Here is a 72,089-nt window from a genome sequence, read left to right as displayed (position 1 = left end):
AATGATTTATCTTGTTTCGGATACTGTAGTTACAGGATGAGCAGAAAAACTTATTTCACAGGAATTTCAGACTGTGGATTAACATTTTGAATCAATCAATACTCATGGTCTCTAAGCAGTAAAAATCTTTGCCATTTTAAAAGCTTGTGTAATGTAATAATGTTCTGCACCTACTATATCACTTTCCAACTAAGGATCTCAAGATAGTTACCAGGCATCCATAAATTAAGCCTCAGCAAATCATTGTTACATCAGATTACTCTGCTGGGAAAAAAAAGGAGGAAAAGAATGGTTCTATCCCTTTCTAAAGGTTATGCAAGGAATGTAGCAGAGGAGAGATGATTGAAGCAAACACAATATCCCAGGTAAGTGTATCCCATTAAGTCACATGAAAACTTTACATATTCAGGAACATTTCTCCATTTGGGGTATTCTCTAACCTTGTTGTAGTTTTCACTGAGGTGTCAACACTGATGGTTAGGTCTTCATATCTGGGTGGCTCCATGTTCAGACCCCAGTGAGAGATAGAAGAAGTTCCAATTATTCCTCGTAACACTGACCACAGCTTTATACAGCTGCCAGGAATTATCCTTACCAGCTTACTGCTCAACTTCCTAATGCCCTCAGGAGTTCTCCTAAATGTTATCTATAGAATCATACACAAACATAATAGATTGAAGTAATAATGATTTCCACTGGCTGATACATCAGCATATATTTTTATATTAATACACTGGGAAAAATTCTGTTCTCGTGTAAGGTGGTATGGCTCATGTGATGACAATGGAGCTGAACATATCTGCCACTGTGTAGAACTAAACCTTTTAAAATTTTAAATAGTAGGAGTACATTATTGTTCATTCAACCCCTCTCAGCAGGAAGGAATTATTATTACTTTATTGGATAATTTTCTTTCTTTTTCAATAGTCATTTTTGTCTTTACTAATAACCATGCAGACAAACTGATAATTCCAAGCCAGAGCATAAATGTGCTTTAATACCATTTCTGCTGTCTCTGCCAAGAGCTCTGTGTTTTCAAGGCCTCTAATAATTTTAGAGGAGTGAGTTTAAAAAAAGTGCACACATCAGACCAATAGAAGTTATAGAAAACCTAGAAAGATATTAAAGCTAAGCAGGCAATGTTAGGCACTGTCTTAATAATATCACAGTTCAGAGGCAAAAATACAGGGGATGAGGGCTGTTGAGTTTAAGTTGTTTAAATTAGCTCTCATACTGCCTCAGTGAGGGTTATCTGTAATTTATTCACTTAAGAGCCTCATTCAGGGTTCACATTCAGAACACAATTCTATTTGGATTTTGTGAGGCAATATTTGCATATATGTGAGGTGTTTTCTGAACACCTGCATTGCCTGCACCCACCCCACCCTCTCCTGTGTACCCTTATCTCATATTCTCAGATCGGCTGAGTATGTTTAGTTGCAGTCTCAGATTCAGTCATTAGATGTCCTTGTGCGCTGTGAAGGATTCTGAGGGTAGTCCCTGGTAAACTGTTAACATAGAGCTGAATTAGATGGGTCCTGGGAAGTCAACTTGTTGGATTTATGCTTGTTACTATCCTGGTAACACTCCTCCTCTTTAAGAAGGTTTGTTGTTTACCATTTTACAGAATCCAAGTGATTACATATCCAAAAACATCAATTGGCTAATCCCAGTTAAATAGCATAACTCCTTTTTATTTAGTAGGACAGGATACTGTCAGTTGTCAGCCTCTTCAATTTGTTCAGTTTGGAATAATAGCTTTACCAGTGAGAACAAAAGATCAAATCGACTTGCTCATGTGTCATGAGCACTTTATCTCTTCCTTTCCCTCTCCACTTGAGCCTGTGCCTTTGTACAGCTTTGTAAGTTTTCCTCTTCCCACACTTCCCTTGTGCAAAATACAATGTCCTGCTGGTTTCCTCACAGATCCTGTGGGGATAAAAACTTGCTGATTTTGTCATATGTTTGGGAGTTTCACATTAGACTGGACTCAACAATTTCATGGCCATTCCCCCTTATAATCACTACAAATCCTTTAAGAAGCATTTAAAAAATAAACAATAAATCATAAAATACAAACATGGCTATAAAATACTACACACTCATTCCCTTGAGACAATAAACAAACTTCCAACAGGAGCACTGACTGCACAATTAAAGCAGGGCAGACCAGTTTGTATTGTATCAAAAGAATTAATATTATCTGCTACATCAAACAGAGCATTGCATTTTCGCAGTGCACTCAACAAACGGTGACATATTCAGCCCAGATCATTAGTTTCAAACAATTAATTCTGCATTTATGGACATGAAGTAAGCCTTGTAACCATGGCATAAAAGATGCTTATCTGCTTTGTCACTTTGCAAACTAACAAGTGATGCACAATACTTCCATATTCACTAATACTGCAGTAGCTGTCGTGAATTTCACAAAACCTTTTCATATTATGAGGTGGAAAATATATTCAGAGGCATCAGAACTCCCTGATATTAAGTGTTTCTCTCTGTAATGAAGGCTCTGTAAATGTAACAAAATCAAGTTGTTCTAGCAGTTATTCTAGCTACTTTCCTATAGCACTGAAAGAAATTATGGTATTTTAATGAAAATTTAATCTCTGCAATTTAACAAATAAATGTATTCCCATTATTTCCCTTACATTGCTTTAGGTATTATGAGCATGTGCGGGACTTTGTAGGTTTCCCCACCCCCAGCAAACATCTCAGTAAAAAGATTGTTACTGCATCTTTTACTTGCTACTCTTTTCACTGTTTTTACATTCTCAATAGAATGCCATAAATAAGCTAGATATTTTAAAGAGATTCTGATAAATTGTGTAGATTTCACAAATTCCCATGCTAAATTTGCACCAACCTTTTTTAAGGCCAGAAGCATGCAAATTCTTCTGTAAAAAATAATGTCTGTGAAGCTACAAACTACTTTTTGAATACGGTCACAATCGAAAACAAATCCAAATCCAGAATCCAAAACAAATAGTTTGTCTTAGTATATTGTTTATAATTTTTCTTTCCTACTTATTTATCATTGTAAGATTTTTTTCTAAATCATAGCTCACCCTCTAAGGAGATTAATACACTTACTACGTTGAAGTAGAAAACTACAAAGATAACTTAGGAAAGGACTTCAGCCATACAAACATGTGTGCTACACTTTGCCCACAAGTTTTGATTAAACTAATCAAGTGCTTTAAGTCAATTACATACTATTTTGCAAAACTTAAGCCAAAAAGATGATGGACTCAAGTCCTTTATTTAGAGTATACTTGGGACACTTCAGATTATAGCTCTCCATCTGTTGTGTGTTAATGAGAATTAGAATAAAGCTAATTTAAGAGCTGAAAGGCAATGCACTTTCACTAAAAAAGCACAAATCCAGTCTACTAAGAGGGTTACGAGAAGATGAATCGGTAATGCAAATATAAGATACTTATCTGATGTTGCTGTCTCTGTGCAGTTTTCTGGAAGGAGAAGCTGTCTTCCTCTCAAGCAGAAGACCTTCAGGCTCTGAAGTTTTCAGTAGAACTGTCTGCATTCTATCTGAATTCTATAGAAGAAAATTGTGAAATCCCATATGGGATTTTTCAGTTGCTCTTGCAAAACACTTAAACTGTCAACTATTCTACAGCACACAGTTTTTTTGTGGAAAGTAATATAATGTAACCAAAGCAATAGACTTAAGCATCTAGTATAATATGTAACAATTTTAATTTATGTGACATTAAATGCTTTTCTGCAGGAAAGCAAAATATAATTTGAAAATATTTCTCCTCCATTGTGAAAGAAGACCAAATTTTTAAGTAATAATGATGTACTACAGAAACCTTTCCGTACCTTTTGGTACTCCTGTAACATTCAACAGGGAGCTATGTATCTGGTTTGTGCTTCTCAGTCATACTATTGATGGTATCCAGCATTTTGTTTTACAGGCAAGTGTTAGTTCTGCCAGGCAAATCATTTATACTTCTAGATCTAGGTGTATGAAATCTGTATTATTCCTCCTGGTGTATTCCATTTTTATCAGGTCTGTTCTTATGAGACATGCAGTGCACATGGCTTCAATACAGCTTCTACAAATTCAGCAGTGAGTTGTTTTTATTCACCTTTTTACTCATTTGTCTATTTAGCTGTGAAATCTGCTGGGTAAGCAGTGTTTCTAAGATGCAACTGGAAATTAATGTCAAAAGTCTTGCTGGAGGGAATTCTAATGTTTTGAAAATATTACTGTGTTACTTAATCTATGTTGCCTTTGTTATCAGGAATCCTTTTGTCACAGATGTGATAAGACTTCTTGTTACTGCATTAGAAAAATGAATACTGACAATAGTCTGTAACAAATGCTGAAAATTTGATCATGCCATCATACTATAGCAGAACAGAAGCCTGTTTCTAGATTCAAAAAATTACATTAAGAAACAACATGGAGTACACTAGCTGCCTTTCATAGCTATTGTAGAAATCTTTATAGTGGTCTTATTCACGGATTGTAAAGATTCTGTAAGATTGGATCTCACTCCATGTCTCCCATTCTCTTGCCAGGTTTAGCAAAGTTCTAGGAGATTTTAGGTAAAAATTACCTCTGTTTCCAGATCATATAATGAATATACATAACACCATATTCCATTGCTTTCGATCTTTGTTGTTTCTCATATTATTGCTTTTTGCTACTACTGGATCCATATTTTGTTTCATTACAGCATCTGCATTCCATTTATCTTCTTATTGTGTAGGTTTGTTTGAGGTTTCACACTTGCTTTCACATTATGCTTCTGGATGAAATCCTGGTCACCATGAGGGATTCTTGCTAATCACAGTGAGATTTTTGCTAATCACATTCATAACGCCAAGAACTCAGCCTCTTAATCTATGCAAATTAGATTCCTTTTTCTGACCTTCTTGTGTCATATTGCTTAACTTGTTTGGAGATTTTGAAATGCATGATGTTTCTCAGAAATGGCACTGATTTCTCCATATCCCAATATCATTTTAGACTTCCTGGGAAAGGGAATATCATGGCATCATAGAATGGCTCGGGTTGGAAGGGACCTTAAAGATCATCAAATTCCAACCCCCCTACATGGGCAGGGACACCTCCCACTAGATCAGGTTGCACAAAGCCATCATTCAACCTGGCCTTGAACACTCACAGGCAGGGGGCATCCACAGCTTCTCTGGACAGGCTGTGCCACTGTCTCACCACTCTAAAGTAAAGTAAAGAATTTCTTCCTGCTGTCTATTCTAAATCTACCCTTTTCCATCTTAAAAATTTTCCTCCTTGTCTTATCGCTGTACAAAGTTCCTCTCCAGTCTTCATGTAACCTCCCTTCATATCTCACACTGAAATCCATTCTGAGGTATAAATTGTGTCCCATTTCTGTGTTGCAGGAATAGATTCAAGAGACCTCTGACCCCAAATCCAGACAGCACTAATCCTGAAACTTCAGTTCTCAAGAAAACTGTGGGAAACTGCTCAACTTCACAGCTAGAAAGCCTATTGACAATTTATATTGCACTCTGACCTACAAATCTTACCTGAAACTCAGATCAAGAAAAAGCATCCCAGAAGTTTATCTATGAAAGCTCTTTGCATGAAAAAAGGTTGTTTCTTACTTATATTCTCTGTTTTCAGATCAGCTGCCCAGATTGCACTACTAATAAGATGAAACAGAGCCAGCTCAGGAATTTTAGTTTATTGAGACATTCCCTTGCATTTTTCTCAAAAAGCTTTAGATTTCCCGAACTAGATAATTATTTCCAGCTAAGGAGAGAAAGGCAGTTTCAATAATAAGATATGTTGACATGTTTTCCTTGGATGAAGATGAGATTCAAGGAAAAATATAAGGAAAAAAACGGGGAAAAATAAGAGTTTTACATTAAATTCAACATGAAAGTAGGATAGAATACTATTTTCACCTTTATTTTTTGTAATTTAGCATAGACAATTATATGCTTAACATATTCCTAGGGTGAAGCAAAAACCCCATAGACAGAACTCCTATGAGGCAAGCCCATTTAACTGATTAACATGTCAAAAGTTTTTTAGTAAACAGTGCTCTCATGGACATCCCAAAAATTATTTTAAGAGAAGACATTGGTCCCATTAAAGCGGGAGGTTTTTTACATATGATGAGTACCCTTATCTGTGCAGAGACTGTAGGTCAAGAGAAGAAACTGGCCAAAATCCTGCATCGACTCCTCATGAGAGGTGCTACACACTAGCCTAGGATTCCAGATGTTCCATGCTTCAAATAGGGGAGACCATGCTTGTTTTCAACAAGATAATTTAGTTACTGCTAAAAAGGTAATATGGAGCTTTGCATTGCCTGGATGCTTAGTTTTTCTCTTGCTTCACTTTCAAGGGCACTGCTATGACTCCACCACTAGATACATATAAATACAGATGGATTTTGTGTATTGCTACACAAGCCACAGAAGTTCTCAAAAATGCTCGTTCAAACTGAAACCAGAAGCATCTGTAGATGAAGAAGAAAGAGTGGTGGCTTCTGTGCAGAGACACTGTTCTTTTTCTCTCATTCCAAGCTATCTGTGCTGTTTGAGGAAGTTGGAGCTCCCACCCAATGCCTTATATTCTCATGTCCTCAACACATGAAGACAGGCCAATGAGACCTGTTGGTTTTAAAGTGTTAGTCTACAGAATGCTCCTGGAACATTTTCATGGAAGCTGGCAACCAGGAAGCCATTTATTCAAAAAAAAAAAAAACAAACTTCCAGCCTGATGATATGGTGCCAGTGAAGGTGATCCATTTCATAAGCAGGACCTGTTTTTGCAGAAGCAGGATCCCAAACAGATCTCAACCATACAGCAGTAAAAGAGCCTCTACTAGCATGCTCAAGCATGGCAACAGCAGCCTGTGACCTTCCAATGTAGTGTGACTGTAGCTTTTATTATATTTGATACCGCAGTGCTCATGAAAGTGGAGCTTGTACAACACACACAGAATCCCTAGTAAAAAAACAAGCAGATAAAAGCTAGAGAGGAGGATTAAATATACGAACAGAGCAAGCAGTAACAGCCTGCAAATTTAATGTCAGTTCAGCTACTTTTGTTTACTTGTCCTTTGGGGTAGTTTAATTAGTAAGGGATTAGTTGACACAAAGACAGAAGACAGGGATATTAAAAACGGGCATGAAAGAGAGAAGGCCATGGCCAGAGGGAGGGAGGAAAGACACCTGGATTGAGGATGAGCTGAAAAAGTCTGTAAGAAAAGAAGCTCAGTAGGTTGCAGAAGGTAGATGCATGGCACAGGGGAAAGCTATTCAGAACTGGAACTGTAAAAAGTCTGCTGTCTGCAGTGTTAAATGTAGAGTCACTAATTTGTCTTGCCTCTAAGAAGTTCATAGCAAAGAGGCAGCCCTGAATCTTAGAGGTCTTTTCCAACTGTGACAATTCTGAGATTCTGTGCAATTCTGTGGGTATTAAGCCAGCCCACAGTATGTCTCCAATAGCTGCTCTGCAGAAAGTTCTGGGGTTTCAACCTCTTCTGTAAACAAATCAGCTTTGAGCTGTCTTCTGCAAAACCTGAGAAGGCTGAGAGTCCATGGGGTACAAAAAGTTCATGCATCCCAGAGGGTGACTATCCTTTGTTTTTCCAGATCACGGAGCTGAGGAGCCCCATTCCTCTCCCAGATGAATGCCCAGTCATCTCAGGCTTGAGATGGGAGATATCCACATAACACATCCTCTTCCAACTGCAGTCCAGCTGACAACAGGGCCTGTTGTGGATGCTGCTTTGATGGCAGAAAAGGCCTCCACTGTATTGTGGCATCAGGGAGCTGGGGGTCACTATGGGAGGCTGAAGGTAGCAATGAAAAAAGAGAAGTCAGAATGAAGAAGGCACCTGAGAAGAAGCTACATGAACACTCAGGTTAAAACAAACCAGTGTACAGGGTAGAAGTGCTGTTGATATTTTCCTGATAAGAAGAGAAACTATTCTAAATTACAATTCTCTAGTGAATTTTGAAGGCAGGACCACATATTGCTGTAGGCATCAGCAAAATACATAGGGAAAGAAGGAACTGCCAGTGGAGGGTGGTATTGCATAAGACGAAATAAGTAGCTGCTCCCTTTCTTACCTTAGTGTTATCAACCAGGGGTACCTAAAAAACATAAGGACAATCCTCCCCTCTCAGCTTTCAAAATTACATACTGCACTGAGCTGGAAAGTAAATTAAGGCTGAGGATACAGAGGAGATGAATAAACTTTGGAAAGAAGCAGAATTAAATTACGAAGTGAGATTAAATGGGAAGGTGAGAAAGGAGAGAAAGTGAAATGGAGATGATGGAAATCTGGCAAAAAGAGACCAGACAAGGAGATGGTCACCAGGGCAGAGGACCAAAAAAGGGTGCTTGGAAATATAACAACTTGGTGGATAATGTGTGTTTTTTTTAAATAGAGCAAAAGACCAGAGAAAGATTGGTGACTGACTGTTTAGGGTTCATGCTGGACTGAATGGGAAGGATTAGTAGGATTTGTGCACAATAGATTTTTTGACCCAGCTTCTCCCTTCCTGACACCCATACGCACTATCAGTGCTATGTAGAGGGTAGCTGCCCTAACTGAGGGACAATTTATAGATTACTGTTTTTTTGTCTTACTAAGTTTAGAATTCCAAAGAGCCCTCTGGAAAGAATGTAAAATAATAGTAAAACTTTATTTAACAGTCTAAGATAAGATGACTAGAGATACAAGAGACAAACATTTGAAAAATGTCAGTTTCACACTGGTAATGTGGTAATGTTTTACTGAATAAAACATAAAATTTATTGGTAGTAATCCCAACATGGAAGTGAACTTTGTGAGAACTCTGTCCCCTCCCTGGAAATGTTCAAGGCCAGACTAGATGGGGCCTTGAGCAACCTGGTCCAGTGGAAGGTGTCCCTGTTCATGCAGAGGGGTTGCAACTAGATGATCTTTAAGGTCCCTTCCAACCTGAACCATTCTATGAGCTTCTACAGAGGGATCCACCAACAACAGGACCAGGAAAAAAAACAGCATCTGCACATACACGGATCAATTATGTAAGCAATAACAAGTACAATACTGTCAACTGGGTAGAAAAGAGATAGGGATCTATCAAAAGAATAAAAAATGCTTTTAGATGAGAGGCCAATACTTGTTAAACTGACATACTCCCTGCTTCCCAGAGCACCTTGAAAGAAGAGGGCTTTCACAGAATCACAGAATTACCTTGATTGGAAAGAACTCCAAGATCATTGACTCCAACCATTAACCTAACACTCATAAGTCCTTAACTAAACTCTATCCCTAAGCACTATCTCTCTATGACTCTTAAATGCCTCCAGGGATGGCAACATTACCTTGCTAGCAATTTTACCATCAAGCACTGGCAGGCTGTCCATCCACTTGGGATGGACACAGGGGAGTGATCCCAAGAAAGCAGCCCTCAGTCCCCCTGGCCCTTCTCTTCCCATCACAGGTAGGGTACTGTAGGACACAGCCTCCCCCAGGGACCATATATGTCCAGAAGAGCCACATATGGTTATTTGCCACAACATCTTAATGGGCTCTCAAGCTATGTCATCACCCAGAAACCTATAAATACCAGGCCCTAGGAGTTGGCCCACATTCACTGAGCTTCTGTGCACTCAAACTCCACAACAGTTGGAGGGGAGTATCCACAGCCAAGTGAGTGGTTGCCCACCTCTGAGGAGGCAACAGGAGAAGCGCTTGGAGGAAGTGCAGAGATAGAGACAGTGTGAGAGGCACCGTGAGCTTCATGGACGCTGTGCAGATGGCTGATGGAGCGGAGCCAATGGAGGTGGATCCAGCTCAGGAACCGGAGGAGCTCAGGAAGGTGGACCCACCCTCAGGAGCTGGAGGCACTGGTGAAGGTGGATTTTCGTTCAGGATGTCTCCCCTTGCAGCACCACTTTGAGACAGGGCTTCCCTCCACAGGGCCATCGAGTCGGCGCTGTAGGAGCACTGGGCCAGCCTGCAAACGTCAGCTCTGTCACCACACCTGACACTGTCCAGAAGACTTTCTCTGAAACTGGCCAGCCTGCAGGCTCACATTTTCCTTCATCCCAACATCAAATATTTATGTATTGACGACGGCAGCTCCTGTCAGCCTTTGCTTCCCATCTGCCACACTCAGCCCTGTCCCCAGCCCTTCTGAAGGGCTGCCCTCTCCTCCACACTGAGCCCTGGAAAAAGGGGGGAGACAACATGGCTTCCGCCAGCCTGCTGTGGTGGGGGAAGGTCCTCAGGGGGCCAGTGAGATCCCTGGGGCCTGGACATGGGATTTGTTTGTCCTAAAGACCAGAACCAGGGGAGGTTGGAGAGGTGGCCAGACACTCCCTGGCTGCAGAACACAAGGAATGGTAAGAGATGAAGTAGAGACATCAGGCAGACAGCTGCTCCTCCACAGTTCTGCCAGGGAGAAGCCCATTAACACACCTCCTCACTGCTATGTTCTTTTCAATATTGGGGCACAAACTATTTTAAAACCAAAATAAACCAAGAAAATGACAGTAAAAATCCTTTTCCTCCCTGCCATTTGGTACATTGGCAACTGCATGGGGACGCCTCTGTCCCTCAAGTCCAGGAAAGACACAGGGACACAGGCTGCAGTTTTTGGATGGTGAGGGACTGGAGCATTTTCACAGCATCTCTCTGAGTTCAAAGACAGTAGGTTTATTACTGGAAGTAATAAATGCAGCAGCTGTGAGTGACAAGGAACAGTGAAAGGAAAAGCTGGACAGCATTAGGGTAAGCAATAATGAATGTCTATTATCATATGCCAAGAGGGAAAACTAAGCCAGTTTAAAGATGAAAGCACACCTTACACTTCAGTTATCTCTCTTCTCAGTTGCTTTCTCAGTTGCTACTGGATATCTCCCATTATCATAAAAAGAAACCTGAGCTACCAGCTACTCTTGTTGTTTCCCACTTTTAATTAGACAACACATATTGTAAGGCTTGCTTCATGTACAGAGACATATTTGATGCCTTGAATTTTTTATAGCTGATAACTAGAATGTTAAACCTAATTTGCTATTACGCTGAGAACATTTTTGTGAATAGTCAGTCCATCAATTAACTCTATCAGCTAAATCTAGAAAGATCCTTTCCAAGCATCAAGAGAAAAATAACTTGTCAAGTATGGGAAGAAATACATTTCAGCTCATTATGGCTCCCCATGATGTAAACTTAAGCAGCTTCAGGAATAAAAGAAAGTTGTGTATTGGTATGCAAGCGAGTGCATGGTAATGTTTGAGCAGATGTACTGTAGTCTTTATCTCCAGTGACAGGAAGCTCATGGTCAGATTGCTGTATCACTCCCCAGTAGAGAAAAAAGCATTTTAGTCCCATTTAGATGTTTGATGGTACCATGGAAAGATCATAAACTATCAAGATGACCATAATTTTTTATCAGTGATCATTTGAGGCAGCAGTCAGGCAAAGGTATTTTCCTCATAATTATGCTGAGCTACTCAGTTAATACCATCATTTTTTCATACCTTATCACACTAAACAAGATCTAAATATAATAATGCATTTAAGAGTGTACAGAATAAAAGTTTCAGAAGAAAGCACAGATGATGGAGTCAAGTAGTCATCACAGATGTATCTGTAACTTGTCATGTAAATCTATGCACACAATACTTTTCTCATTCTAAATAAGAAGGAGTGCTAGGACTTCGTAACTGTCAGCAAAGATCTTTAAAGACCCCATAGAATCATGGAGATATCTTTTGATTGCAGAAGAGGTCTAGGCCTATGTTCATGAAAGAAGACAAAGTACTGCATTCCATCACCTGCTTCAGTTTTGTGTTCAGACTAGAATCCCAGAGTGTTTGCTGCAACTGCAGAACAGAGCATCAGGCCCCTTGGTTTGCATGAGAGAGGTATCACAGAAAATGGATGAGTTTGCTGCACTATTCTGTACAAGCAGGAATTATTACAGCTCCTTGAAAGCCTTAGTTTAATGACAGGTTAGTCTTGAGTTAGGGACTACAGCTCAGTGTCTAACAGTAGTCATGTTGGATCAGATCAAAGATCTATTTAATCTACAGTTTTATCTACATTTATGGCTAGTAAATGCAAACATTTATTGTACATTTGGAAATGCAAACATTATCCAGTTCCTAGCTTTCCCTCACAGTGTTTGACAATCAGTAAACAACAGACTTCATGCAAATGGTTTCACATGTGTATCTCATTCCTTGATGATCTAGAGATCATGAATCTGTCAATTTCCTTACAGAAAGGAAATTTTAATGCAATGCATAATTAAATTGGAAAATTTATTGTCCCAGCAAGATGCGAAGACCAAAAATTTAAAAGGTTCAGGAAAAAGGTAGACAATAGATGCATGAAAATTAAATTTGCTGTTTTCCTATTCTCATCTTACATGAAAAGGTAAGTACTATAATCCTTTCCACATCCTTTCTGTCACCTGTCTTTCAGGCTAGATTCCTAGCTTGTGTAATATTTCCTTATGGGAAACCATTCCTTTCCTCTGATAATCTTCATCATCTTCCCATTAGCATTTCTAATTTTACTAGGTATTATTGCTATTGCAGGGCCAGAGCATCATTAAATATACATGATATACCATTTTATTTTTAAAAATTAATTTGATTTCTATTCCTTTCTAATAAAGTATTAATATTGTATTTCTCCTTTTGATCATAGCTAAAGATTGAGCTGCCATAATCAAAAAATTATTCTTTCGAACTCTCCTTGCCAAATGGCTATTACTAATTTAGAGCAAACAATTATCTATTCATTGATGGTATTATTTTTTCCCCGTGGACATATTTTATCTGCAGCATTGTTATGCACATTCAGCAGCAGCACAATGGGCAGCAACTTTTCACTCCTAGAGTAAAAATCTTCTGAGCAATTCTGTAGCATCAGCATTTTTTTTAATCATATCCTCCAGCATAAAACCCCATCGTAACACCTAGTCTTTTAAATGTTTACTCAGCTCCCTTATTTCTCATCTTTTAACAAGCTATTAATACAGAATATATTTTTTACTCTGTGGCAGCTTAGTTTTTAAAGAGGAGACCTCATTGAAAAGTGTTGGCTGTCCAGGGATGTTGCATGAGCCAGATAATTCTTGTTATTGTGCTTATTTCTTTTGCTACAGTTTCTTTCAATTTGCCTAGACTTTCTTCAGTTTGCTGAAGTACATTTCTCCAGATTTGTACCAAAACCCTTCTAAAAACTCTTTCCTCTGGTATAGAGGCCAAATAAAACACTTGGTTGCACAGTGTGCAACTCATAACCCCAATCTCTCCATTTATTTTGAACTCCTGGGTCACTGACGCCTGTTATTGGCTGTTTCTCACAATCCAAATTTACTGCCTTATTCTAAACCAAAATATTCATGCACTTCTGGTGTTTACTCAGAATAAAAAACAATTGCATTTCCACAGTATTTGCTGCAAACTATTTATTTAATGACATCCCAGTACAAATGTAGTGCATAATCCCAATGCTACCACTGTCTACAGCCATCAGCAAAATGAGTTACATAGCGTTCTCCCAGGACATACTGGCTAAGTTCAGTTTTGAAGGAAGAATGTAAGAATTTCTGGAGGAAACAGGTTTTAAAGTATAATTGGTCTGAAAAGCAAGAGGACATTTTGCAAGCACAATGTCTGCACACTGATCAGTTTTCTCAAGGAGAAATTATTTGGCTTAGTTTCAAACAGGCTTTCCCTGACTGGATCTTATTTGTTCCCTGCTGTTAAGGAGAGACACCAGAAAGATTGTTTATGGAATATGAACAAAAACAGTAAAGAAAACATTTTTTAACAGTACAGAGAAATATGTTTATTTTTCTTTTTCTTTTTCTTTTTTTTTTTTTTTTAATTTGATTTAATTTGCTGACTAAACAGACTCTCATGTTAGTTCAGTCAGAAAATGAAAACATGGTGGCTGGAAAATTACAAATACTGCCCAGCTGGAAAAGCCCAAAGAACAAAATGCCAAATTACACTTTTCATTACAAACTCTTTAAATCCACTAGGGGACTACTACTGATGCCTAACTTTGGTATGCAGACCTGACCATCTAAACTTAAATATTACTTTAAAAATTGTGAAATACTTACCTACATTTTAGTGCATGAGAAAGGGGGGAAAAAAGACATTCTTGGTTACACCTATTATTTTGTTTGCTCTTACAAGGTCATTTCTAGCTCTCCAGGGTCGCTATTCTCCAGCAGGGTGGTCCTGCTCTGGTAGGGATCTCTCGAGGTCCCTTCCAACCCCTAATATTCTGTGATTTTGTGGTCCCCTCCATTTGCAAATATGAAGGTTTAGAGGTAGGACTTGTTCTGGACAAGCTCAAGAGCAAAGAGGGGAAAAGAAGAACCCAGGTTTCCTCACTTATAAACAGAAGCTTAAAGATACTTTAAAGGAACTTCATAATTACAGATCTCCCCTTCCTCAGATTGGGGCAGGTGTCTCTGGTAAATGCAGCATGGAAATTATAACGAAAACAGTTGGCTAGGCAAGCAGGAGAAAATAGTCAGGACAGCTAAAATCAGAAGTCATACTTTGGTGGTACAGACTCTGACTCTGTGTGTGTGTAATCTGAGTTGCCTTTATGGGGAATATGAGATGTGCCCAGATTTACATGTCTGCAGAGGGTAGCTAAAATCCAGCACTATGCATAGCAACTTTTAGATCACCTTTATGTGACAATGCCTTGAGCCCTAGACATACCAACAATCTACATCAAAAGTCTTCTAAATGGGGTCCTTGATGGCTTAAAATTGTCATTTTTCTGCAAGCAAAGGAAACAGCTCTAGTTTTATTTTAACAGTACTTCAGTATATTATTCTAGATATATATAGTGTTCACTGAGGTGACCATTAATGGGTCTGATTTTAACCCATTTACAATCAGTTATCCAGGTTGAGTGGGTATTTTAGCAGTTTTGTCCTTCCCATGTCTTAGTTATATATTTGTAAAGCAGTATTGAATTCCAGTGGATTTTTTTTTTATTTGCCTCTTTAAGAATGTATAATTATTGGTCACAGTAAACCAACTAGAAGCAGCACTTCTAGATTAATTAACAGTGACCTATAATTAAACACTACAGTACTTAGGGATGGAGCAGTCCCTAGATAATATTGCTTTATCTTTAATGAGAATTTATCATTCCTGTTTGTGTCCAGTGTGGTGGTTATCAAGGTTAGTTACAAAATTTCTTACTTAAATGGAAGACACTGCCTCTACAGAAAACACTTTGAAATAATCACAAAGTATGCAGACTCCCACCCTACTTATTTTAAATCAGTTTACCTCTGTATCTCAATAATTTCTTTGACACATACCTTAACATTAAACAACACCAGAGTGTCTTCTGGGATTGTTGCTGTTCCTTTATCTCTGAAAAATGAGAATGTTTGATTAAATGTTTGTCTTCTCCAGCATGTGAAAGGCTCACAAATGTTCTTAAATGAAAGCTTTGTTTAAAGGATTTCTGATTCCTTGCTCAGGCTTCACTAACAAGTTTTCACATAGTAATTAACTAAATGTCTTTACTGCACATTTTCAAAATGTAGTCTGATGCTTAAATGAGGTTCCTTATGCAATTAGTGTCTCGTTCCTATCAAACTCCTTATGGACTTTGCTACGTGGGGTGCTCCAAGGAAATAAATATTCTATGACTTTTGCCAATCCCACATTTTAAGATGTCACCCAAAACAACAGATTCTACCACGCTCAGAAAAATTCCCTGCACTCCTATTTGCTGCAGATTGGAGTTGAGGCTACTCAAAGAAAGACAACATATCAGGGGAACTTAATTTTTCAACTATAACATGCTTATGAATGCTTCCTAGAGCTTACCTGGTTCATAGAGGCAGTACTTATACGACTACACTATATATCATACAATTCTGATACTTAAATATGTAAAGATAAATATTGTTACTGCTGAAGAATGATCCTTATATAATAATCAAATTTTCTCCAGTAGGAATCCTGATCATCTCCACTGCTGCCTTGCACTGTGCTGCTGGTAAGATCTTTTTAATTTGTTTTTCTAGAACAATCAATCAATGTGCATGAAACAACAAACACCAAGCCTTGAAATGAGAACTGAAAAATACTGTGAAAATTTTTTTAAAAGTAGATTTGTTTGGTCCCAGCCTAGTTTCTGTACTAGCTGGTCTGAGTAGTTAAAATTAGGCAATCTCAGGTAGGACAGAAGGTTACCATTGTTTAAATCCTTAGTAAAAATAGAATTCTGATTGGGTTCAAATGAAGGTTGTTCTTAAAGTAACTTGTACTTACAGTTGTAGAAAGCAGATTCTTGCTGCCAGTCTAGATACTTCCTATGTTAGAGCACAGTTCTGTAAAAATCCTTAAGAAGGACAGACTATTACAAATGCCTACCTGATAGCTTTTTTCTGGTGTAATGTAACATTAAAAAAAAAAAAAATCTGGAAAATAAAAGTAAGTATGAAACATTCACAGATACTAAATATGTAAGTGGAATTTGGGCAACTGCAACAGAGCTGTCTGACCAGTGTATTCACTCCCTGCCAATTTTTGGCCTGGTTATAGCTATGTGCTTGCAACAGCATTTCCCACCACTCTTTCTCATCCTCCCTCCATGCAGCACCTTCCCTCCCCCACTCCCAGTAGGGCATCAGATTGTGCCAGCCCTGAATACTGCTGCAATTTACTGCTGAGTCACACCACTTCAGTGCTGTCACAGAACATCATCATCACCTCTCTGATAGGAACATTGCAACAGCAACCTTTTGGGATGGGAAGGGAGAGGGTCTTTCAAGACATACACGGTGGAATAGCTGAGTATTCTATGTTCTTTCCAAAAAAATTGTGTCCTGTCCAAAGTAAGTTCTCCAGGTTTTCTGGTTGTTGATTTGGAAAGAGCACAACGAGCTGTCTGATAATTTCACCTCTGCTCACATGGAATACCTCCAGAATGCCCAGAGTAACAATGTTTGAAGGCAGTGGGCACTAGAAGAGACTTCTCTTGTTTATCATGGTGCCACTGAAGTCTTCTGGGGCTGACAGCTGCTGCTCCAGAAGGTTAATAAGATGAACAAAGCTCTTCCAGCTGGACCGTAAGAGGGATTATGTCTGAACAGCAGATAAACAGATTATTCCCGAAACGGACGCTGCTTTTTTTTAAAACTTCGTCACTCTTGTCTTATCACTCCAGTCTACCAGACCTGAAGTGTGTGCATTGGAGGGACACGTCTAGCTCTTGCATCCTGGCATCTGTTGCACTCTTCTTCTAGTTCCAATTCAATGCAGTTGAAGGCTGGAGACACCTGAAAAATAATTTAAAAAGACGGAAGACATTTGGGAATTTTAGTTCTTCGAGAAAAAAAAATAAATCCTTCTAACTGAAGAAATAAGAAATAATTCTTGTTTCCTGCATGATTTTTCTTGAAAATTGTGAATGATCAATAGACATCATGCATTTGAAAATTGGATTAATATTTCTGATCATTTGCCTTGCTCTCCATGTTCACGGAAGCAGAGGTAAGTTCACATATAAAAGGTTTATACTAATGCACGTTGCATATGCTGGGGAAAAAAAAGAAAGTTCGAAATATTTTCACACAGAAATTCTTGGAATTTGATATTTTGACAATTCAGCTAGAGGTGGTATAGTTATTGGCACTCCTATAAAGCTGGAAAAGGAAATGTTGGCAAAATAATTTACGTATTTTCTAGGCTTTACAAGATCTATAACAGATGCAATTTAATTTTGATTTATCTGCATATGTTCTGTTATGAAGAAAATATAATTTCAAAAACATGATATGGAAGGGACAGAATAGCTGAAAGAATATCTAAGTGCTGATATTGTTAAAGAAGATCTGCCATCCTTTGAATGGAAAAAAAGTTATGAAATATACCTTTATATTTATTAGTCATTGTCAGAAACAACTTCAAAAAATAATGTTCAAAAAGATAGTAATAGTAGTAAGGGTTGGTGTAATATTTGTAAAAGTATATGCAGGAAAACAACAGCTAACTGTTGTTCCTTTTAAAGCATTAAAAATTTCACAACAATTTCAAAGTTTCTCTAGTAGTAAAACACAGAAGATAATGATGTGATTTTTCCCTGTTCAGTTCCCTATTAAATAGATTTAGAGCTTTGGGGAACGTGTTTAATTTTGCAAGAGGCTTCTTACTAACTGTTCCATCTATGCTTTGATATTTATATAACTGAATTAAAAATCAACATTACAAATGCTTGATGCTTGCCCAACTATTTCTTGTCTATCTCAGCTTGTTAAGTACATGCAGACAATGTAAAATGATAACAGAGAAGTCTCCTCAATGGTATTGAAATATTTGTTAAGAGATGATGTGAACATAACCTGCTGCCAATACTACTTGGCAAGTTTTATTTACACATCACTTTTTTACTTTTTTTTTCTTTTTTTTTGGTCTTGCCTTTCTTCACACAGATTTAAAAAAAAGAAAAAAGAAAAAAAAGAAAAAGAAAGAGAAAAAGAAAGAGCACAGTTCTTCTATCCCTGAAATTACATAAATCTTCTCTAGTGGTCAACTAAATCCTGAAAAAAATCCTGGGGAAAAAAATAATGTAAACACTGGATTCATATGCTGTTGCTCCTTGATTTTACTTTTTAATTCTATGTAAATAGGGTAAATTAATCTTTAACAATATTTCAGAAGTATGAACAAAAATTGAGAGAATGAGTGATAATTCATGTCTGACAAGAAGAGCAGGTATACTAAAATGCACTGCTTTTTCATTTAAGTTGCACGTTCTATGATGGCAAGAGAAATTTCAGGTCATTTTTGCATGCTTGGTTGCATCATTGCAGTTCATATTTATGATTATGAATCGAGAAAGTGATAATGTAAAAACAGGGACACATAGTTTCACCCATTGGAAAATGTGATTGTATTTTACAATACATTTCCTATAAAATACTTCAGCAAAATTCTGGGAGGATATTTAGACAGCGAGGAATATGGAACTCTGTATTATCTCCCTAATAGATATAGTAGACTTCTTGGTGCATATAATGTTTATCAACACTCAGGAAGCAATGATGAATAGAAAAATTCATACAGTATCTTTCTTATGTAGCAGTCTTGGAATTTTCTCAATTTTTGAGGGTTTTCAGGTAATTTGAAAAAATCTTTCCCACTGGTTTTATAAACTATATGTGGTCTGCATAAATACATAACAATTAGTTTTTATCTCCATGTTGTCATGCCATATATAATATTTTCAAGCTACATTATCTCAAATACATGCATGCAAATCTCAAAAGGCTCAATTCTTGTGTCAAGAAGGATTCTTCTTTTCTAGAGCCAGGATGATTCCAGAACTGTTGTATGAGTCAGCATTAGGGTCAGATACTTTTGGGAAATATTTTCAAAACTACCCAGTCTTTCCCAGTAGTCTGAATATTCATATTAACCACTTATTAATGTTCCTAACATAGAAGATTTGAGCCTTTTAAAGCTAATCAAATTTTATAGTGTATGTCAACTGTGGCAGACTAAAAAACAAGAGGCAAAGATGCACACATATCTTAAAATAAAAAAATAGAACAAATAATTGCTTAATATTTATAGGATTAACCAGATAGGGTTTTCTTCCTCATGAACAAATTCCTGTTTTATTCACATCTTTATTTCAAGGCTAGCAAAAATGGGGCTTGCTGAGTAATGTCTTTCGGTGCTTCTTTCCCTTCCTTGTTTTAGGACCATAAAAGTCCTTCTCCCAGGCATCTGGAAGCTTGTCCAGGAGCACCTCCAGTTCCTCAGGAAAGTGTAGGGAACTATATAAATACTTTAAAGACAGGGTCCTTATTTTGGCTGTCACTAGTGCCAGAATCCAGGAAATTACCTCAGGACTTGAACTCAGGTCTTTGCTACTGTCCTGACACAAGCTGTCTCTAACAAGTGGAAGGGAAAGAAAGGGGAATAAAGCTTTGCAATGGAAAAAAAATTAGATAAAATATGGTAGTTGAATAATTTTTATTTGCTTAATGGTAAAACACTGAAAATGCAAACCAAGCAGTGAAAGCTGGAGGAGTTTTGAACTTCCGAAGCTACACATTGATGCTGGATACAAATTAACAATTGATACTGAGAATCTGGAAATCTAAGTTAGCTACAGGGTATTCAAGAATGTTTAGTGTTAGTTTTTGTTCAGCAAGAAAATACCCTCTGATCACGCAGTCATTCTTCAGGACACAAAGGCTTTGTGTGTGCTCCATGAAATAATTTTAATTCATTCTGACTTACCCCTTCCCTATTGGCTCCTCTAATTCAGCTACAAGTGTTGAAAATCTTCATGACTATAATTGCCCTTGAAAAAAGGGTTAAGAAATTTTGTACCAAAGGGAAGGGAAATTCAACAAACGCAAACACTCATAAGGAAAAAAAAAAAAAAAAAAAAAAAAAAAAAAAAAAAGACATTCTGCTTTTCGCAGAGGGATTATTTTCTACTTTCATGCATAAAATAAGACTTGCCTAGTTAAAGTTAGCATTCCTGGTCATGTTTATAAACAAATTAATTTATTTTTTTTTTTCCCAAACAATGTAACACTGGATCGTATGTGGCTTTTAATATTATGTATTGGGTAAGAGCAAAACTTGAAAGAAAATATCAGAACATTGTTGCTGAATATTAGATTATTTCCAGGTATAATCACACTCACTATTAGTATTAAAAGGTTTTCTCCATTTACAAGACATTATTTTATAGGCTACAAAAAAGTGACTTTGCTTGGAGTCTTAAGCTGCTAGAAACATAGATTATTGTTTATGCTATTGTTCATTTATGCTATTCTTCATTCTTCATGTCCAAGTGGCTTCAGCAGTACATTAAATAATATGGCAAACAGTTATCAGATGTTGCAAATACAAGTTGCCTTCTCAGAAGGAAAATTGTGTGTGCATTCTACTGCATTTTTGTGCTTTAAATTATTTTGAATATGTTTTACCCTCTGCTTTTGTACTTTTATCCAATTTCAAATCCCTCTGGGATTAAAATGAGAGTGCTCTGCTTATTCTCTATCACAAAATTCTTCCATTTTTATCAGGAATTAGGTGCAAAATCCTGTACATTCCATGCATGTTGAATTTCTTCCCCTAAGGAATTTGTGATATTGAACAACACACTTCTTCAAAAAGAACTATCTGACTGCTTATATATACATATATACTGGCATTTAGTCACTATCAGATGCTATTTACTGGACAGACACTTCAGAATAGTACATACCTAGAATATTAACAATCATCTGGGAATACCCTGACACTTGCCACAGAGTCAATATGTTTACATATACCCTTACTCATTGTAGAAAGCCTTAAGAGTTTCTTCAAGCATAGCACCAGCGTTACCCATACAATATACTTGTCTCAGGAACACTGCTATCCTCACTGCACAAAAGCACGAGGACTTCATGTATAAACTGGAAGCTGAAGCCCTGATCTGTAAGAGGCATTGCAGTCCTAGAGCAGGACAACATCAGAGTTTAACAGGCTGATTCTCAAGTACCTTGAGTATTGTGTCCAGTTCTGGACCCCTCAGTTCAGGAAGGATATCGAGGTCCTGGAGCAGGTCCAAAGGAGGGCAACCAGGCTGGTGAAGGGACTCGAGCACAGATCCTATGAGGAGAGGCTGAGGGTGCTGGGGCTGTTCAGCCTGGAGAAGAGTAGGCTCAGGGGAGACCTCATCACTCTCTACAACTCCCTGAAAGGAGGGTGTAGCCAGGGGGGGGTTGGTATCTTTTCCCAGGAAACTCTCAGCAAGACAAGAGGGCATGGTCTCAAGTTGTGCCAGGGGAGGTTTAGGTTGGATATTAGAAAGAATTTCTTTACAGAGAGAGTGATCAGGCATTGGAATGGGCTGCCCTGGGAAGTAGTGGATTCTCCATCCCTGGAGATATTTAAAAAGAGACTGGATGTGGCACTCAGTGCCATGGTCTGGTAACTGCAGTGGTGGTGGATCAAGGGTTGGACTTGATGATCTCTGAGGTCCCTTCCAACCCAGCCAATTCTATGATTCTATGATTCAAAGCAACTGCACACCAGCAGGACCCAGAGTCACAGCTGCACATCTAATCAGACTAAGGCCATGACGCTTGTCTTTTCAGTGGGAAGGTTCTACTGACTTTTAGATTTCCACTGCACTGCAGAACAAAAAAAAAGCTGGTGTTCATCTTCTTCTGATGCTAGGTATCATGTCAGTTCCTTATCTTTCAGCAAAACATCCCCACAGTATTGGATATTGGCTTCTTACCCAGAAGTTTACTGACTAAATGCACTAAACCTGAAGAAGTGTGAGCCTCAGCTACCCCAGTTAGCTCCCAGATAAAATGCACTACCCAGCAGGATGCAAGAGCTCCTGGGGCCAACTTCTCTCAGAAGTTCCTCTCTAAGTTCTTCCCCCATGTGCCTTAAAAGTAGCCAAAAAAATATTGGACACAAGGATAACCACAGGCATGACACATAATCTGTTTTTTTAAGAGCACTGAGCTCTCAGAGGCAAAACCTGAGCAGACCTAATATATAAAAATATATAGTATTAATTTTTCTAACATGGTGTTTCATGCTTTCAAGATTTTAATGCATTGAACCTTCATGGTTGTGAAAACAAGCTTGAAAATTTAATGCTAACACAGTCAGAGCTACAGTGTCTGAAAAAGCTCTGCCAGCAAGCAGCCCATAACATCAGAAGGAGCAAAAGGGAAGATCCTCTACTCCCAAATCTGCATGAGAAGAGAAAGGTTGTTGGATGCTTCTCTGGGAGAAGATAAAACCTGTTCCTAGTTTACATACGCAAGACCTAGGCTGCATTTAATGATAAAGTCATGCCATATTTTAATCTGTCCTTGTTCATCAAAACCTCTTCAGTCCAGTCAGACCCTTCCCATGAAACTGGAAATGAGGCAATATGGTTCAAAAATAATTTAAAAAGGAATATAAGGAGAAAACATGTCACATCAATGGCAAGCGCAATAAGAATTTGGGGTCCTCACTCCTCCCATGTCAGGAGGAGACTGACTAAACAATGAGCCCAAGGTATAACCTCTTTTTGTGCTTTCCATTCTCCATCTAGCATTTACAATGAGCAGTCCTCTTGGAGATCTCAAGATCAGCTTTCCAATACTTCCATTCTTGTTTTCGTTACTGGCTGAATTATCAATACAGAGGCTGCTGGCTCTGAAGTATATTTAGGTAGATCACAAAAAAAAAAAAAAACAAACCAACCAAGAAAACCCAAAAAACCCCTATAAGATTCTGTTGATATATCCCTTTTTATAAGCTTTCCTTCTGTCCCATTTCATCAGTTCCCCTTAAAATCTTGTCTTTTAATTAAAAATGAGTTTATAATGAAGGCAATATGTGTGATTTCTCAATCAAGCATTCCTCTCTATCCTAATGAACATCCACTTATTTTTCAGACTAATCTGATTTTTTGTACAAAGCTTGAGATTATTTTAGTGATGAATTATTCAAACTTTTTTGAACAAAGACAGTTTTGTCTTAATGTGACCTTGAATTTTGCTGTTGAAACCTCTAGTTACCATTATTTTATATTCCGTTCTTTGTATGCAATAACATCTTAATTTTCTAAGGTCAAATTAAACTAAGTTTACTTCTGCATTAATGCTGTAGGCTGCAGGCATTAATTCAGACAATACAGATTGCCTGTATTGTTGAAAAAAACCTAAACCCGTGCCAAAACTGGAGGCCTCTCAAAACTGATACAATTAGTAGCAACGGCTAGAAATTAATAAAGTTGCATAGAGAAGAATCCAGTACAGTGAGATAAAAAAGATATGAATACAAGCTTCTTGATTCTGTGTTTATAAAATCAAATAAAAGGAAATAGTATTGATCTGTTGTCTGCATGGCTTTAAACTTTTTATTTTTTTTTAAGTCTAGTTAAATAGCAATGTACTTATCCTTTTTCATCAGGCAGATTACTGAAAATGCATAGAAATTCTCACCTTTGAAATCTACTTCTCCTGCCTTGTTTTGTTTTTGTTTTTTTTTTAATGATGCTATAAATTTGACAGTGCAGGTGTCAAGAAACACAGGATGAAGGCCTTGCTTAATTCTAAGAATTTCAGATTTTTAATTTGACACATGAATGCTGTTTATCTGCCTGAAAACAAAACCTGAAGAACAGTACTATTCACTTGGGACACCTGTGTGGTCATCAAAGCACTTTTGCTTAGGTCCCAAAGGAATAAGACTTCTATATCACACTTAGAAAATTAACATACTTTGAAAATATTTTTTTATATATTTCTAAGTCCAGGAATTCTAAATTTTAATAGTGGCTGTCAGTGACTCTGTAGATCACCACGGTAAAGCTACTGCAACATTTTTCTCAAACATGTCACCTGCAGAATTGGAAAATTATGCAGATTCTTTCATGTGAGATAAGGAAGAGAATTACAGTAAGGCATCTTGGAGATTGACATAAAACACATTTAAAGGTTCTTCAGACTTCAACGGTTATCTGTCCTTCTGCCTTATAAAATAGAAGAAAACTAAAAATTTTAGGCATAATGTTTAATGAGAAAACTGAGACAATAGCCTTTGTGAAACAACAGAACTATAAAAAAATAATTAAAAAAAATTCAAAATTGGTAGGGTAAACAATAAACGCATTAACTGCATGTGTTCATTTAAGAGAAAAGACTGAGAACAAAAAATTTACAAGAAGGACGTCTAAGAATAGTAGAACAATCTAATACTATTGGAATTTTTTTATGTGATTAAATTACGTACCCTGTGAAATTTGTAGCACCCCAATATTTTTCACTTACTGTGTTTTGTTGTAAAAAGAAAAGCAAATGGTTAATGTTTATGTGTTGAATTTCATTATGCACAAATAGCTTTTGTTCCACACTTGTAGGGAAGCAGGTTTATGCTTCCTTCAATTCAAATTTTGCTTAAGTTTAGCAAAAAAAATAATTTCAAGAACTAATAAGAAAAGTTACTCTAGAAAGAGAAATTTAATAATGATATAAGAAGATATAAGAATTAATTATTAAATATTAATTATTAGAAGATATTAGTGCAATTAAACTCATTACAGTAAGCATATGGAAGCAACAGGTCCCTCCCACAATAAAATAAAAAAAAATTAAAAAATAAAAAAAAAAAAGCTAGCAGCACAGAGATAACTGGTAGTAGATCATGTATGGTCACTTTCTCAGACTGAAAAGTAATGGCAGTGACACTAATACAGAGATTTTTTAAATCGTAAGATGAGGCAGTACAGCCTCGGACTGTCAGCACCGAACAATTGCTGATAATTTCAACATAAGCTTTGGGCTATGTGCAAGGACAGTGCTGCTTGAAGCAACTTTTGTAACCACAAGGAACAGTACGTTAGAACACTCGAAGGTTAAGGAGTAAGCAAGACGATTAGATTAAGGAACTTGCACGATTGCAACATCTACAAAGAAGCTCGAATGTGTGAAAGATAAGCTTTGTTAGTTAATTGTTGCTAAAGGTTTTGTAGCCAATCAAGTTAAAACGTGTGTAACGAGATGTAGAAATCACCAATCAGCAATATGTATACGTGGCATTAGCTCTTAGATTAGTGTATAAATATTGCCTTCTGATTCAATAAAGTCGGACATTTGTTTGCATCAAACTGGGTCCCCGTCTCGCACTGCGACAGTAAGACTCATTTAAGAATCATCTGTTTGGTCAGTCTTATGAATAGTATAATTCTTAATTTAAGTTAATGAACTAGGGGTAAATCCCATTGAAGAAACAAATCCTTCAAGGAAGACCTCTGTTGCACGGAAAGACTAGCAGAGGTTATGACAAAATCCTCTGCCTCAGTTTTTTCAGACTTCCTGGGCAGCTGGGCTATTGCAGTTAATATAGCTTGTAAAAGATAATGGATTTACAACTGGCTACTTTCCATGCAGATTTTTGGTATTATCTTCTAGAACATTTCAGGGTTCTGCTTTGAGATTTCAATGGCACTGGATCTTTCCATATCTCACTCAAAATTCAGTGTCTCAGCTGATCTGGTGTTTGGCCTCTTGTGTTTTTCTGATGTTTTCATAGACTTTGTGCAGTTTTCCACGTTCCTTTTATCCAGTTTATCATTCATGATCTGACATTGCTGTTGAAAAATTACTTCCATTTCATTTAATGACAAACATTTTATGACTTTATAATCATTTTCAATTACCTTGCAACAATTAGACAGCTTTAGGTCTACAGGTTACTGCCTCTAGGATACTTTACAAAGCAATAACTATTTCCTGTTTCATTCCTTGCATAAATTCCTGTCTTTTATACAATGTTTATCATTACCAAGCAGTCAACTTATTCTATATCAGTGTACCACCAACCTCACAATATACGTGTCATTATTATGATTTCTACACAGTCATCATTTGATGTTTGATTTTCATTCTTAACTTAAATAAGAACTGAGACACATATACATACACACATATGTTTATGCTGACATATACAATAGAATTTTTCCCATTCTTTACTTGAAGCACTATTTTGTAGCAGGATGCTTTTCAATTATTTTTCTCTTGTCATTTATCTGCTCACTTTTCTTTAAACATTCAACTAACACAGTTCCAAATTGTCAAGATAATGTGTTTTTACCTTCCTTTTTTTCTCTTGATTTTCCTGAGAACATGATAATAGTGTTTGTTATATGCATCACGACATTTCTTCTTTCTCCAGCAAACTGATAATTTTGTACTCTTAATTTTTTTATAGTATTACTCTCACTGAAACTGTTCCTTTTGAACTTCATTGTTTCCTTTTATTCCTCTTTTACAAGTTTTCAAACCATTCTTCAAAGAGATCAGCACATATGCCATCTTTCTTACATTGTCTTCTTTAAAGTTTTCCAATTATCTACAAATTTAACAGGTTTCTTTCAAAGCAGTTATTTCAAATCTTCTTTTGTTCTGCTTAGATTTTCTTTATTTTTCATCTATAATGGCAATATCAAATGTATGAAAATGCAACAAAAAGCCCCATATTTACAAATTACCTTCAACAAATTTATTAGTTTGTATTCAATATTTTAGAAGATAATCTAGAAGATACTAATTGCTCCTGTCACAGGATCCTGCAAAATGCCAAATATCAGCTCATGTAAACGTGTACCTCATATGCTTTTTTTAATCACTGCATTTTCACATTAAGTTTAATTTCTGTGTCATGTAATACTGTATGATAAATAACTACCATGTGGAGCCAAATGAGTCCTGAACTTTCTGTATGTCTTTAAGATGGAGGTTCCCAGATTTGAGGCAATTTTGACACCCTAGAAGCATTTCCATTTTTCATAAGTGAACAGCTATATAAGTAAAACCTAAGCCCGGATCTTCAATTCCCACTCACTGATTTCAGTTCTTTTCTACTGTAGTTGTTCCACTTTGTCAGGAAAATATCTACTGAGATACAATGCTAGAGTGTTCACATCATCTTTTGTGGCAAAGAAAAGATATGTGGCAAAAAAAAATAATTGTAATGTGTTCTGATTAATACTTCAATTTATGTGAGGGAAGGATTGAGCAGCGCTCTGTGGGGTAAGAGGAGACTGTAAACAGCTCGGTCTTTGTCCAGAGACAATAAAATCACTGTTCAGCTTTTGAAAGTGTTTCAGAGTACAGTTCTTGGAACGGGTTCAAGACTGCAAACCTGATATGAAGGGAAGCCTTGAAGCTCCAAAGAAAAATAAGAATAACTTAAAAGGGTGCAGGTTTAACTATTTGTTATTTTACTTATCTGCCAGCATAGACACCTTGATACACCATAAAATGATACAGATACACTTCACCTTCCCCAAGCTCCAGACTGTTAGTTATCACTGTACTGTAAAATTCCTCATGGGGTGATATACTCACAAATTATATGGTTTAGCTAGACAGGAAAGCTGGGGAAAGGCTTTGCGCCAGAAAGGGTAGTGATAGGACAAAGGATAATGCTTTAAAACTGAAAGATTGAGGTTAGATATCAGGAATAAATTCTTCACCATGAGGGTAGTAAGATACTGAAATAGGTTCCCTATAGAGGGTCTTGATGCCTCCTCCCTGGAGGTGTTTAAGACTACGTTGGATAAGGCCTTGCACAACCTCTTCTAGTGGGAGGTGTCCCCACTCATGAAGGGGGTTTGGATCTTGATGATCTTTAAGGTCCCTTTCAACCCAAGCCATTCTATGATTAAGGTCAAGACTTTACCCATCATTTGGAGATCTAACACAAAGTCCCATTTGAAAATAAGATTTAGTACTTCAGAAACTTTTACCCTGTGTGCCCTGGGGTCATGTGTTCAGAAATATGGAAATTAGTTTCTAGGTGTCTTGAGTCTCCAGTTCATACATGTGATCACAGGACATCTCTCTTCAGCACATAAATTCACTCAGGGCATTGACACCAATATAATGTAACAAGAAGAACTCTCAGATTCATGCCCATTTTCCAGACATGACCTTGTATTGGATACCCACTGCCTATGCAATCTATGTTTATGTGCATGGTTACTTTTTATCTTTTCCAGAAAGCCCTACTAAAGTAAACCGTGGTGAAACCAAACATCTTGCAGATGCCTCAGGGTCAGACAAAACAGAAAGGACAACAAAGAGGTCCAGAATATCAACCATAAGGAGAATATTTGACATGGCAAAACACCGAACAAAGAGGTCTCCCTTCTTCTCAACTGGTGTGAAAGTTTGTCCACAAGAATCAGTGAAGCAGATTTTAGCCAGTCACCAAGCTTACTACAGATTAAGAGGTAAAACAATGATTGTAGCGTGTACTTCCTTGTGGAAAGTATTTATTTTAAATAAGGAAACACTATAACTTTTCACAGTGTTTTTTTTCATCTCTCTAGGCAGTGTGCGTGCTATTTGCTTTATGCTTTATTTTTCCATAATCTAATGTTATGTGTACATCAGCATGGTTCAAGACAGTTACCAGAACACAATAAAACAGTACACTCAAAGGACATTTTTAGCATGGCAGAACATAAAGACCAAATTATGCTTGCACTATTGTGCATATTGTCCTTTACCTTTCTCAACAGTGCAGCTGGTACCATCATTGCTACTCAGAATTAGTCCCACCAGCTCAAGACAAGTAATGAAACTATTAATAGGTCATTGCACAAATATGTTGATGTACCTGCAGTTACATTTAGTCAGCTGTAGTGGCAGTATACAACAAAAACTAAGATAATTGCCAGCACCTCATGCAAAGAACTTAGTCTTATGTTTCAAAAATCTAGAATGTTTTTGCTGCCATCTCCCTCACTTTCTTCACATTCCTTGATCATTGAAAGCCTATAGAGTTACCACTACAATTGTAGGTCCCTGAGAGCATTGTGCAAATAGTCCTCTAGTTTTCATACTTCCTCTCTTCCTCCCTCTGTCTCCCCCAGTCTTTCATTCTGTGGCTGATCTAATTTATTTTAGAAAAATGCATCTTTGTGTTCTTTATCTACCCAGTCCAAATCTTATTCAAAAACCTAATCAGCACTTCTGGGATGCAAGAATCTAAGAAACATCTACTCTCTAAATCAACTTCGTTTATTTGTCCTCTATACTGATCTCCAAACATTTATAGACATGTGCATAACTTGGCTGCTCATCTGTTGCTCTTTCAGGGAACTAGCTTGCTCCCTGTGAAACGAAGCTTGGATGTAGGGCTGCATAAATTTTATTCCAGCAGCCACTTGCTATAGGCAGCATGGTCAAACTACAACAATGCCCGTAAGCCATTGCAGGAGCTCAGACAGCCACTATTGGATAACCTGAGCCTTGTGTGACCCTATACCAACTCTGAAATAACGCCCCACAGCTTAAGTCACTCTGAAGATAGTCCATCATGTAGGGCAAACTGGGAGCATGCATGGAATCAGATACAATGTCTCCTCAGATGGCCATGTGTCATGTTTATCTAAACCCTGGTAACTGGATTAGTTTTCATCAGATGGTATATCTTTCTTCAGCAGTTACTGCTGAGAAAAATAAATACCAGAGAGTTGTGAGAAAAAGATGATAGAAAGTAGCCTTAACTGCTAGCTCATAATGAATAAATCTCTTCAAAAGACATCCTGTTCCTTTTTAATAATCTGACAACAGCTGTTCCACATGCAGCTGCTTTACTAGGAGAGCAGGTTGCTCCTGAGGTATTATTGAGGTGACCTAACACAGCCAGATAATTATCTCACTCTAAACCAAACCATGTATCGAGTACTGAAAATAAATGTCCCACCTCACAGTAATGAACTTTGCAGAGTGAAGTGCTAAAGGCAACAGATTTTAAATTGCTAACAAGCTTTTGTTAAAAAGTGGTGGTTTTTTTCTTGGATGTTTGAAAATCTCCTTCTCTAAAGGCATTTAACTTCAAACAGCATTTTCAAAAAGTATTCCTTCATCTTGACTGGGGGTACACTATATCTTCAAATCCAAAAATATGGCTCGTTTTTATGACTCTGTACCAAAGGAATCAATAGGTAGGGACTGAGAGAGTCACCCACGAATGGGAGGGTATAATGATAGCTGAGATAAACTGAACTGGTTCTGCTCGACACCCATTGGTTCTAGCAGTCACTGAGCCATGCTGGTGTTCCTATACAGCTGCAGAGAACAAATTGCATAGAAAATATTTCTGCAGTTAAGCAGGAAAGTCCACACAAAACAGTGCTTCCTGACTGGCTTTGTGCTTGCTTGAGGATCTCTGACTTTAAACATGACTCCAGGTTTCATTCTATCTTTATTGTGAGGATGTGAAAACAGAGTTAAGTGAAATTAGATATTTTGAATGGGGAAAAGGGCTGGTATCTGAACAGAGAATAAAAGAATAAATAGTATAGTTGGTCAGGTATGCAGTTGCTTTCCGGATAAGGCAACAGATTATCCTCCAAAAGCTTTTAAAAGTGGTTTCAATTTACAAAAAAGAGGAGAATTCAGCAAGATGTGAGAAGTGCACTCAGAAGTGTAGGTCCACCTGGCCATCCATGACTCTCAAAACCTCACTTTTTGCAAATGCATCTAAAAATCTGTGTTGTCAGAATCATGAAGGGAAAGAAAGCCCTATAAAGTACTTCTGAGAAGTCCTTTTATAATGTAGCCACTGCTGCTGTCTCTCCACCTTCATGTCATGATCCTCACTAACAATGCTAGAGATCGTGGTCATGGCAGCAGGAGCAGGTTTCACAAGTTTTCCCTGAAATGCAATTCAGAGTTCTGAATTGCATGAAATTAAACCAAAAAAACAGGATCCCGAGCCTTAATATGTATTCTAATATATTTTTTAACATATTAAATATGAACTTTGAACTTTCTTGAATAAGGAGTGAGCCAACAGAATACATAAAATGATTAGTCTCCTTTATTATATTATGAACTTTATATAAACCTGTGTCATTAAATTTGTTTGCATCCAGTAAACAAGGCTCCCTTAGAGCCATTCCTGAATACCACTTTTTCAAAATCTCCCCCACTGTCTTACTCTTTATGTTCATTTTTGTTTCCCCAAATGAGGGGATGCTGCTGTTCTCTTTGCAGCCACAATACCTGTTAATCTTGTCTGATGTACCCTGTTATTTACCTGAGCAATTCATCACCATAGAGGAGATAGTTAACATGAAAATGAGTGTGCACAGTTATGTAGAGAGAAAGGAAATCATGTTCTTTCCAAAGGAATTTTAACAATGCTAAGTCATTTCAGAGGTGTTTAAAGAAACATATCGTGTACCTGCTGCAGAATTTCCTTAAGATTTTGAAAAGACTAATTACATTGAAAAATTGGAATACAATAAAATAATTTTAGTCTACTCCATTTAACTTTTTTTTCCATTAAAATATTTTGTTATGTGTGCGGGCAATATAAAAATCCTGAGTATGTTCTGGTCAGTCTGTTCTGTGCATAGTTAGCTATACCAACATGTAAACCCTTTGTATTCAGTTAAAATTATGATTAGTCAAGTATGATGACCACAAGATTAATTCTTTTCTCTACCTCCATGTTGGCTCTCACTAGAATACCCAACATACATCTTTGAAAGTATGTACATTTGAAGTGAAGGAAATGTACTCTGGATCTGTTCCTTATTCATGATGATGATGACAAGCCAAATTAATCTCTTTTTCAATAAGGGATATTAGCTACTCAAAGATGAGTAATCCTTCAGCAAAAATGCAAATGGCTGTCAACTTAAAAATATCTAAAAGACCTAAATATCTAAAAATATCTAGAAGCTTGATTTGTTTATTCAGGAGAGTGGAATGTGTAAGATCCAGATTATTATAAAAATACTTTCAAGTTCACTTTTTGGTACAAAGCATCCATCCCCAGCCCCTTTCTTCTTACTCAGTATGCCAGGAAGCTGTGTGGGAAGCCTTTCGTATTTTTCTGGATCGGATTCCTGATACTTCTGAATATCAGAACTGGGTTACTGCCTGCCAGAGGGAAACCTTCTGCATATTCGACATTGGCAAAAACTTCAGCAATTCCCAAGAGCACCTGGAAATAATTCAACAGGTAAAAATTATTGACATTTGCTTAGAAACAGGGAGATTTGCAAGTCTCTCCCCATTTGCTTCTATATAGACAAATTAATTGAGCAGGAAGAGGAGGGGGCATATGTTAGAAGGAAAACAAAATACAGTAAACAAAAGAGCTAACAGGCTTCTGGTCAATGGTTGGATACACCCACTAGTAAAATGCTGTTTTTCTTAATCTTTTTGCAGCGAGTAAAACATAGAGCCTTCCAGGAAAGGTAAGTAGCACAAGTAGAACCTTGCCACTTGATGTTACTGCTTTTTATGGAAAAGATATATGTAGATGTGTGTGGATGTGAACAGATAGACCAGATACACAGATAGCACTGTGTTGGTTTTAGTATGTGCTGTGAGAGATGTGTATACTGTACATACTATAGTACACAGCAACTGAATCACAAATAATGAAGGTGGCCTAATGTCTGAGTTGCCTGTTCACTTTCAGACATGAAAAAACATCTTCATAGACTAATGTGAGCATGCAACCTTGACAGAGCCGTGGCTTTGCAGTAGACCAGTGACAAAAGATTACCCATCATTTATATAATTCTTAGAAGGAAAGTCAGAGGGCTTAACAAAAGTTTAGGTGGGAGGCTACCATAAGCAATAATATGAAAACTTCAGCTTTCTCCCGTGATTTTACATGTGATGGTAGTGTTAACTACTATGATGCTTTATTCTATGAACTCCTGGGAAAAAAGTGTGCTCCTGGTAACACTCAGAAGTCTGAAAACTGCAGGGTTAAAATTACAGTACTGAACACTGCATATAAATACTACATTACAGCCAGGCAAATCACTGTCCACAGTTTCTCTTATTAATGTAGTTTTTTTCAAATTTTCTTAAATTTTCTAGTGTGGCAAACAATGTTTTCCATTCATAACTTATACTGTCTGATATTCACAGAGGCCTTATATATCTCTGCTCATTGTGACCTGGGGGCTTTGAGTGTTCTTCTTTCTCAGAAATGTATTTTTAATAATGTAGAGCCTAATTAAACTCCCCTGGAGGTCCAAAGGGAGGTCTCTTCTCTCAGTCTAGTGCAAACAGCAGCAGCAATGCAATAAGTGAAGTGACTGATCTCAGAGTTCTTATATTCTGTGTGAACAGCACAGTTTCCCCCAGGTACTATTCAAAAGCCAAAGCAAATTCTATGAAATTACTTCTATTTTAGCTGGAGATGTAAGCAGCTGTGATTATGCATTGTTGGACTTCATCTTTACTATTCTGTGGTATAGGGAATATTTTATATCTTCTATAGATGCCATGTAGAGAGATCAGTCACCAGCTAATGACACAACACTTAATTAGTCAACACTGTGAAAATTACAGTCATTATCATTATTATTACAAATAACACTTTATTTCTCATCAGACAAGATATCCAGAGGGCTTGGTAAATCAGGTGTTGTTCATGTTCTTTACATTATTAAACATCTAGGTTGGTCCCATATATAAAAGCAGCCCAGCCATGTTTTCTATCTGTGCTACAAGCTCCATATTCTCTCATTTAAGAGCACACATTTGTGGTGCCCATAGTTCCTTCACTCATAACAGTTTTCACAGACTGAATCAGTGTGCACTGCCTTAATAATAACTTTTTCTATAGAAATTTTGAGGAATTCCATCCACATTTATTTCCATGATTGGGCTTTTTATTTTATGCTGTGTTTTTTTCTTCACTCTACATAGAAACTGAGAAAACAGAAAGTCTTCACCCTTTCAATTTCATGAAAGAAAAATCACTTCACTTCACAAGAACTTCACTTACAAGATCTTTATCTATGACTCTAAATGTTTCCAAAAGCTGCAAGTGAATAAAAATTGGTGTTTAGACCAGAAATCATTCAATAGCCTTACAGGAATATTAAGCACATTTATAATAAAATGTACTTGTATATACGCGCACCACTTCTATTTTTCAGGCAAGCTACTAGTCTCACTTTTGAAATTATTCATCAGCACATGACTGTAAAACTTAATACAAAACCAAATCCTGTAATGCAAGGCAGATAATCTGTACATCACACCCACTGTATTCTTATTTTTCAGCTGTCTGTCATAGGCACCATGGCAGGCATTAACTGATTTAATTTCTGTGACTCCGCCTCTTTGACTACTTGGAGAAAATCAGTCGTGAAATCTCACGAGCAAATTCCTGACAAGACTGGTAGTTGTTGGTGGAGGAATATATCAAATCAGTAATTTTGTTGATTGTAAGAACAAATAGCATACTGAAGGAGAGGAAAGGAAATTCACAAACTTTTGAATATAAAACACGATCTGCTGCTCTGTTGTCTGTTTAACCAGCTTATAATAATAATTTATAACAATAACTTATTTGAAGTGCACTAGTATAGGGGTCATTTCTACACATTTTTAGACCCTTGCTATTAGAACATGATGATCATTAAATCACTCATTTCTATTTGATTGATAGGAAAGATGAATTATCCACGGAGAAAACGGGTGGCAAAAAGCTGGAAGACACTCCTTCCATTTCTACAGGTAAAATCAAATCTGCTTTCTGTGTCTCTGCCCATTAAATAGAATTGCTAAAATCAGTGACTGATAGATCTTCAAAGGCTGTGATTTAATTAATGTAGTAGAAGCATGACAAATTTAGTGGGGTATGGGGAAAAAGCTTTAATAAAATAATCTTTAAAAAGCAGGTAATTTATTTCTTTTCAGTATGTCTGCAACTCAAATGTAGCATTCCAGGTTTGTTTTACAGTCTTTAGATGCATATGTCTTCCTCGAGAGAAGAGAGCAAATTCTGCTTCAGTTATAAATAACATTTAGAGTGTCAGCTGCTGCATTTTGTTAGACAGAATAAGCAAGCATTTGAAAATAATTACTTTAGCCAGAAAGTCACAGCTATGCCAAGACATTAATTTGAGCAGATGATTATTTCAATTAGACCTATCAACAGGGTTGTGCATTACACTTCTTTAAAATAATGTTATAAATTTATGCAGTGATAAAAATCTGTAAATCTTGGTTCAAGGAGGAAGCATTCTGCACACATATTTCAAAGAGGTCTAGATATGACAGAATCTTATTGATAGCAACTTACAGCATGGTAATTTTGCTTCTAGCTCAAAAGCTCTGTCAAAGTCTCTTACAGCTTTAAAATGAGCCCTAAAGAAAGGTGGCCTTCTTAGAGACAAAGATCTCAATTGGCTGAGACATTTGGTGATATATAATGTGGTATGACAGGAAATTAGCAAATATTATTATTTAATTCACACAGTTTCATTGAGGCGTAGTCAGATGCAATGCTGCTGAGGTTTTTGACCAGGAAAGAAAGTCTGTCTGCTGTATAAACAGTATCTGCTTTACTCATGTTATAAGTCATGACCACCTTTCACTGGCACAGGCTTGCTCTCAAACACAGCCTCCCTAAGGAAAGCTGCTCCAGCAAGCCTGACCAACAGAGAAAGGGAAAGATTTTTGATGTGCAAACCTGCTCTTGTCTGATTTTACTTTAAACTCCCTCAGGCTCCCCTGGGACAGCCCTCACTCCTTACCCACCAGTACCTAGCGGCACACTGCTCAACGAAATTGTTGACACCAAGGCTCCTGTCAAGGTGAGGGAAATCTTCTTTTCCTAGTTCACCTTTTTCAGTCACCTCTTCTTTTTGACCTTGAGGAAAACAGGGGGAAGCTTTACAAACATTCTGCACTTATTAACCATGAGTGCTCCCCTCTGTTACTCTTAGTATGACTGAGGGGTTTTATTACTATCTGTCCTGTACTAGAATAGCACATGATGTTTCTCATGTACACAGTGCAGAGTGCAAAGATAGGGCAACCAGCTTTTAGGCAGCCTTCATCCTTTTCATGAGGGAACCATTGCCTATTTTGCACCATTCTGGAACCTTGTTCATTAAGTAATATAAAAATGCATACCTTCTAAGTTTTCCACAAATCAGGGAGCAAGGCTTTTTCCAGACAGCCAGCTGACAAGCAAGGGATCTTCCCTGGTGTCTCCCAGAGCAGCCATGCAGCATGGATCTCCCCCACTGTGGGTTTACAGGGGCTGCCACAGCATATGTCTGACACAGGGAGGGGTGAGAGAAGAGGCTGTTATTATCCCTGTCCTGAACACCAGGAGGTGGCAAGCAGGTGGCTTTGGCCAGGGTGAAGCCACGTGGCTACAGGGAACCTTCCAGACCCTCCCTCTAGAGAAGCATCAAGGAAGACCTCACAAGGGCTTGATAGGACACAGCTGCTGAAAGCCCCGGTGGGAGCTGGCCCTTTCCTTTTCCCCTCCAATTTGCTTTAATCCAGTTTGATTATCTTTGCTTTCCAAAAAGTTTGCCCTTCTCTAGAAGTTCCTGGAAAAGCTGCTCTGGCATTATTTTTTTTGTTTGTGTCTACTGGCTGTAGGAAGAGGCTTATGCAGCCTCCTCTCTGCTTGGGTGAGAAGTCAATGTTTTGGTACTGCTGCCACCAAGAATCTGAGGACAGAAATGGAGGCCAAAGTCTCACCCATCACACCCCTAGCAATTTTCCACTGTTCTCCTCCTCTGCAAGATTCTCAGCTCTGGCACAGGAATTACACCAGGGTGATTCCAGTTACATGCTGTTTTTACTATCCAGAATTATTACATCATAATATATCGCATCATTACATACATATTAAATTATTCAGATCCTCAGGGTCTAAAAAAAGCAAAGTAATCTTAATATCCTCAACTGCATATTACCTACCATTATCACAGCTGTTGGAGTGATAGAACAGATAGAATATGAGGAGAAAACAGTTTTTAAATTGCTTGTTTGTGATGTTTGAGATGTACTGGGAGACTGGTGTCACCTACTAGTTCCTCCATGATATAGATCTCCTCATTCTTTCTCTTCTCAGTCCTTTGTGACTAGCCCCCTAAAAGCTATCTCCTCAAAATTCATCAGGTAGCTTTCCAGAAAGTATATACTCCTAAGAATTCTATTTATATGATAGAATATTACAGAATGCTTTTTCTGTAATTGATGAACCATATTTTTATATGCAGCACAAAACACATTCCTCTAAAACAGGGGCATCCTAAGGAATGACTTAGATCTGAGTTACACAGAATCAACTGGTGCAGAAACTGGTTTCTCCCTTTTCACTCATTCTTTATTAACGATTTATTTTCTCTCTTATCCCCTGACACACCATAACTGCACACATTTCTTGTTCTGCATTTTCTTGAAAACTATCAAAACCTAGGTGTTAGGTATGGGATGGGTGTCTCTAGCAGCCTTATGCCAAGCCACCTGGCAGCAGAAGTGGAAAACCCACCTCTCTGGGATTCAGGCTGATACTACTCTTTTGATCTTCTTGATCATTGCATTGCTCTTCTTGTGTTTATTTGTTTATCCAAGGTATAAAAAGCCTGGATGAGAGTATAAATGACCTCAAGCAAATAAAAAATTAGACAATTGAAACATTAAAGAGGAGAAAAAACTAACTGTAGGCCAGAACTGCAAATAGTGTTAAGAAATGGCAAACAAAATAAAAGTACTTTTAATAGCAGTACAGTCAACTACATAGGAAAGGTGTAACGCAGGTGGGATTAATTCTACTTTATCATCTGGAAAAAACAAATTAAATAATCTAAGCATGAAACAGTAACAGAGTGTCTGGCAGTCTGCTCTGGCTGACCATGGGTTTTCTGAGGGTAGGGTACTAACAGCTTTTAGCATTTGCTTGTTTATCTCCTTGATATCACACACTTTCTTCTGAAGTGGCAAGTACATCTATATGACTTTACTGGTGATGGAAATAAGAAAAACTTTCTTGGTAGCACTCTCAGTGCAAGAAATGGCTTGATCCTCTCCATCACCTTCATTTATGTATATTAAAGGCAACTCTCTAGTGACAGTAATAGAAAGTTGTTTGCAAAAGCAGGAGAATTAAATCAACAGATGTGGCTAGGAACCTTTTAGAGGATATGGTTCAGAATATTATTTTGGGGACAGGCTTAAAAAGGAACCTTACTACCTCTTAAATACTGAAATGTAAGGGAAGGGGGAAATCACTGTTTTACTTCTCCTCTTTTTGTGTCTCTCCTTTTCCAGGAGCTGGAAACAAATACAGTCCCAGAATTGCCTGTGGAGCAAATGGTAGAATTCAGTGTCACTCTCACTGATCACCAGTACACAGCTGAACTTAATGATCCCAACTCCCCACAGTACCGACAACTCGCTGCCAAATTTCAGCTGCAGGTGAGGGGGCTTTGTGAATGCCAAAATGTCAGCTTTGTGTCTTGGCTGAGATTCATAATATGAAACTATCTTCACCATGAAACAGAACTAGAATCTGCTGCCCTCGTGTGCAATAGGTAATTCCTTTTGTCTCAAGGCCTTCAGTTTTCCTTCATGTAAAGGTGCCTTTTCCCCTGGCTGACACCAGCTGTTCAGCCACCAAGCTAACAAGCTAAGGCCTTTATCAGCAGCAGAACCTCAGATAACTGATGAACAGAGTAAGTTTAGGAATATCATCTGGTCTTAATAAGGAATCCATGGACAGTACTTTGTCATAGTTTAATTTCTACAATAAATATAATAAAAATAATATAAATGTTAAAAGTAATGAGCCACTGTTGTCTGAGCTGTTCTTCAAAATCTTCCAGTAATTTTGTTGTGGTTTATCACAGTTTCTGTTGGGACAGAATTGGAACACCCATGAAAATAATAATATAATTCATACAATTAATTATATTAGCTGAATGTTCAGGTATCAGTTTAATAGATTCCCAAAAGGTTTTCTTAGTAAAATTAACTAAAGCTTCTTATCAATTTCACAATCATTCCTTAGTGCAAGCAATTTCACTGATCTCCTTCATTTTCATTTAAAAATGGTGAAAGATATGCTGGCAGAGCTGATAAAAATTGGTTTCTCTGGGGATTTCCAGTATTATCCTCAAACAAAGCTGCCTGTGTACCTTTTTTTGTAGACATATAATGATGTAATTCGGCAATCTGATTTTTATTTCACTAATTTCATTAATATGAGGATGAAGAATGCAGTTTTGTAATTGTTAAATTATTTTCCATTGCCATGAAATTTAATCTGTCATCTTAAAGAGTCCAAAGCTGTTCTTGACATACAATGTTGAGCAGAAAACAATTTGTAGTCTGTCACCATGAACTAAACTCTGACATGCTTTTTTCCAAAGATAGATCATGGAGGAAGCAGAGGGCAATCTTGATGCAAGACAACTTTACAAGTGCACCCATAGGAGATTAGATCTAGAATTAAAAATTCAGCCACATGTACGTTCCTGTACAAATTCCAGAGAAATCCCTGGGAAGGCTGTGTGCCATGGAGTTCAAGTTCAGTTTCTAATTCATTCCAGGATATGGGCAGAGGGAAGAGTTCCAGCAGACTTTGCAGAACACTGGCCTCCAGGTTCTTTTCTGCTCTTTTCTGCTTCCCTAGCAGATGAATGGCTTAGACAATATACTTCTTGGTATACAGCAGCACAAGTGAATCAGAAAGGAACTGTGAAACTTGGTGTTCAAAAAAAAGTCCTTTTCTCTGACATAGTGGATGTCCATAAAAAAAATTATTTGACTTAGCTTTGTGAATGTTGAATTGAAAAAGACCAAAAGCTCAATTAGCTGGATCACAAAACACTGTTAATTTGTGAGGTGCTGATAAACCCACTTATTATTCTAAAGTCTGAAAAATGAATTCACCTTTTCTACTTATTGTTTATTCTTCATCCTGTGTCTTCTATTCACAAATATATAGTTGTACAATCGTTTGTGTTACAACTAAAAGTATATTGGTTTTCTCTTTATACAGAAGGGTTAATACTGTTTAATTAAGAAATTATTTTTCAAATAATCTAAGTCCACCTGCATTTGGTCAATATTTCTACATTGTTAATAATTTACAGTTAAGATTCCTTGAATGACATAATTATTCATCGAGGAAAAATGCTGAAAATGAGGAAAAACATTTGATTCATGTTGTTTGAATTGACTATCTCTGAGTTTCATCATTACATTACTAAAAAAAAACCACAACTTCATTTTGCCTATTTTTAAGTCTTCCAGGCAGCATTTACAAATGAAATATTGTGTTCAAGTTAAGCAATGATGATACCATAAAGAGGGATGTTGAGACTGCTTCCTAAAGCTCTTTTTGAAATATGAAATATGCTGTCTAGGTAGCCACCCAGAGCTTGCTTTTTAGTTGTTGGACTTAACACTGCATTAATGATTTTTTTCTATAGATGCAAAAAATATTTGAGAAACTTCCAGGATTCAAAGAAATTCACGTATTAGGATTTAAGTAAGTAAGAAAATGGGACTTATTTTTCTATTGGCTACTAGAATTCTCCGTTTCTTTCTTTTCCTCTAACATGAAAAGACCTAGTGGGGTATATATTGGTATAAATAAAGAATAGTTTTCTAGGAACTGTACAGAGGCAATATGGAGAAAAGTGCAAACATAACCCAATTGAGACTAATATTTTGCATTACTAAGTAGAAGTAGCTTTGATTTTCTGATGGGTGAAGTAACCAATAAATCTTTTGAAATGCTTTGCTAGCAATTTGTTTTTCCTTGACAATGTAAAGAGAGCTAGGAATATATTTATTTTATTTTTTGTATCAACAGTGTGCCCGTCACAGGTTGTAGTGAAGTTACCTTGGCAACAGAAGTTTGCATTAGGATCTATATTCACACATATAAAGAAAATTGTTTCAAACAATGAAAAATATTTCATTTTTAATAAACTATGTCTTGCCAATTTTTTAGTTTTACCTTCCTAGTGTATTCACTGATAATAAAAGCTACTGTGTATTTTTTCAGAAGAGAATCTACAGGAGAGAGGGGATCAAAACCTGAGCATTTGAGATGGTTATGTCTGTAGATAAGACCAAATTATGTAACTAATCAAGGGGAAAACAAATTACTCTTAGTAAGAAATAACATGAAATTGAAAGAGAATAAAGAAAAAGAGCAAATACATAAATTCATGTGGGCTTATGGCACAGCATCAGGAACATTCAGTCCCTCCGGTAATATTCAGTAGATATTGAACAACACTAATATCAAAAGGCGATTTTAGATGAGAGAATAATTCTTCCTAGCTGCAGATTTGCTGAGAAAAGAGGAAAAGAAGAGGAAATACAGTGAAAATAAGTTTCTTGCAGTTTGTTAATGAGAGTAAGAAAAGAAAAAGCTGGCAACTGTAGAACAAGTAGAGAAAATCTGTAGTAGCACCTCATAGTTACAACTGGAAATAACAGACCTCTTTCATTTGTGACTCCAAGAGATCTGGGCTCCATTTCTGTTTAGTTTGTTGGTCTTAGGAGCTGATATGAAAGCACATTCATGAATGTGGAAGAGTGAGCTGTCTGCCCATCATCCAGTGACTTAGTTAGCACCTGAGAGTTACAGATCAGCTAAGACAGGTGTTGCTCTCCTTTCTCCCATATCTACATTGCTACATGTATTAGCAGCATTCCCCACAATGTAATCTGGACAGACAACATTAGGGATATGCTAGAGAATTCATCAGGGAAAATAACAGGGCATAATATTAAAGAAGGCACCATGTCCGTAATAGTTGCTGCTACTGTCACAGGTGTTCATTGGCACCACAAAGGTACAGATTAGCAATGACAGTCCTCAATTTGCATCATTTGTAGTGGGAAATAGGAAAGCAGATATTGCAAACTATCAAGGTAAGGTAAAAACCCTGTTTCCCTGCTCAAAAAATGGAGATTCCCATTGTTTGAAGGGAAAAAATGAAATTACAAAGAGTAGGCTGTCATTTTCACACAGAGACAAAAATTATAGACTGCACATAGAAGATAAATTGTCAAAAGATGTTTCTGTTGTATGACTGATCAATTTACATGAGTCTGTTTTGTTTTGTTTTGCAATCCTTTATCATACCCTTTCTTCTGCGATGAAATGAAGAGAGAAGAAGGAGAAAGATGGGTAATTTGTCTCTAATTCATAATTAAGATTAATAATTTTATACACAATTAGACGTAGATGGATACATCAGTAAATGTTCTTTATCTTCCTGTGACAAAGTGAATTGATTTGTGTTCTTCCCCAGTACAAAATCTGTGATATAAAGCAGCAGGGAGAGCTTTTACCTTAATCTGAAAGGTTCATGTAATCAAATCTTGTCAGCATCTGTCTGAAGGAAAGAAAATTGTTTGACCTAAGAAAATTCACATTCAGATGAGTAAAGATCTCTATCACTCAATAAACAGAAAGTGGGAAAAAAAAAAGGGTATTCTCCTACACACATTATCTTCAGTAAGTATGTAGAATTTGATTTGTTACCTCCATTATCAGGGCAGATGGAACAGCAAAGAGACCAGTTACTAGCTTGATAAAATGCAGGAAGCTTTTGACTGATAATACAAAGAGCTACAGTCTTTATTTGTTGCTTAAAATTGCTGCTGGGAAATAATTTGCTTAGCAGTTCCCAGAATTTCTCTTTTACTTGTAGTTTAAAAGGAAGAATTGTCTAATGCTTTTCTTGCAGCATCATATAGATGTAAATACATAGCACATACTTGATAAAGTGGAATTCCTCTCTGTCCAGTTATTTCACATAAAAAGCAACACAGTGGAATACAGATGTTTTAATTTTAATTATGTGAATGTAGCATTTATGAAAAGCAAAGTATTAACAATTGTGAAAATTTTAGACTTGTCTTAAACAAGTGCATCCAGTAAGTATCTATAAACATTCATTCAGACTTGGAAAAGCTTCTTCCCATTGTGAAAAGTGATTTGTTTGCCACATTAGCTAACTTTCTTACTGTTCTTCAAAAATGAGTAAAAAAATTGGCCCAAATATGATAGGATTTTTGCTTATCTGTAGTTTTATGAGCTGTCTAATCCCTTTTCTTCTATGCCTATATAATTAATAGGTTATTGTGGCTTCTAGTAACCCCAGCATGCATTTATGACTGAACTAATCATCAACGACTTCAAATTATATTACCAGTTTTACAGGTTTCTGAGTAGGCAGATTAAACAGGATTATGTCAGATAGCTTTTATAATTGTCTCCAAGATTGGATTCTTTATTAAATATTATGTATAAAAGACAAAAAATGTACAGCAAGACATTTGAAGATGACAGTCTCATTTGAAAGAAGTGTATCTGCATTACTTTTCAGAAGTTAATAGAATCATATCATCATAGAATCATAGAACTGGCTGGGTTGGAAGGGACCTCAGAGATCATCGAGTCCAACCCTTGAACCACCGTTGCAGTTGCTAGACTATGGCACTGAGTGCCACATCCAGTCTCTAATAACAATAAGTTATCACCACACATACTTTTGTTTGTCCTCAGCCAGTAACTGGTTTTGCTTCACTGAACACTTTTGCATCTTCACCTTGCAGATCAAGCAGCACCGTAGCACGATATGTGGTAAACTTTGAGAGAGATGGCTCTGATTTGAAAAGCACAGGAGATGACATCTCCACTATTGGATCCAATAAGGTGGAAATTCCACTTCATCCAAAGGAAGACAGGGAGATATCAGCAAGTAAACTCTCAGTGACAGACCTTCAGCAGCTGGTTGCCATTGCACTCCATGAAGACCAGTCCTTGCCAATGGACCTTGGAACACTTCACTTTACTGATGGTCAGTAGGCAGGGCAGTGGCAGACACAAGTCTGAACCTTGCCCTTTCAAACTGATGCAGTTTCAGCAAGGTCTCCTTTGTTTCTCTAACAATGTTTTCCCATTCTCCTAAGTGTTACAGAGCATCCAGAGGGTGCTCAGATCTAAGTGAAATTGTATAGCAAAATCTGCCTTTACAATTATACAGACAAGCTTCTAATCATATTGGAGAACCTGTTCCTTTCTAGTTTTTTTAGAAAAACTGGATATTTTGCATGCGAAGACAAATAAGAGGCATGGGGAAAAAAATGCTACGAATAGTCACTTTATCATTTTCGTTTCCTAATATGGATAGTCTACTTTTTAAAAAAATAAAAAGTGAAGGCTTCCTCTAATAAATGTAGCTTTCTGAAAGCTAAGTCTCTAGTGCAAGCAAGCCATCTAATCTCCCAATGAAGTCAGAGAGACAGGCACTCTGAAGAGCATTTGATCCCAACTTAAAATCAGTGATGTGAACTGCACTGTAAAGGTGCAGTTTGGTCTCTGAAACACAGAGTGTAGATGACAAGCAGGGTGTGAAGACCTCCAGTAGAAAGTTGAAGGGTTGCATCATGTTCAGTAATCCAGCTAATAAATATCCCCTTCTAGTTCCATTGAAGATTTTTTTTCAAAAGTAGCATAGCCCTGTTGCTTTGTTGTTGGTTTGGGGGCTATAAAAGGGAAAATAATTAAAAATATTTTTTCATATGTATATTTACAAAAACAGTCTTAAAACAAACACCAAATTTTAGCTGTTTCATTTACAAGTAGCATTAATATATATATGTATGAACTAATACTTTCTGTAAGAATAAAATCTCATATTTTAAATTAAAATTTATTGATACAGAACAATTTAATAATAACTAGCTCTTTTAATCAATTTTTTCCCTAATAGTTATTTTAACTACCAGTTTTAGAAAAAAAAAAACTTGTATGCAAGTATTCTTAAAGAACTCCTCTGAGATGGTGAAGGGAGCAACTGTTCACTAAAGCCAAAACACCAACAATGTGTGGACTCTGGGTAGAACTGAATTTAGGCTTAATGAACAACACAATATGATTTATCATAGCCCATGCAGCTTTAACTGAGCAGTTCATACATCAGCTGATTTTAAGCATTTACTTGTGGTACATCTCTCTGCAGACCTATCCCATTTATATTAAATAAAGAGTACATTCCTGTTTTTCTCATAATTACCAGTTTAAATTAAAATTTATGCCTCTTTCTTCTTTACATGGATTTTTAAAAGTAATTTTCGTGCAGAATAGTTTTAATACTATTTTTTTACTGATCTGATATGTTTTGATCAGTGTGCCACTGGTGAAATATTGTGCTCTCTTTCTCAGATGTTTGCTTTTTTTTCTTTCAGACTCTATTATAACATCTACTGAATTTGATAATGATATCCAGGCCATGGTCACTATTCCTCTGGCAGGCCCTGGTTTGGTAAGTTAGCAGTGGGCTTCATATTTATTTGAGAAGTAAAATCAAATAACATTGAGATGTACATAAATATAGAGAAAAAGGTTCTTATGCTAAAATGCATACCTACCTCTTACAAATACTGTAAGGATGAATATTGTGTATACTGCAACAGAAATACTGTTCAGGGTATTTTCAGGTAAATATTACTGCTTGATTAACTTTTTTCAATTTTAATCACAAAATAAACCATGTCTGAGTAGCACATCTCAATGACAGGAGAGCAATTGATAGAGATAGTGAAAAGCATCTTTCTCTGAACATTTTAAAATTACAGGCAATGTGATTAGGTTTACATGCACATTCCAAAAACTTTATACATCCCATGACTTCATGTTGAGTCAGCTGTTTGCAGGCCTTTGTGATTAAAGAATATTGGCATTTCTAGCAATGAAAGTTAAACATAATAATGAAAATTGCTTTTAAAAAAACTTTTTCAGGAGGACTCCATGAGTGTGGAACTCCCACTAGGTTACCCCAGCCCAGCAACAGCAGACCAAGCAGGAGGCATCTTGGTCGACGAGCTTACAACTGGGATTCCTGTGCCAAGTGGAGAGATCAGTGCCCCTGAAGACTTGAGTAATTTTGTTACATCTGAACCTGCATTCCCTACCAAACCCCCCAAAGAACCAGCTCAGGACAAATCTCCTCCAGACTCAGAAGATGCAGCTACTGACCAACAAAGTTTCACAGTGCCTTTCAGTGTTCTGGGTAGCACGAGCAGCCCTGCAAAACCAAGGGACTCTTATCTGCCTCCTCCAGCAGATGATTCTGCTAGCAATGACTTAATCACTGATGGCTATGGGCAGGCTACCATGCTGGCAGGTTACACCACAGGTGGCTTTACTCCACCTGATCTCCTGCAAGCTGAGGATGAGAAGAAAGGAGGTGACCAGGACAGTCTGTCTGGACAAGGTAAGATACAAAAACTTTTTGCATTAGAGAGAGTATTAATAACAGCTGTCATTACACAGTCACGTGTAAGTACAGTAAGCATTCCTTTAAGTTGTGGCAAAAATTTTTCTGGACATTCAAAGGTGAGAAATATACATTTCTGATGCCCATTTCAAGAAAATCCTAATATACCAAACTTCCAGGTTGTCAATGCAAAAAAAAAACCAAAACCGACCAAAACAAAACAAAAAAAGTCCCAACAGCAAATGCCTAAGGATGACACACTTTTACAAATTATTATGGTAAAAATTAGAAAAACCAAAAAAAAAAAAAAACAGAGAAAAGCACATAAAAGAAAATTAAAATGAAATCTCAGCTTAAAAAAAATTATTATTTAAAACATGTGAGGTATGTTGCTTTGGGTTTTACTGATAGATCTGGATGGTAGCAGCAAAACTGTCATGAAATATTTTATTCCAAGCAAAGAGAACCACGGGTCAGAAAAATTTCCATTCAGCCAGCTCCATCATTGCCCAGTCCTTGGCCTTTCATGTTGCACCCTGCAATCAAAAGCATCTTGGAGTGAACATAATGAACCCTACTCCCCCTTTGAAGGCGTCCCTCCTGACCCAGCATGCCCAGGAACAGCAAGAAGATACCTGCATCCCTGCTGTGCAGCCACGCTTGCACTCTAAGGCAACAGGCAATGTTTGCAAAGCTGATCAGAATCACTCCACTGCATGGTGGGAACATCCTTCACAATGGGCCCACACAGCAGAAATGTGAGAGGGGGGAATGCCCACATATTGTGTTGTCTATAGTATGTATTTTATGCATCCAGAAAATAACAACATTTTAGAAAATAAAGATTGTAAAAGCTGCCACTTGGGATCATACACAAATCATCTCTGGACAGGGTGGAGCATAGCATATTCCATGGTCATGTTGTTGCATCTGAATAATTTATGTATTCAATCAGAATTTTCTGTTCTGTAGCCTTGCCTTTATACACAAAGTCTTAAAATGAGAGAAATGCAAATACTTCATGCTTAGCAGATTAGAAAATCACTTCTTATAAGAATCAATGGTGAAATGTTCCTAAAAAAAAGGTCTATGATGAGAAGCATTGAACACAACCACTTTCAAATGCATGCTGAGAAGTCTTGAAGTGCTACTGATAAAAGAACAGCATATCTTCAAATAACAGTGCAGCATACCTTTAAATAATGTTCATCATAACTGGGAAAAAGACTCTCCCCAAAGAGAGATGAATTTCCAGACCCCTTACAAAAAAGTACTGAAATGCCTGGATCAGATGTCATGGTTTAAACATCTGACTACTCAAAAACATTTTTGTTTGCTGTAACACCTTCAAAATATAGACTATTTGCACTCCCATTTACAACCAGTGAAAAAACTGTTTTGTTTTGGCTCTTTTCCTACTGTCTGAGGTGCTACCTGTTGAATATTATCTAGTATTCCTCTTTCTTCTTCATGTTTTCTTCCTCTCTGGAATTTACTCATCAATATCTCTTTTGTATGTTTAAATCTTTCTCCTTACTTTTTCAGTCTTCCCTCACTCTACCTAAAACAATAGGACCAATCAGAAAGGAAGTCACTTGCGTAACATGACAGATACCAAAACAAATGCAAACAAATGTATAAGCAGATAAAAGAGTTCATGAAGTCTGTAACAATAATGATATACTTTTGCTTCCTAAACAGTAAGAAGAATTTTAGGTTTTATTTGCTTTGATTGTAGCTATTAGTAAGTTATATAGATGGGTAAATTATTTCCAAAATCCTGAAATCTTGGCTATCATAGAGGAAACAATATTTCTGGAGAAGGAATTCTAGAAACATGGTATAAAATAACACTAGCAGTTCAACTTTTCTGTTATGCTACATCTCAATCTTACCAGCCTGGATCATCTTCAAGCTCTCAAGAAGGACTCTCAGAGAAGATTCTGCAGAGTGTATCAGGATTTTTTCTGTGATAATAACTCTGATGAGAAGTAGCTGGTGATCACATCTTAGCATGTGTAATGGATAAGAACCTCAGTAATTTCCATAATTGCTTTCACAAAGCCTTGTTTTGAGTGTTTCTCTTTAATATCTCTTCTGCCCCAATAGTTAATTCTGTTGTACAGTCCTTGTTCACTACCATTGATACTCAGTCTCTAGAAAAGCTCAGTTTTCTGGATGTTTGGGGATTCTTTCTGCCTCTGCTTCATCCCCAGCTACATAAGCACCACCTGTGCCTAGCATAGCTTCCTATTTGGCATAACCAGCATTGTCATGGACAAGAAAAGCTCATTACTTCTTGCAAGAACTGCTCTGGATGTTCTCAAGACTGGAATTCACCCATTCATTGTGCAGGAATGCTCACCATTTTTTCCACATCGATGGTTATATGGGGTAAGAACTGTTTCTTTGCATGTTTTTTCTGTTTTTCTTAAGTTTTATTTGACCATAAACTGACAAGCTTCTCTCAACATTCTTCCCCCCCTCAGCTCCTCTCTGAGCCCTTTCATTTGTCACTTGCTACCTCAGATGTTCAAAGAATGCTTTTCATGGAGCTGCTGCTTCAGTCTGAAGTGAACAGGTAGGCCTGGCTACATCATTTTCTCAAGCATTATATATAATATTAGCTAGCCAAAAAGTTATCTGTGAACTGGAGAAGAAGCTGAATACATAGGCTTCAGCAGATCCAGAGTAGGATACATCAGAGTTGGTAGTATGTTCATTGCTGTGATAAATTTAAAATACCATACTTGGAAAACTACAGATACCCCAAGGAACATTAAAGATATTGGAGTTTAGGATTAGCATATGGCCAAAATTTGATGATAGTCTGCTGCTCAGCTGTTTCTGTGCTGAGAACAGCAGGAACAATCAGAATAGAACAAAATCTGCATCATATCTTCAAAACACGATTTAAAATTCTAAAATTAAATGAATAATACAAGCAAAACAGTGTGAGAGAAACAGAGCACTATTTTCCCAATACATCACCCATTAACGTTATTGAGCTATCCAGGCTCTTCAGTTCAGTTTAAGCTTTGCTTCCTTCCTGCAGTACCTCTTTTTTCCAAATGCTATAATTTCTCCTATATTTAACATTCCCCTGATGATTTTGCCCTTCCATTTTCAGTGCTATTGACTCTAAGTATCTCCCTCCCTCCAAATTCATCATAGTACTGCTGACTTAAAATCAGCTTGCTATTCAAAACTTAAGCTTTTCATTTCTTGCAGATAAACATCCACTGAAAGTGAGACATGATGTGTAATGTAGACTTTCATAGATTCTGGTCTCTAATCACATCTTGTGTTAAAACAAATCCATTATCAGCTTTCTGTCTGTGTGCAGAGACAAGATTTAAAGCTGAAAAATAACATTAATGTCCTAACTAAAATTATTTTAAAAGTAGTACAAGTATTGCAGCGACTAATGCAGTAGTGAAACAAGAAAAACATTTAAACATAAGCAATACAGATTTTTAGTCTGAGGGTGTAAGATTAAACTTTGCCAGGTTTTAAATTAATTAAGCTAACGAAGTTTACACATCATATAGCCAGGTGGAACATATATAAGTTAAAGTGGCACTCCTGAAACTAATATAACCTAAATAATGCATTTCCTTTGGTCATTAAATATTTTTGGTCTTGATAGAAATGATGGCTTTGAGAAATAACTTGTTATGATCAAATTATACTAACATTTTGATTTTCTAAAATCATTTCAGTCCTCTCTTTAGACAATTCAGTAACTTTCTAGCATAAGAAGGTCCATTTGAGCTCAGTCTGGCACTTATAGTAGTGAATTCTTTGTTAGGGGATAGCTCGTGCCACCTGCACTAGACAATTATAGGCAAGCTGTAAGTTGTGTGTATCATATTTCTGGATGGAGCTTTATTCCTCTGTCTAATAGTTATACAGAGTGTTTTGGCTTCCAACTTAGATTCTCTCAGCTTTACCTCAGATGTCTCACATAATGAAACTGCTGCTAATATCAACTTAAACTGTTTATTCTTTAATTTGAATGATGCTATAGTATTTAAAACTGACAGACAAAAAGACATAGAAGTTTTAAAGGGAGGCAAATTTGCAATAACGTTTGTACTAAATTTAATGGGTTTTCTGTTTGTGAAAACCTAGAACGTGCAAAACTCCTGCCAGGATAGATCTCATATATATGCACATTGTAGTTGGAAAAATAAATAAATAAATTAAAATTGCCTTTATCAATGCAACTTTATAGAAAGGAATTTAGTGGAAAGGACTGAACACAAATTCAAGTAACAACAGCCAGCTATAAGTTAGAAGGAGTCAAAAGTTTCATTTTCATTCCTACAATGGTGAAATCATTATGTCTGTTGGTAAGAACATGTCTAAACCAAGCCTGGATGCAAATGAATTTGTTTCTTCTTCATTTTATTGTATTTACATGTTTTGGTTTCTTTTTCATTCTTCCACAGTTAGTGGACTTTTTTATATATATTTTTTTTTTTAATTATTGTAGAATACAACTCTTGTAGAGTTGTGGTGCCAATAACAGATAACTGAGTTTATAGTCAACATTTTATATATGGCCACATATTTCTCTAGTAACCGTCTTTATTTTTATGCAATGTAGAATGATGGGATTTAAAGCAGAGCTGGAGCAAGGAATTGCTGGCATAGCAAACCTTGCCAGGGGTTGGCTGAGAAAACAAGTACTATTCATGAGTCACATCTTCATACCTGAAGTCTTAATTCCCTGTCAACACCTTTCAAGAGAACTTGCAACAGTTCTGTTTTATTTTTCTAGAGACCAGGAGGAATGAGGCTGCAAAAATACTGCAGCATTTTAGTCCTTCCCTCTAAATGTATCCACATCCTAGAGCAGTTGCTGAAAACCTGGCTAAATTGTTTTAGACTGGGAAGATAAATTCCATTCCCATCCCTATTAATATTTATTCCTCATTTCAGAACTGAGCCTTAACAGCCACTCTAAACTGAAATGATATGAATAAAATTTTTGCTGAACCTCTCTTGTAGAACTCCAGAATATACCTAATTGATACTGCAAAGCTCCAATAAAGAGAAAAACTAGTGAGTCTTGAGGAGGATGCATGCCTGAATGCATCAGGACAGACAACTGTGCTGGCAATACATGGCAGGGCAGGGGAGAATACACTCAGCATCAGATGCAGTTACCAAAAAAAATTCTTCCTCCTCTGTTGGGAGTTACCTGTTTCTCTTTGTCCAGGCACATGTATTGCAATCCAGTTTTCTCCTCTTTAGTGGACAATTTGTTTTAAACTATTGTAGATCTAGTTACCAGACACACCTAGTATTTCTTCCATGTGGAGGAAGCAGAGTATTTATAGACATCTAATGAATTTTTTTTTTCCTTTAGTTTCCTGTTATATCCGTAAGTTCTATGATCAATGACTCATTCTTTTTGTTACATTAACAAATGTTTAATCTTTGTATTATCACCACTACCTAAAAACAGTTTAAATGCAAATTCTGTACTTTAATCAAAACATCTCACATGAGAACAATCCCATGTATTTGTTTAAATGCCTTTTTTGAGAAACTAGCATATGTCTTAAGACTTCTATATCCCAGTGTTACATGAAGGTCTTCTAGGGAGTATCAAAGCCAACATAAAGCTAAAGGCTGTGTGGATCCATTTTACTGTACTGTGTAGCTACTGTTGGTTTTAACATTTAAACTGACCAATGAGTTCTCCAGCTACTGTGAGCCGCTCATATTCTGAATCCAACCATGATGGATGGATTTAACAAGCCAAATTCAAGACATCAAGGCATCTGGTCCAAACTCATTATCAATATCAATGATATTGAAATACAATGCATCATAATGTAAAACAATCAGGATCCTTCCATCTCCCTCTCACAGAGTCACTTGTTCCAGTTCAAACCTATGAGAAAAACAGATTACCTACATCCAAGGCACAATAGGTTAGAAGAATAACATACCCCTCATTCCATTAGTCCCATGGTTTTCACATAAAAGTGACTATATATATGAAAAAAAAGTATGCAATGTTTTCTTTTTTCTTGGCAAGTCTTAAAATGCTCATCTGCTGACAAAATTTTAAGAGAATCGTGGGTTCTAACTTTCTAATTTCATGTTTGTCTTTTCTGTTTTTAGGTCCTTGGGTGAACACATTACTTGAATTTGTATCATGTGACTTCTATTTTGTTTTTACTGTTTTGCAAACTAATAAAATTCCATACTACAAAACTGTCTGATGGTCCCATCACCTACAAAAATTTGCTCTTTTTTTTTTTTTCCTGTCACACAAATGAGAAAAATAAAGAAAGAGAACAGGGATTTGAAGAATACTTTAATTTCGGAGGTACAGGTGTTGTAACATCAGATTTTGTGTCTAATATTTCTAAACTAAAACAAATAAAACCCCCAGTATTCTGGGTTCTGCAAATGGGGAGCTCCACAACCATCACAGTGGCACGCAGAAGTACTTTCAACATCTAGATGGATGCTTCTTTTTTTCCAGATCTCCGCAAAGCTTTAGGTTATTTTCATTCAGACTTTGTTATTTCACAGTCATGAAATGAGTTTTTCAAATTCAATTGTAGATGAGTCAACAGTGGTCATAAGGGAATGAGAATCCTCCTGAAGCTGTGGTTTATGTGAGCAGTTTCATAGTCAGCTTTTATTCCATTCCTTTGTAAAAGTGTATTATTTCTTGCAAATTCACTGCTTCTCAGTTTTACTTGTCTATTTACTTGATGTAAAATACCAATCAAGCCAGACTTCTCAGTTTAGCATGGTATCTTACTTAAGTTGTATTTTAATATGATTTTACTACTGTAGCAAATAGTGCAGAACTTCAATACAAAATAGATTACAATAAATAATAGCCAGAGCAGCCTCTGACATTTTTAACGTTTTCATTGCAAATGTATTTTCTGTTTCCCCTACTTCAGAAGAGTGTTCTAATCTCAGTTGAATAATTCCTTTAGTGAGGACTTCAGTCAGAAAGATGACTTTTAGAGCACGTAAGCACTAGAATGGGATTTTATCTGGCAATCTCTGTGGCAGCTGAGGTAAAGGTTCTGTTAATGGCTGAAATGACTTGCTATGTTATGAAATTAAGGTAGCAAAAGTTTTTTGCAAAGTATCTAATTATATACCTGTCTGCACTGTATTCTTATAAAATGGCGACTTCCTCAGTGTCCAAATCTACCAGCCCTTAATTATGAGTGTGAGTTCTGTTTATGGGCAAAACCAATTAGTATGGAAATATTGATGTTTCTTCTGCTGTGGTCAGTAGAGTGCTGAGACTAATGGCTGTTTCTGCTTCCTTTCCAAGCCTTAGCTTAGAGAAGCAGAGCAGTCACCATCACCACGTGCAGCACCTTGGAAAGTCAGTGCAGAGGCTGTAGTGGGATGAGAGCTCAGGCCTGGTTTAGGCAGAGTTATCACTGACTGATCCCCAGTCTCTTTTCCACAGATACTTCATTCCATAGCTTCAGGGCAGAATGAAGCTACATGTTGCTACTCAGAGCTTTATGAGTGGTTTAAACACCAGCTATTCCTGTACTGTTCAAAGTAATTATGTGTTTCTGAAATGCTTAATCTCTTAGAACTGTTGAAACTTGAGAATACCAGAGATAGCATTAAAAATTAACATTCACATCTGAATGTATGAATTTGACACAGATCTATAGAGTGAGCTATCCAAAATAATTGTACATCTGCTGTATTTCCACCTGTTATATTTAATTGACTACTTTGACTACTAAAACATTTTAAGAATCATATCTTAAATAAATTTATTGCATTATTTCAAAGCTTTAAAGAAGCAGGCTTATTAAAATACCAAAAAAAAAAGTCCTGCTAAAAGCTTTAATGAGAAAATCACAGCAGATAGCTAACTGAAGTAAGGGAAATCCTTAATAAACTGGAAAATGGCAAGCTGAAACACTATTTTTCATCCATGCATTGGCTGATGCATATGAAAATGGTAATCAAAGATAAAAATGAACTTGTAATAGCACAAGTAACCAATAATTCAGAGTGTGCTTACAGCTACTGTGACCAAACATGAAATTGTTAAGGATAGATATGACTCCCTTTTGCTACAGACATGAAGGTTAAGAAAGTTTGCATCTCCCAAAGAGAGACGGATCAACAAAAATATAAATCCTCAGACATTCCATAAAGGGAATTCTTCCTCTGTACTGAAAACCTCATGTGAGTTGAGTAAGATCAGATAATTTACATCAGTGAAAAGTTTATTGGTGTTTGGAGTGCTGTGAGCTGCATTATTCTGCTTCTTTCAGGCAGTATTGCTGCACTGGGGGAAAAGTGGCAGGGGAGTAGAGGTAGCCAGGACTTGGCTTTGTTCTTAATAATTTACTGTAAATCCTTATGCACCTTCAGGAAGAAGTGAAGAATTGTTTGCTTTTTATTTCTTCAGTCGTTGAAGAAATACATAATACAACTAACCACCAAAAAAAACCCCAAATAAAGGAATCATAGCAGAGAGCCCAAAGTGAGATGAGGGCCATGTAATAACTTTTTGTGTTTTGCACAGAGTCTGTTGCCCTAATCAAATTCCCCAGAAGAGCTTGGTTGTCCTGGCTGTTCAGTTGCTACCAAAGTAGAAGGTGAACCTTGATGCCAGTTTGTAGAGCCCAGCTAAGGAAGTATGCTTGGAAGGAACATTTCATGATGAACCCAGGCAAGATTAGTAAGCTGTAGCTATTCAGAGCCCTGAATTCTACAGTGTTTTAGCTTGTCAGGTCTTGATTTTTCAGATTTTATGATACCCTCTTAATTTTCAGAGTGTCAGGTCAAGCGAATTGTTCCTAGAATGATGAGAGAAGATATCATTATTAACAAGTATTTTAATAGGATAGCAAATACTCCTTTTGTGACATCATGTCAGAATGACATTTATTTGCATCTTCGGTGGTGAGAACATGATGATGTAGCCCAGCAGCAAGGTATGAAAAATTTCAGAATAAATTGAAGGCTTCTTATATAAGTTACACAGAGCATTACATAGTGGAGCTATAGCAGTAGCTATCAGGCTGTTCTATGAGAAATCAGATTACTCAAAAAATTTCAGTGAGGAAGCTAGGGAAAAAAGGTCAAGAGAAACAAGAGTTTTTAGGACTGGAGATGAAGAAATTGGGTTCACTACCAGTTCACTGAGGTTCACTGGATTCATTAGAGAAGTCTGGTGGTTTCACTGGACACTGAACCTGGTTTCTGAAGAGTTCTCACAGGCCAGCAGAAAGACAGCTGTAGCAGGAGGAGCCATTCTTGCTCCTGAAGCTCGACGAGCTGCTGGTCTCTTCCAGGACTCCAGCCACCACACAGCGCTTCCAGGGTAGAAGTGTAGCTGGAAGAGCCTTTCTTGCTCCAGAGGCTCGATGAGCTGCTGGCCTCTCCATGCCTCACACCAGAGTGAGCTGAGGTGCCTTCTGTGGGTGTGTGTCCCACCTTTATTGGCCCCCTGGTCTTGCTCATGCCCAATAGGGGCCTGTCCTAATCAGGCACAGGTGGACTCACACCCACTCTTTGGCAACTCAAGGCACCTGGTTGACAATGTTTCTCTACAGACAGCCATAGATCATTCTGGTTCATCTGGCTTTGCATTACAGTTAAAAGACAAATTTAATCAGTAATTATGCACTGCAAGACATATGTTGTGACACATTAGGTTAATGATCCTCTTTTTTTTAATCCTTGTTTTACTTGTCCCCTAGTTAAAAATTAAAGACCTAAAGCACAAATTCGGCATTTAATCTATTGGTTTGTACACAGCAGTCCTGCATCCAGGGATTTTGTGGCATTTCAGGCATTAACAAAATGTGTAAATTTGAATTCAGCTACTTGCTGTGCCAGTCCATCTGGTATTTACATCAGCAGAACTGCCCATGAGGAGATTCTTACCCTGCACTGTGGACCAAACTCTTAACTCCAACCTTTTTTCTCTGTTATTTTATACATATTCATTGTAATCCTGTAACTTCCATATAAAGAACAGTATTTGACAGTGGACTTGAAAAATTTGTGTATTGCCAACAGGAAATGTCAGTGCTTATTAACCTCATGAATGAAACAAAATGCCAGGACCTCTATATTCTTCTGAGCCTGCTTATTAATGCAAACCCACTAGAAAAATGCTGTATGACAATTCGAACTCTCCTAAACAGTAATTTCTTATTCATGGTCAATTAGGACACTTTTCCTCCCTTAAAAAAAAACCCAACCCACACAAAACAAATAAACAAACAAAAAAACCCCAAACCCCAAGAGAAGCAACTAATTCTTTACATAAAATGAAGTTGTGAAAATGGCAGTTGATTTTTTCTGGTAGGGTTTAATGTAGCAATGCACCCAGAAAATTGCCTCTTAATTTAGCGTTTACACATCGTTGCCAACAGTACTTTAATTTTAGATATAAAAAACTCTCCTCAGTACAATATTGTCCTGCCTTGTCCATGTAATAGAAAAAACACCTGGGGACCTCAGTGGACAGCTTTGTGGGAGGGTAAGATGTGGCAGTGTTGGGTTTTTTATTGCTGACTGCAGTTTTTAATTCCATACCATTGTTTAACCTTCAATATGGTCACTCTGGGGGTGTATCTTATTTTGGGTGAGTTCTTATTTTGAGCTCTCTGTGGATTCATTACACCTGAATGATACTGTTGTAGACCAGACTGTGTGCTGAAATGAAATACGAGATTAAGAACATCTAAATCTTCAGAGGTTTTACATTTAGAGGTTTCATTTTTAAATTGCCTGCTTTTTCTAGCCTTCTGCTGTTAAAATCTCATCTGCAAGGCAAATTGAGTAAAACTTTACAAATAATTGTTTTAGGATGAACCAGTTGAAGTGTATTTTGTGTTCTATTTCAAAATTATTTATACATATATATATATATATAGGCATATAGAATCACAGAATATCTTTTGAGTTGGAAGGGACCTTTAAAGATCATCCAGTCCAAGCCCCTGCAATGAGCAGGGACATTTTCAACTGGATCAGGCTGCTCAGAACTCCATCCAAGTTGATCTTGAGTGTTTCCAGGGACAGGGCATCTACTGCCTCTGTGGGCAACCTCTTTCAGTCTTTCACTATCATGATAATAATTTTTTTTCCTTAAATCTAGTCTGAAAATCAATATACATTGGTTTTATATATAAAACCCATATCTTAAATGTGAGGCAGTTGGGGGGGTTTGTTGCTTTGGGTTTTTTTGCTGTTGGGGTTTTTTATTTTGATTTGGTTTGGTTTTGTTTTCATTCCAAATGTCTAGGTCATCTTTGTTTCATCCATAGTTTTTAACCTCTTAGGACTGATTTTTACCAAAGTCTCATGTAGACATGAGCTTGGCAAAACCACTTGCGAAACATTTTACTGTTGATCTCAACATTGTTTGTGTAGGTGAGACTTGCAGCAGCAATGTGACATCTTACTCAAAGTGCAACCAACAGAAGGGGTTCGTAACCCCTGGGTTTTGGGTGGGTGTTGTGCTTCAGGAAGCACTTGAAACCTTTTAGGTGAACCCATTTACTTTCACATTGGAAGGGACAACCACCACCTCTGTGGTCGCTGTCTCAGCTGGAGAAAGAGTGATTGGTAAGAACTGGCAGCTTAGAAAAACAGGTGATACATGCACAGAGATCATCTTCCTATGCCCTGAAGGCCTATAAAGTTACTTTGCTTGTAAAGAAGACCTTTACAGTTTATGCATAGACTATATATATATACATACACACATATATCAACAGATACAGCTTTATGACAAATGTGTAAAATATATGGTAATTCTGCTTCAAACTTGCTGCAGTTTCAGGCTATTTCAGTACTTCTTTCTCCTGTAGTAACCTCTTTCTAAAATATAATCTGCCTAACAGGTAGCATCATGATCTTACACTCAAGTGTGTGGTGCCATGAAGGTTGCTCCGTGGAGCTGCAGGTTCATCCTATCAGTAGATCATCCTGCATTAATGCCTCAAGCACTAATGCTGAGAAATCTGTCCTCAGTTCCCTCAACTAATAAGTAACTCTCACTCCTTATTAGTGTACCAGGTAACAGCAAGAGCTTTGTAAACAGAGATCACTAGGCTTTGTTTTTCTAATCTGTCCTTATCCTTGATTACACAAGGACATGACAAGAGTAAAACATCTCAAGTTCTCAATGAACTGTTAGGGCACCAAGCTGTGGTGCAACATTTGGTGCTACATGCAGCATGCAAAGCCCCAGCTTCCATACAGCATTTTCTGTTCTTTTTTGGATGCTCTCTAGGACTGGAGGGACTAAGACTGTAGCCTTTGTGTTATCCTGTCAGTGCTGCAAATTACAAAGCAAAAAAATTTAAAAGAAGACTGCACAGGAGACTGTGCTAGTCTAAATGGAAATTTGCTGAACTCACTTTGTGGTCCTGTTGTGCTTCCAGATAACCACAGCCTGGCAGTGCAGTAAAGGATACTGCAACATTTGGTCTTTTTTTGCATTCTACCAAACACAGATGTATCATACTAGCAGTGTACTTCAGTCTTTTTCAGAGCCACTTGTACTCTAAGCTTTCTTATTTTGTACATTTGGGTCATCAACACCAACTGGGGATCATAGAATCATAGAATCATCAAGGTTGCAAAAGACCTCTAAGATCATCGAGTCCAACTCTCCACCCTACAACCCCCAAGCATTAAACCATCCATTGTAGCTCTTAATGTACCATTCTTTTGAACACCTCCAAGGATGGTCCCACCCCCACTTCCCTGGGCAGCCTGTTACAATGCCTCACCACTCTTTCTGTGAAGAAGGAGGGAGGTGGGAAGAGCTCATCATATGGAAGGTAAGGAAAAATTTTATCATCAGGCAGAAAACCTTTCCCCTAAGGACTGGGTGCTCCTGATCCTCAGGGCAAATCCAAATATTTTGCTCTCATTTGCTCAGATTTTATGCTACCACAGTTTAATTGATTTGAATGAGTTTGTTGCTGATGAATATGGGATTAGAACTCAGGCCTAAATAACAAACCCAAACCAGGTGAAAGATAGTCTCTTAGCAAGTGGAAAATTCTGTCATCTAGATCACTCTGGTTTCCAAATATTCTCCCAGTTAAAATGAGGCACTTGAAGGAAAATGTTTTCATGCACGCAGATGAAGTAACAAAATTAACTACAATAATTTTTCATGTCTACCATGGGAAAGGGATACAAAATATTGACAAAGACGAGTGATCTCAGCCATCTAAAGTTAAGGACAAAATAGGCACCCCCAGTGGCATGGCACTGCTTTGCAGCTGCCTCTGGTCTCCAGAAAACCTTGGCAGCAGCCACCTTCTACTGGTTTGTTCCAATCTGCCAAAATATCCTGGTTTGAGAGGACCGGTATGGAAAAGAAAAACAGCTGCCTGGGACACCAGCAGCACCTTCCAGCCTATTGATGTGACAGCCATAATGGGGAGCAGCTGAGCTGAGGATGGCTCAGGTGACCCAAATGGACCAATCTTATATTCTTCCCCATGGTGCTCAGTATAAATGGCTCCCAAGAGAGCACTCTGGTGGCTTTTCTGGTGGGTATTCTGTCTGAGCTGGGGCATGGTTTGGTTTGGGGTTTTTTTTGTTTTGTTTTATGGGGTTTTTTTAGTTGGTTGTTTTTGTTGTTTGGGTTTTTTTTTTCATCCTGCTGCTGATTTCCTAAGCAGAGAAGACCATCATTCATTGAGCCAGGGCACCTTCTGCCATCCCAAGCAGGACCAGCTTAGTTGCTCTAATGCTGTTGAAGGCTGCCCCTGGGATCCTGGACTTGGGCACCCCCATCTGCTGCTAGTATGGGACTTTTCTAGTTGGGAAGGAGTTAACAGCTGAGGAGAGTGAGGTCCATATTTACATATTTATATGTATTTGTAATCCACTATTACCATTGCTACTTCATTAAACCTATCCTAGTTTTTGGTTTGGTTTTTTTTCCAACCTTACAGTCATTCTCCCCTGTTCCTTTCTTGATCTTCCCGTGAGAAGGAAGGGGGAGAACAATGGAGAGTATCTATCACCTAGTTCCTCTCTAAAATGGTGACAAATTTGTTTGTGCCCAGTGTTGGACCCTGAATAATTTCATAGGTCTGTACTTCAGTATTTCCATATTTTGTTCTGCTCTGAAAATCTGGAATTTAAAACAGTGATTAATATGTCATTCATTGATACCCTGTGCTCTACCTTTACAAATAATGGTTTGTTATCATTGTTATCCAGCTTGCCATGTAATATGTTATTTAAGTCTCTTTAGTCTTTTAGTATTTGTTGCTTCTTGGTCAGGGGTGTTGGGCAAGGGGCATTGGATTTTTTTGTCCTGTCTGACACCACGAGTCTATTCTGCAATAAACTGGGTAGTGGCTTTTCCTGGGTACCCTGGGTAATATCTACTGAACTCTATTATAGATTATATTCTTAAACTTTTTATGGGATATTACACATTTTCTCTTCATACCAAGCTGACCCCCTCACTTTGTATGTTCTGGAAATTGTTTTCCCTGGTTTTTATGTTAATCATGCTTAATGTGCTGCAGGGATGGTTTGTTGTCACTGGGCTTAGGTGCAGGTGTAGGAGCTACAACACAAATACAACCATCACTCAAATTTTGACAGTGTCCTTTACTGATGTCCCCCTGCCCACACCACCTTTGTATCAGACCTACAAAATCTTTGTGCCATCATCATCAGCTGTTCCAGGATAGTTTGGGAACTGTCTTTGATGACTACTCTACTTTGAGCTGCAAGATAATATGGAACTCCTGCAAGTACATGAAGCAGTAGCTACTACTGTGGTCTTCAAAGGAGGGGGAATGTCTTGCAGGCAGTTGCCTTACAAGCTTGTAATGTTTTGTGCATCCAGAAGGCGGAAAATGTGGAAGATGTCTATTCCTTGATTACCCCTGTCAGAGTAGTCCACATCTTGTTTCTGGGATGCTTTTTCACCCATAACATGCACAGCTGCCATGATAAACTATGCTCTGGCAAAAACTTGCCTTGTATTGAGCACCATGCTCAAATACAATCTTAGTTTCTGTTACTCAATACCTGTCAAAAACAGTCTTAAAAGATATTGTGCTTTCAGGCAGGTTCATTTGTAACAGGGTAACATTTGTACTTGTTGCTGATGTAGTGAGTGCATACATAGAAGGAGATGCAGTAATGATCCTTCCAGGTTGCTTTATCTTAGCAGTTTTTCTTCAGAGTATCCAGGCTATTTTTGGAAATTTTTTCTAGGTGTTCACCTCTCTGCAGAATTGGAAAAAAAAATCTAGTTTGTCCTCTAGCCAAGACACTTGTAACAAATGGAAAAGCTTAGCATTGAGAGTGGGATGAGAAACACTCCAGTAACTCAATGTTAGTGGTATTCCAGAGTGAAAATTGCTGTCCCTTCACACTGCTCTGCTGGTATGGTCACACTATGACACAATGGAAAGTTTTCCTCTTTTCCAAATAACTTTGATAGTCCTTATTACAAGGAGCTGAAGAGACTGATTTAGATAACAGAAATTGTGTAAGAGAAAAATCAAGAATTTTATGTGTATTTGTTGCATATGTTCTGAAGTCAACAAAAAGATACAGGTACTTCAGGAGATCAGGTGAATGTTTGGAAGGTTTTCTTTGCATGAGATAAATGTCTCTCTATTGACTAAAAAGGGAGACAAGGTGACTGTCTTAGAGGATGCACCTCACTTTTGAATGTCTGCTAAAAGTTACATCAATACCTCACATTCTTAAGATTCCTGAAGAGTTTGGAGCAGAAACAAAAAGTAAATCTAGGTCTCTCACAACCCTTCTCTAATAGCTTACCTATTGGTAAAGTCTGCTATGTTTACTTGTTTTATTACTACTGATACTATTTAATGTTTTTACAATATTAACTTCTTTTCTTTTATCATGGGCTTTATTTATCTCTTTACACTATCACTGAATCACTATATAAATACTACCACATACATAATTAAAAAAAAAAAGATAAAGTGGAAAAAAATGTGTATCAGCTCCTGCATAAATTTAGGCAAGGTGATGACCAGATGGGGGGAAAATTGGTTTCAAGAATCTAATTCTAGAAAAACCTATATATACTATATGCCTATGTATAAGGCATATACTATGCCTTAAAACAATTTTTCCTGTTTGGAGAAGAGTGGTCAGTTTATCAGAGTGGGGCTATATATGGCTATATAGAAAATAATCCACATTAGGCTGAGGAATTGCATCTCCTGGGAGGAAGCAAAGAACTAGTATCTGCTGTTAAATCAAAAGGGTGCTATCTCATATTGTTTTCTTTGTTGAAAATACAATTTTTTTCCTAAAAACAGCAATACAAGGATCAGAAGACTGAGCCTCATTCATTTAGAAGCAAGAAAATGTAAAGAGATTAAAGGAACCCTTATGTGTAACTCCTATGCCACGGACAGGAAAGTTGCCATCTCCTTCAGTCGAGGTCATTCCCAATGTGAATTCCTTTAGCACTTCCATTGGCTACTGGGAGGAAATTCCATAGAATCAAAGAATGTTTTGTGTTGAAAGGGACATTAAAGATCATCTTGGTAAGGGGAAATCTCATCAATTTGAGAAAAACTTCTTTCTTATCAGTGATTTTTCCCTGCAAGGTGCTACTGAAAGTCCCACATGTGGAGCTCACATGAGCACATTACTGGAAAAGCACGAGGATGTCAGCTTGGGTAGATGTCTCTTGCTTGGAGGCCATCATTTCTGTGAAGTAATGTGGCTGGGTGGCTGCAAGCCCAGCTTAGAGTATCTCAGTCATCGTGCTTCAGATTTTGATGTCAGCTTCTGCTGTTACACATCCTGGATCTACTCCAGTCCCCAGTGGGGACCTCATAAAAGTTCAGCATCCGGATCAAATGACTGTTGCAGGTGTAGCAGATGTGTCTTAAGATATGAATTAAGTTTCACTGATGTTGTTGTCTTTTTGGTAAATCAACACTTTGCATCTGAAGAGGCTGTACTGTTTTCTTAAATATATTCTATGATTACTGGCAAATAATAACTTTAACCTCTCACAGAGGGGAGCAGATGACTCCAGCATACAGCAGATCTGAGCAGACAGCTCAAAGATTTGGTCTACTTTTTCAGTCAATATGAACTGTCAGCATGATTATGTACCTTCAAAACAAGAATGTGCTTTCAAATGGTTCAGGAACTACTTGCCAAGTGTAATTATAATTTAAGCACAGCTCCCACAGAAATCTCATGACTCAAATATGTGGACGAGGTGCTTTATTCCAGCAGTTGATCCTCAATGATGAAAATAACATTTTCATATTTACATAGTGGTAAAGCTTGTTTTTAAAAATGCTTTAGTGTAAATGCAATACGTGCATTGTTTCCACGTTTGATGTTTGTTATGCTTGTTTTTCAAAACAGCTTTTTGGTTTTCCCTTGTTTTCCTGCAGCAGTGAAGATCACAGATGAATCAGAATCATCAGGCGATGACATTTTAGTGACATCCAGCATTTACAAAACATTGCCTTTCTTTATTGCTTCGAGTCATCTCTCTACTCTGGAGCCTGGAGTTCTCATTACAGATGTGGCACCAGCAGGACCACTGCCTGCAGCAACCAGCTCATCCTTCAGCCACTCAGAGATCATTGAACAGTCCCTTGAAGTACCAGATTCCTCTGTGCCAGCATCTGAGAGCATTGCTCCTGATGGCACTGGGGCAGGAGTGCAGGATATTGCTGCTGAGTTAGATCAAATCAGTGTGCTGAGCACAGCAACCCTGGATGAAGTGGAGCACAGCAGTGGTTATATCTCAGAGACTGCAAAAGCCACCCCAGCTCCCACACTGCAGTATGTCACTACCAGCTCCATGACAACTGCAGCCAAAGGCAAGGAGTTGGTGGTTTTCTTCAGCCTGAGGGTAACCAACATGCATTTCTCTGATGACCTCTTCAACAGGAGTTCGGCAGAATACAAAGCACTAGAGCAACAGTTCATGCAGCTGGTGGGTGAAAATCAACTTGGTCAACATATACAATAGTCAGGCACAGGTTAAAGAACTTCATGGAAAAGCATAGTATTTTAACTGTATCAGACTCCAGTATAAATCAGTCAGATAAGCTGTATTTTTAAGGGACCCTTAAGCCTAGAATGCTGTCAGGGTATGAAAAAGATTTTAGGAAGTTACTGAGGAAAGTTTTTATTTGTTCAAGAGACTCCAGATGTATGTTTGGCATGCAATTTACATGTTTTTTTCTTAGATTCACCTCAACAGTATAGCAGTGCTGATTACATCTAAGGCTTGTGTCTACATGCTGGATTTAAAAATAGGACCTTTAAAATATAGCTTAGCAGGGGGAATGTGATAAGATAGGGATCTTCTCTATGGGTACAATAGGGCAGCAGGTCAGCTCAGTAACATACCTATTATGATATGCCCTAAACTGCCTGGATTGAGTGTTTAAGAATAATTTAAGTTGCCTTTTAAGTGAGGTGGTACTTTTTCCTTCCAGATGAATAAACTCCCCAACTGCTGTGCATTTCTGCCCATCCATTTCAATACATTATTGAGAAAGGTGCAGAAGTCCAGAAGAATATAGTGCTTAAAAGAAAAGTGAAGTTTAGCAATAGTATTAAGTTCAGAGAAAGAAGGAGTGTGTGATGTGTGAACTTGATAATGAAAAGTGACCGCAAAAGAATTAATAGCAGGTAGACATTGACAGGAAGTTAAAATAAAGGTTAACTTTCTGTTTTGCAGCTACTCCCATACCTTCAGTCCAACCTTACAGGTTTTAAGCACCTGGAAATACTTAACTTCAGGAATGGAAGTCTGATTGTGAATAGCAAAATGAAATTTGCCAGAACTGTGCCATACAATATCACAGAAGCAGTACACTGTGTTTTGGAAGAATTCTGTGACGTTGCAGCCCAGCACCTCAATTTGGAGATTGACAGCTACTCCCTGGATATAGAGCCAGGTAAGATTGCATTAGTAATGTATGTGCTAAACCAAAAACAAGTAAATAATCTTTTCCAGATTGCGTTACAGCTTTAGAAGTTATAGGGTTTTGGGAAGAACAATTTTTCTCAATAGTCCTCCAGTGATCAGGAGCGATAGGGAAATCTAAGGTGTCGCAAATTATCTGCAGATATATTTTCATACTATAATGAAATGTTGGGTGGAGGTGTTGGTCTCTGCATTTACACTAACTGCTTTTCAGACCCAAGTAAAGGGAACTAAAAACTCTCTAGAATAAGGGCTGGGTGAAGAGAAAGAAAAAAATCATGCAGTTTACAGAAGCGGCTTATGCAAAACTTGCACCTGAGTATGGAAATATAATTTCTGATTATTTGTGCAATGTTGTAAGCATAGTGCAGAGCATCATTCTATCTATTTTTTGAAGGGGTACAGAGTTCAAGACAGAAGTAGATAATTTCTAAGTGCAATTGGATTCTCCAGATAATCACTGACCAGAGCATTACCGTATGGAGCACTCCATAGATTTTTAACTGGAGAAATCTTCCTGATTTACTACCATTCAAGTGAGCCTGTAACTTTATTAAACAGTAGAAAGCCATTAAAAACATATCTGGACAATACTGTGTTGCTGGAAGCTTAAAGTTTTTAAAAGCTATATTGGTTTATAGAATTGAGACCTAGATCTACTTTCAGGTTCTGGTAATTATTTAATGGCTAAATTTAATTTCATTGGTATGGTGTAAAATGATACCAATGTGTTAGCATGAAGAGATCTCTAGCAATTGTAGTTAAGTTGGTTTAACTTAAAAAAACACAACTCCCTGACATTCTAGGGAGATGTCTGACATCCCCTGACAATTCTAGAATAACAAATTCTAGATCCCTGACAATTCTAGAACAAAAAAACAACAAAAAAACCACAAAATATTTACAATTCATGGGGGAAGCTTCTAATTTGTTTTGTTTTATGTATCACCTTGTGGCCATTAAGAGCATAGGTAGTGTGTGGTTAAGACTGTTAAAGTTTACAGCATTTAAACTTTCAAAGAGTGCTGTGATAACCTGATGTTTCAGTTAAGGTACCAAGCTCACTAGAAAGAGTAATTTTGGGCTATATCACATTCTCTGCTTAAGTAGTTAATTTTAATTAAATAAAAATTAAAAAGAAAAGGTTGCTAAAATGCAGATACGAAAAAAAAAATATTTCATCTTTATTCATACCAGCTGCTTTACTAATGTGGTATTTCAACATTAATTCAAGAAAGCCATATCACAAGGAGTTTGCTGAGAGAGCTGTTCTTTCCAGGCTGTGAGCAGCAGTAAAAACTCCCTCCCCAGCTTTCTTGTGGCCTTCTTCAGGTACTGGGAGGCTGCTATGAGGTCTACTCAGAACCTTCTCTTCTCCAGGCTGAACAACCCCAACTCCCTCATCCTGTATTCATAGCAGAGGTGATCCAGACCTCTGATTATCTTGGCCCTGCTCTGGGCTCCCTGAAAAGACCTCAGTCATAACCATACAGGCGTTTCAAAGTCTCACTATCCTTTCACTTCAGGAAAAAAAAATCAAACAAACAAAATCCAATTTAGTTAATTATGGTAATTTAACCGAATTCCTACTTGTTGTGAAAGTAAGAGCCACCTAGTGGCAATAGTACTGCACAACATGGAAACGCTGCTGCTAACTGTCCAAAATACCTGTCAGGGTAGCAGCTGCAAAAGGCTGCCTCTATCACTCATAACATCATAAAGAATAAAATAGTGGCCTTTTAAAAATACCTGCATGCTCTTAAAATTTAAGGAAAATGAAGTACTATCACCAAAAAATGACCCTATAACTCAGCAAAATATTCATGCCAAACTCGTCAGAAAGAAATGTGCTGAGACCTTTCAGCTTCTGAAAACTACAGGGCTGTACATGAGGCAGAGCCTGTGTCTCCTTACCAGTAATACAAACCTTATTTTGCAGTAAACTGTGACCATGAAACCTGGGGACAGACGTACAGGAGATGTACATTTACACAGCTGCTCCTGTTTTAATAATTTACTCAATCATACAAAGCCTTAATAAAAGTTTTTCCTTCAGAACTGTTCTGTTCTTGCTTGGAGTGCAGTTCTATGTGGTATAAGCATCTGTAAGAACTGATTTTTTTCATTAGAGGCTAAACTTTCATTCCTAATCAAGAGGATTAATAAGTAGAGCAAAGTTGGTTTTGTTTTGTTTTTTATAGAAGCAAGGGCTTGCCTGACAATAGTAACCTTGTAAGTTGTTGCATTAATTATGCAGCAAATGCAGAGTTAAGATGCTCAGTTGTTAGAGTTCACATGTGCATCCATTTTCAGACCAGGAGCAAAGTAGATCCCAAATTAACAAGCATAATACATATAGCAAAGGGAAACTGAGCACCCTAAAACTCACTGGTCTTAAAAACCAAACCAAACAAAAAAAAAAAACTAGACATGGAATCATGGAATTCTGGAAGGGTTAAAAGATCTGATGGATTAATTTCTACCATTTAAGCACATCCTAATGTCTGTCTGAGATTCCCAGTATTGCTATAGTGTGATGTTCATTTTTCATTTGAAATCAGTATTAGAGAAGCATCTTGGAGCAACTGTGCAGTGACTCTGTGAGAACATTCTCAGCCCACATAGGAACAGGAGCTGGCTGCAATACACAGCACAAATCTTTTTAACTACAGATTTTTCTTCAGAAATTTTAAGCCCACCTACTTAAAAAGGGATGGTTTTGTTCCATGCTGATGTGTAAGGTGATTTTTGTCTTCTATAGACCAGAGCTGAAACCAGAGCTGAAACTAAGTTCACTTCTATGGCTGAGACTGGATGTGCAAACTTCCTTTAAATGGGTCCAGTCACTCAGGACCCACTGTTCTGCACAGCTCAGCTCAGGACTCTTTATCTGCTCCAACCTCTTGTCTTTGTACATTCTCCTTTTTTTTCTTTTAGGTTAGTGGGGTATTTCTTTAGGTTTGTGTTTGTCATTTTGGTTTGTGTTTATTTTTCTTTTTGGTTTGTGTTTATTTGTCCTTTTTGTTTGTGTCTTGTTTTCTTTAGGTTTGGTTTTTTTATGTTTGTGTTTATTTTTCTTTTTGGTTTGTGCTTGTTTTTCTTTTTGGTTTGTGTTTATTTTTCTTTTTTGTGTGTTTTGTGTTTATTTTTCTTTTTGGTTTGTGATTATTTTTTGTTCTGGTTTGTGTTTCTTTGTCTTTTTTGATTGTGTTTCTTTGTCTTTTTGGTTTGTGGTGTTTTTTCTTCTTGGTTTTGCCTTTCAGGATTCACGCATACTTTTTACACATACCCAAGGCTGTAGCACAGTATCCACTACTATAAAACTAATACTTACAGGAGAGAAAATTAAAATAAATTTAAAAAAAGATCAAAACAACCAGATTTGAAAATCCTTTTTGGTGAGGTGAAAACGAAGCTACAGAGATGGGGCACAGAGCTGTGGAAGTAAACATAATCTTGCTGTGTCAGACACAGAGAGCTGCGTGTCCTTTCATGCCGGCCCACGCACACCTAGCAGGCTGGTGAATTATTTTTCCTCCAGCTGCCCCAAAGCCTCCCCAGTTACCTGGGGGTAACACCTCAGCTCATGATTTCCTCATCCTCTACAGCTGACCAGGCAGACCCCTGCAAATTCATGGCCTGTGACGAGTTTTCCGAATGCATCCTGAAGGAGGGGGCCCAGGAGGCCGAGTGCCTCTGCAAGCCCGGCTACGCCAGCCAGGACGGATTCCCCTGCCGCAGCCTCTGTGAGCTGCAACCCCACCTCTGCAGCAACGGGGGGAAATGCGAGTTAATTCCAGGAAGAGGAGCTGTCTGCAGGTAAATAAATGGGGCTCAAAAACCTGAATTCTGTGGAGAGACCCCTGACACACGGGTACTGCGTGGACAAGTGGGGCTGCAGATGTGCTTTTCACCTACGCAAAGTGTTTTTTAGCATCAACGTTCAGGCACTCTGAAGTTAAGTTGAAATATTCTTCTTCAGTGTAAGTGGCCTCAGGATGGATAAGTCCCCTTCTACATGCTGGTAGGTGTGGAACATCATGATGTGGTTGGTTTTTTAGAGATGCTTTAGGAAATTATTAGAAATTGAGCATTACTGGCAGAGACATAGAAAGCCATGCGTTTTTCCCAGCTTTCCAAATACATCTTGGAAAATGAAATAACACAGTAAGCCACACAAATTCATGGTTTTACTATTGATTGCACAGTAGTATTTTAAGAAATTAGCTTTTTCAAAGTTGCATTTAAAAGGAAATGTTTATTCTTATAAATAGACTAATGAACACTATTCTAATTCTACACCACTTAGTGAAGTCCATGAAGGCTGAGGCTGCTTTCAGGGATTTCTGGGAAAGACTTTCTGGGAAGCAGCTCCATATAATGGCAAACACAGTCCATAGGGATTTTTACATGAAATTAAGTTAAGCCAATATTAAGAACAACCACAGTACTTAAACACAATAATTCTTTTTTAAAAGTATTGGATTTCATCTCATTGTAAGACTAAAATAACCAAAATGTTACATGACACTCTGTATAGCAAACTGGCACACGGTAGCCAACCAGCCAGACATAAGCCAGAGACAAGTACAATTCTTGCACTTGTTTATTCTATCTTGATATAGACTGTACTAGTTTAATGATACTTCTCTTAGTGTATTTAGGATTAACATCCAAAAATAAGGCTACTGAGCAAGTTATTTGTATGATAATTTCACTCTAACAACATAACTGCTGTAACTCATTTTCTACAGTGGGTGTCACATAAATGATAATAGAAAATTCTTCTGAATTCACCATGGTTACTGCTAAATTGACTTGTGGAGTCACAGTAGTGTAGCTGCACTAGAAATAAGCCTGGGAGCTAAAGAGGGTGTCTTCAAAACTTTACTCAGGTAGCAAAGGGCCTACTCCTCCCAGACCAGTGTACCAAGGGAAATAACAACTTCAGAAAACCTGACTTGGTGTACAGGAATAAGCAACCTATCATTTGGAATGATAAAACTATTAATAATAGTAAATGAAACTTTTTGTGAATTATAATATGTTACGAACAAACATCCTGCCAGTCTCAGATAACTTGTGCAAACTTGTACAGCCTGCAGAGGGAAAATTAGGGCCTATTTTTTCGCTTTAGTTAAGCGCTTGTTTTGCTTGGGAATTTACTGAGACTCACCTGAGTTTTTCCACTAAGCAGAACCTCTGTGTTCCCATGTAAAATATGGCAACCTTCTCCTTTGCTTTAGCAGAGCTATTTGCAGGAGAACTCTAATTTGAGACATTGCCACTAAGATTAAAATCACCAATAAGCAGCATACAGGCTTCAAAAATCTGTTCAAACATTAATACAAAAACCACCTTCTAAGGTTCTTTACCACAAGTGTTATTTCAACTTCACAAGAAATTCGTCAGGTGTTCCAAATGCATCATGTCCCTAAAAATCTGGATGGGCAAAGAATGTATCAGTGTCTTTTTGCTTACCACATTCTCATGAATCAATATTTTCTTTCCTCTATTATTAATTGCCTTATTTCATAGAGGTAAGCAAAAGCTGTTCTTGGAATGATGTGTTTCTGTTTAATTGCAGATTTTCCTTTGTTTTAATTTGAGGTACTTTCTATTTTTTGCCTTCAAGTCCTGTGTATTTTTCTCTTCCTCTCCCAGTTTTAGATGCCCCGTGCGTAGAAACCAAGGACAGCGCTGTGCCAAATTTGCTCCAGAACCCTCACAACCCTTCATTTTTAAACCTCTCACCCTTGGCTTGCTAAGCCTGGGGTTTCTTTTCACCATTTTAATGATTGAGTTAAGAAGAAAAAGCAAAAGAAACTCTCATTTGCAGTAAGCTGCTCAAAATCTTTTTCTTCACATTTCAAAATATTCCTTTTTTTTTTCCTTTGGCAATTTAAAATCTTACCTAAACCAAAATGTTCTGCATTGTAGAAGTTCTACTCTCGACAGCTGCAATCCAGAAAATGCTGTAAGGATTAATCCTGCTTTTGAACATGATGAACCCATAACTACCTTTTGTCATACGGCCTGTAGTGTAAGTGCTTGTGTCAGTTCCTCAGAGGTCACTCAGCATGAAGCATTCCATGAGCTTGAAAACACAATCCAGCAGGGAGGTAAAATGCATGGAAATACTTTTCTTACCACTTAAAAAATGGCCCCACCTCAAATAACAGGCACATCTCCGTGTGTTAACTCCAGAACTAAATCAAACTTGATGCTAATCTCTTGCTTGGCAATTTCAGAACTAATAAGACTAACCCATTTATTTGTTTTCCACATCTACTACTCTATAGGTTCATAACAGGATTCTAAAACTGCTCTTTTACAGCTCTCTTGCATGGCTTTGGTGGTCCATCCTCAGTGTTTTTTATGACTTACTGTAATAATTTTTTTTTTTTTTTGTGCTGTTGTAGGTCACCAGACCCATTTACAAAGCCAAGACTGATAAGTCTCTG

General features: G+C 37.4%; 1 protein-coding gene across 1 annotated transcript; it reads left to right on the top strand.

Annotated features, from left to right (window-relative positions):
- Positions 1-28,504: 28,504 nt before the first annotated feature.
- IMPG1 (interphotoreceptor matrix proteoglycan 1) lies at positions 28,505-71,782 on the top strand. Its single transcript, XM_030448206.1, has 16 exons — positions 28,505-28,811; positions 32,397-32,563; positions 32,773-32,801; positions 35,024-35,091; positions 36,085-36,173; positions 38,653-38,799; positions 40,818-40,876; positions 42,515-42,535; positions 43,969-44,213; positions 45,604-45,680; positions 46,157-46,631; positions 64,073-64,623; positions 65,377-65,596; positions 69,234-69,444; positions 71,296-71,463; positions 71,566-71,782. Exons 1-16 carry the CDS (start codon positions 28,505-28,507, stop codon positions 71,780-71,782), a joined length of 3,051 nt encoding a protein of 1,016 aa, XP_030304066.1.
- The last annotated feature ends 307 nt before the right edge of the window (positions 71,783-72,089 follow it).

This window comes from Calypte anna, chromosome 3, assembly GCF_003957555.1.
Source record: "Calypte anna isolate BGI_N300 chromosome 3, bCalAnn1_v1.p, whole genome shotgun sequence".
Taxonomy (NCBI): Eukaryota; Metazoa; Chordata; class Aves; order Apodiformes; family Trochilidae; genus Calypte; species Calypte anna.
Note: the sequence above shows the minus strand (reverse complement) of the source record. Positions and strands in the feature narration are given on the sequence as shown.

Excerpts from the sequence above, each read along its gene's own strand:
- IMPG1 (XM_030448206.1), top strand. The coding sequence starts at position 28,505 with ATGACCTTGTATTGGATACCCACTGCCTATGCAATCTATGTTTATGTG. Across the intron at positions 32,802-35,023 it reads CATAGAGCCTTCCAGGAAAG|GAAAGATGAATTATCCACGG; the intron begins GTAAGTAGCACA and ends TTTGATTGATAG. Across the intron at positions 69,445-71,295 it reads GGAAGAGGAGCTGTCTGCAG|ATGCCCCGTGCGTAGAAACC; the intron begins GTAAATAAATGG and ends TCCCAGTTTTAG.